General features: G+C 33.2%; 3 protein-coding genes and 1 long non-coding RNA gene across 4 annotated transcripts; 3 read left to right on the plus strand and 1 right to left on the minus strand.

Annotated features, from left to right (window-relative positions):
• The first annotated feature begins 19,086 nt into the window (after window positions 1–19,086).
• LOC141678435 (WAT1-related protein At2g39510-like) lies at window positions 19,087–21,823 on the plus strand. Its single transcript, XM_074484753.1, has 7 exons — window positions 19,087–19,539; window positions 19,819–19,881; window positions 19,977–20,093; window positions 20,185–20,431; window positions 20,701–20,862; window positions 21,106–21,257; window positions 21,468–21,823. Exons 1-7 carry the CDS (start codon window positions 19,346–19,348, stop codon window positions 21,661–21,663), a joined length of 1,131 nt encoding a protein of 376 aa, XP_074340854.1. The 5' UTR covers window positions 19,087–19,345; the 3' UTR covers window positions 21,664–21,823.
• A 2,171-nt stretch (window positions 21,824–23,994) lies between these two features.
• LOC141678115 (WAT1-related protein At2g39510-like) lies at window positions 23,995–26,906 on the plus strand. Its single transcript, XM_074484356.1, has 7 exons — window positions 23,995–24,532; window positions 24,658–24,720; window positions 24,807–24,923; window positions 25,121–25,361; window positions 25,503–25,664; window positions 26,199–26,350; window positions 26,451–26,906. Exons 1-7 carry the CDS (start codon window positions 24,321–24,323, stop codon window positions 26,644–26,646), a joined length of 1,143 nt encoding a protein of 380 aa, XP_074340457.1. The 5' UTR covers window positions 23,995–24,320; the 3' UTR covers window positions 26,647–26,906.
• Window positions 26,907–44,780: 17,874 nt separating this feature from the next.
• Window positions 44,781–45,606, minus strand: LOC141678330 (zinc finger protein ZAT11-like). Its single transcript, XM_074484621.1, has one exon. The coding sequence runs from the start codon at window positions 45,562–45,564 to the stop codon at window positions 44,989–44,991; it is 576 nt and encodes a 191-aa protein (XP_074340722.1). The 5' UTR covers window positions 45,565–45,606; the 3' UTR covers window positions 44,781–44,988.
• A 5,539-nt stretch (window positions 45,607–51,145) lies between these two features.
• Window positions 51,146–53,826, plus strand: LOC141676839 (uncharacterized). The gene is made up of 5 exons (XR_012557173.1): window positions 51,146–51,202; window positions 51,824–51,982; window positions 52,795–52,851; window positions 53,279–53,429; window positions 53,544–53,826. It is a non-coding gene; the product is annotated as an uncharacterized LOC141676839 (long non-coding RNA).
• The last annotated feature ends 18,263 nt before the right edge of the window (window positions 53,827–72,089 follow it).

Below are 72,089 nucleotides of genomic sequence, written 5' to 3' on the forward strand. Positions count from 1 at the left end.
CATTTTCAAGGTGCTCCTCTAGCCTGAGCAGATTAATCTATTTCCAAGCTTTCTGTTGTTTTCTTCTATCTGATTTTGGAGCTGTCTGTGGAATTCCAGTTCATCAGATTCTGAGAGATTTAGCTTTTCTTGCATTTCCACAAGAGTCTCATTGCTAGAGATGCTCAATTGGTCTTCTAATCTGAAAAATATTCTCTCTCCTTTGTCATCCATGAACTCCATCAGCCAGTAGGGCCTTAGATGCACTATTCTCCCTGTGTAAGGAATAATTAGAGTCTTTGGGAGTGCATCTTTATCTCTAATACTCCTCAGTTCTTCAATCTTCTTTAGAACCAGTCTTCTTGCAGTTACATTGAATCCAAAGTTCTTCTTGAATGATGAATAAACCTTTATCAGTACAGCTTGGCTTTCTTGAAGGATCTTGTGAAGTGGCCATTGAATCTCCTTTCCTCCCTTGTACTTGAAAACTAACCTTTCAGGTAGATTCTTGTAGGCATCAATCCCTCTCACTTCTTCTAGTTCATCTAGATAGAGATTTAGATCAAAGAATTCCTTTATGTCACACAAGTACATGTAATCTCCCTTGTTGACTTTGGATTGTGCTTTAGTTAGAGATTTGGATTTGAGAGGTGACAACTTCACTTTCTTGACTGCTCTTGACTTTATTCTTTTGGCTTGCTGAGGACTGGCAAATTGAAGTCAGGAATTGGTAGACTCTCCCAGTCTATTGGTTCATCCTTAGGCACAATAGGTTCACCATGAATGTTCCTGTAAGGATCCACCACTTTAATGTCTTCAAATACCACAGAGGGTTTTGATGCTTGAGTTGTAGTTGGAGTGGATTCCTTGGAAAACCGATCCTCCAATTCCTTATCAACAAAGTCCAATTTCCTTTTGGTTCTTTTGGCCAATTCCTTGTATCTTTGAGGTTTCTTCTGTTGTGGTTCAACTTGCTTCTTTAGATCTTGAGATTCAGTGATTTCAGATGGCTGAGCAGAAATTTATTGTGTTGGTTTCATAGCTTGTAGCCTGGCCAAGACAGCAGCTTGCTCTTTCTTTTGTTTAGCCTTTTTAGCATCTAGAGCAACTTGCTTCTTTTCTTGCTTCAATCTTGCCTTTTCTTCTCTCTTTGCTTGAGAAAATTGAGGATGTCCATCCACCACACAAATTTCTTTCCCATTCCTGAAAACTTTAGCAATTCTCCTTTTTAAGGTTGAATCAGCTGGATCCTTGTAGAAGGCAATTGACCTTGACAACAGTTTCTTCTCATCAGGCTTAGGTGTCTCATACACTGTATCCAAAGGGTTCTTTAATGATGATTTTGGCTAGTTCACCCTTGGCTTCAAAATTATTTCAGCCTTTGGAGATTTGATGTAGGATGGTTGTCCCCTTTCCAGATAGTTCATGCTCATTTCATTCACAGAGATTTGCCTGACTTGAGAGTGATGAATGGCTGACTTTTCTGGCTTCTTTACTAACCCAAACTTCTTTTGAATGTCCTCATCAATTTTCTCCCAGTTGATTGGACTCAACTGTTTCTTTTCAGCTGCTCTGATATTGGCTGTTGCTTCATTTATCAGATCAATGATGTCTATAACTGATGGCTTGGTGAAAGCAATTGTAGGCACAATTACTTTACTGATTTGAATGTTAAGCTGTTTCTCCTCCTCACTTGGTCCTTTCTCCCCCTTTTTGTTATCATCTAGTTGAGTGGAGGAGGAGGTTTGTACAGCCACCGGTTTCTGAAGCAAGTCTGTCTGTTGAGCTTGATGCAGATGAATTGCTGTAAGAGATGCTTCCATAGCTGTCATCCTTGTATCCAAGGCATCTATCTTTGTGGCAAGATCAGAATTTTTCCTGAGCTGTCTCTTAATATCAAACATTGTAGCTTCTGGAAGCTTAGAGTCCATTTTGTCAGAAATAGCCTTCTTCATCTCATCAATATCTCCTTTGATGGTGTTGACATCTCTAGCATATTGGAAGCCTTGAATTTGTTGTAGTTGCAGAGAAGCAAGATGTGCTTGAATGAGCTTCTTGGTGTTGGCATTTGTGGTGGTTTGAAGAGCAGAATTTGTCTGATTTATGAGTTAAATCAGGGTTGTCTTGAAGTAGTGTTCATCACAATGCTTTGAAAATGACCATGATGGCATGCCTGATCTTGAGCTAGAACCTACTTCTCCCCTATGTCCAATGGCTCTTCTTCACTATCTCCACCTTCATCTCCAAAGAAATTTGATGAACCAACAGTCTCATAATCAACATAATCAGCTGTAGAGGGCAAAACTGTGATGGCATCCTTAGCCCTTAGTATTGACTGTGTGGTGTGCACCAAGTTGAGCATCCTTTCTGCATTGTCATTGCCCTGTTCAGCTAGAAGCTGATAAGCTGGAACAGGGTGAGTCAATGTCTCAGCATCAAGGGAGGTGGAATCTATAACAGCTTCGCTGAGATAGTCCCTCCCTGTCTGCATCCTGGACATCCATTAACTCACTTGCAATGACATCCATCCTTATAGCTCCTGTACCTGCATTTCTCTCATGTTCACTCTTCCGTTGCATCAAGGTCTCACCTTGGCTTCCCACCCTCACACCCTCACCTTCACCATCTAAGGTGGGACTCCTCTCACTCTCTTTTGCCAATCCTGAAGAACTGGATTGCTTATTTTCACTCTTTTCCTCTCCTTTTTCCTAGGAGCAACCCAGACTCTCACTCATAACACTCTCTTCCCTCAATCGTAAGAGTGACTGTACTACCACTAAGTCTTCTGCACTTGAGATAATTGATGAAATTTTAAGCTGTGCAGAGACACTCAACAGATAAGGGATACCCGTCGGGTTAGCAGTTTGACTATCCGACGAATAACTGCTGTTAAGCTTATCCGTCGGGATACAATCACTACTCGACGGATGAGCAATATCCATCGAGAGAGTAGAAATGAGTGAACTTGGAATTGAAACTATTGTGGACTCTGTGCAGATTGATGAGATTTTAGGCATAGATGTTTCAACAGATCCTGAAAGAATTGGCAAGTGAGCCAACAAATCATCTAAAAGATGATGCTCACTTGCATTAGATTTTGGCTTCCCCAACAGAGTTAAAGAAGGGGAATCATGAATTGATGTGTTGATCATATCCATATCCCGAGAGTTTGTGGGAGAATTTGGTGTGTGAGGTGCTTCTATAACTAAAGATTTTGGCTGTGACTCCACATTTATTGGAGCCACATCAAACTGAATTTGAGAAGGTGCATTGACCGTGTCTTTAGCACCAGTTTGCACAGTGTGTGAACCCTGTACATCCCCAAAGGTTTTTGATTTCTTCTTTCTGGCATAAGTTTGGGGTGAGCTAGTGTCCCTTACCCTTTTGGCCTATGCTCTTGGCTAAGAGCTTTGTTCAATAGCCACATCCTTTTGGGAGGATGTAGCTAGAAATGAGCTTTTGTCCTTTTTAAGCACTGCAGTTTGTTGGGAAACTGCAGTGTGGCTAGGCTGGGAAACACTCACCTCTCCAACCTTATCCTTAGGGTTTCTTTTATGTTCACCCTGTCCCTCACCTACCTTACCCACATTCACACTCCCCTCTTTGGGTTTGGTGGATTTTACAACTGGCATCTTTTGAGAGATACCAGAGGGGGCTTTCTTTGATTTGGATTTTGAAATTTTTGATGGTTTAGTAGCTTGGGTAGGCAACTGTTGGGTCATTGACACAGTTGCCATAACTACACTAGAATTCAAAAAAATCTGTGAGGTTGGAAAAGTAGGGACATATGAACTTACCTCACTTACCTGAGGTGCTTCCATTACAGGAAAATAGAATAGTGGCACCTCCTTGTGATGGTTTGCCCTGTTTAAATCTGCAATAATTTTTCTCTCTTGAACCCAGCAATCTAATTTGTTGTTTGGGTTCTCAAGCATAATCTCCTCAGAGAGGTGGTTAGCTAGCATCATGAAAAATCTAGATTAGTAAATATTTTTACCCCTCTTATTTAACTCCCCTAATTTAAACCCCAACTCAAACAAAATCAGATCACTAAAATTAAAGAACTTATCTATAACTAGCATGTAAAACATGTTAAGCATAGAAATATTGACAGAATCAAAATTACTGATTTTACCAGAATAGACCTTTGTAACTACGTCACACATGAAACTCCATTCTTTCCTAAGACCCAACCTCCTAATATCACTTAACTTAGAAGTAGAGAGTGCATAGTTCATGAAATTAAACATATTAACAATACTAGTATCTGTGTGTGGTGAGGTCACAGTGTTATCAGGAATTTTGAAACATGCTTTAATAACATCACTATTGATACAAAATTCCTTACCTTTAATAGTGAGTGTGATGGTCTTATCAGTAGAGTTGTATGTAGCAGTCGTCCACATCTCTTCAACAACCTCACTGAAGATGGTAGGTGATTCTAGCATTGCATAGCTGAGTTTGCAGTTCTTCACAAAATCCATCATTTTGTGGTAGTCACTTGAATGTTGAATCCCCTTGTTTACTACAGCCGTGAAGTTGTTTTTCTCATAGATGTATCCAGTTTGTGACATGATCTTGACTACTGGTACCATTGTTAGAAAGTGGAAATTGCAGAGATAGAAATGATAGTTGCTTTAGAGAAAGAGAGAATTTAGAGCAGATGATTTGAGAATGATAAAAGAAAAGCAATGAAAATGAATTATGCTTTTATACTGTCTCAAATATAACTGTTAAAAAAGTGAAATAAAGTAACCAAAAAGAATTGCCCAAAATAGCCGTTTAAAAATAAATTGTAAAAATTCCTTCAATTATCCGTCGTGTTATACTTATAAACTGTAAGTATACTGGATGGATAATGTTCAGAGAATTAACGGCTAAGATTCAGACAATTCGACGGATGAGGATAAATCAGTTATCCGTCGAGTCATAAAATATTCCACAAAAATAATTGATTTTATTAATAAAAATGTATACCGACGGATGATCAAACTCGATGGATAATGATCATCCGTCGAGATGTAAATTTTGACTTAGCCAAAATTTCATCCAAGACTGAAAAATCAATTAAATTTCTGGTTGCATTACAACTTGCAAATTATCTGAAAAGATTTAAGAGTAATTTAGCATACCTAACTCACTTACCAACCTTGAAAAGGTGGATTCATCCAGTGGCTTGGTAAATATATCTGCAAGCTGCTTTTCACTTGGAACAAAATATAGTTCTACAGTACCATTCATTACATGTTCCCTTATGAAGTGGTACTTGATGTCTATGTGCTTTGTCCTTGAATGCTGTACTGGATTTCCAGTGATGGAAATTGCACTTGTGTTATCACAGAAAATGAGAATTCTTTCCACTTGCAGACTGTAATAACCCCAATTTTTGGAATCTTTGAAACAATGATGAATAGTGATTTTGCTGATTATGCTGATTAAGAAAACTTTTCATGCCACACTATGTAGGAATTCTTTTATTGATATTCTGAGATCTTATTAGTACTCCATATGGTATATAAATGTATGTAAAGATCGTCAGAATCTAAATTCGAACACTTTGATTTTTTTCCCGAAAATTCACCAGATACTGAAAGAATTGAGTATAAGGTAACATGATTAAAAGGATTTAAATTCAAGGATTATAAGAGAGGACCATAAAAGGAATATGAAATATTGAGAAAGGTTTAGGGGAACCCAAGTAATGAGATCCCGGATATGATCCCTCAAACGATCAACGAGAATGAATAATAAACAAGTCGTAAAATAATTAAACGAATAAGTAATGCAAGAGGCAAGGACGAGGGTCAATTAGTGCAAGATTAATGCACTTAGTTAACATCTTAATATAAGGATTAAGCTTAAAAAGATGCTTCCACCATAAGGATGAGACAAGTAGCAAGGATTATGTAAGCTTGATGCCATCACCATGCTTATGTCACTTTCCACTAATTTAAACAAAACAACTAGTCAAGTAAATATCCTAAAATTATTTCATTTCCACCACAAGTTCAAGTCAGCACAAGCTCTCATCTTCCTCCCCCATTTCCATTGCTCTCGGCCAAAACAGAACCAGCACATTAAAACTGCTGTATTTCCTTCATTTCTCACTCAAATGTTGTGTTCTATAGCTCGTTGGAAAGGTATTGAGATGGCCTACAACTCTTGTTCACAAGTCTCATCCAAATAAGCATGGTAAGACCCTCATTTTTACAGTTATTTCAATCGGACTTTTAGAAACTTCAAAGCCTAACTTTGTGTTCTTGATTTCTTTGAAAAGATCAAGCTTGTAGGAGGCTCCCTAAGGCTTCCTAGCAACTTAACACCTCCCAAGGAAGGTATAAACTTCAAACCCTATCCTTTACTTTGATTATTAGTGATTTTGATGGTTGGTTTTCTAAATGAGAAGCATGAACTTTTATTATTAGTGGTTTGATTTGGATTTGGAGTGATTTGGTGAATGAATCTTGTTATAGTTAATAAAACTTGATTGTGGTTGGTTGAGATGAAGAATATGAAGAATAAGGACTGTTATAGTATTATTTAGTTGAGGTTTTGATGTGTTAATGATTGTGGGTTGTTTGGTGAGATTTTGGTGTAGTGAGAAACTTGGAAAACTCGTAAATATAGCCGTCGTAATGCCCATTTTTATTCAACTGCTTGTTCTTAGTGTTCAGGACAGAAAACTCAATAAACAATCTGTAACATTTCCATTTTTAGCTAGAGCGTGTCGTAAGCTTCGTTTTTATATGTGGATCACTTGGTTCCGATGTACGGTTTAGGAGAAACGACCGTTTTAAGTAACGTCATTTCGCGAACGAACCATTACCCCTCACCTTACTTTGAAACCTTGGTTAAGGCCCTTAAATGACTAATTGGAGTATGAAACAATTATGTAAAGTGGATTAGGCAGCTGGTAGGGTACTTGCCAAAGAATCGCCTTAAAATTCTTAATGGTTAATTTATTAAAAATGGTGGAGCCAAGGGTACTCGAACGACTTATGTGATTCGTTAAGCGTAGAAGTGACCATAAGCAAACGTTAGGGTTCAATTGGTTAAAGTCTAGTTTCTTAAGCGACCGTGGTTTAATTCCGACTTATGTTGCTGTTCATAGGTTATCAGACCCACTCTAAGCTTAAGTCTAACCGGGAACACTCAGGCAAGTTTTCTACCCGTTATACTGTTGTTGTGATGTATATATGTATATGCATTATCTTGTGATAAGTGCATGATTATTATTAGCAAAGTCTTGCGATATATTGGAGCATGTGATATGATATTTATATGCATGCCTGTTTTGTAATCTTGATATCTAATTGTTGATTCAAAAGTTTATAAGTTGCATAATACCTATTCTAGAGATAAGCAGTAGTTGCGTACACCCTTAGTATAGGGGACCCAAAGGTGAACATTTTCTAAACCGGGAGTCGATGTTCCCGAATATATATTATATATATATATTTATATATATAGATATAGTTATCAAAACTATTAATCGAATAAGGTTTATTCGATAACTTTATTTTAAATAATGAATATTAGTTGAATATTCATTCAAGGACTTATGACTCTGTATATTTTATTTAATGAATATTATTAGTTGAATATTCATTCGAGGACTTATGACTCCGTTTATTTTATTTAATGAATATTAATTGAATATTCATTCGAGGACTTATGACTCCGTTTATTTTATTTAATGAATATTATTAGTTGAATATTCGTTCGAGGACTTATGACTCCGTTTATTTTATTTAATGAATATTATTTTGAATATTCATTCGTGGACTTATGACTCCGCTTATTTATTAAATAATATTCTTTATTTTATTAAAGAATAATATTTCGATAATCAAACTTATTTTCGATTATTCAAATAAAGATCGTACTTTCGCATAAGTATATCTTTGGTTATTTATTATTCATTTCAAGTATGAGTTTTAAAACTTCTATTTCAATTATTTTTTTATAAAGGTTATCCTTATGGGAATATTATTTAAATAATAATATTCAGATATTTTCTAATATATCGGGACTGATTTATTTCATTAAATCAGCATTACTCCAAATATTCTTAAAAATATTTTCGAGTCTTCAAAATGATTTTTAAAAGTTAGGGCGGATCCCAAAACTCATTTTTATATTTAAGATCCTCCTTTCGAAGGCGATTTAAACACTCGCTCAAAATCTGAGGGATCCGGCTCTGTGGTGTATTTTACATTCGCAACGAGGTTGCTGTTTTGAGAAAACAATTTGATTACTTGCCCAATGTTCAGGAAGTAAGCCCATCTAATTGAGTCGGCATAAGCGACAGGCCGGGGTACGGTCTATCAAAGTGTAAGTGGCTGGGTGGCAGTCCATCAACGCGTAAGAGGCCGGGTGGCGGTCCAGCACAAGGTCCTAATGCGGCCAGGGTGATGACCGGTGGGGGATTCATCCATCTATAAGTAGAAAAAGTTACTTATTGGTATCTTTGCCTGATCAGCAAGATATCGGGTTTATGCCAAAATTCTTTTCTTTCCAAATTCATTGGATATTGCAACTCTGTTCATACTTTATATGACAGAGGTTTTCAGGAAATGTATGAGAGATATATATGGATATATATATATATATATATATATATATATCGGGACTTAATGAAATATCTCGTAACTTCATTTCATTCAATAATATTTCAAAGATTGAATCTATTCAAGTATTAACTTGTAGTCTCATCTGTGTGATGAACTTTTGAAACTAATTATAACTTGGACGGTGGTAGTTCAAGTAGTATTAGGAAAAGATATAAGTATATGAGAGTATCTTGTAACTTCATCTTTTCAACTTATATCTAGTAAGTGATTATCTTATGCATGACAAAGATTTTCAGAAAAACGTTGAGACAAGGTTAGATATATGAGATCACCTTGCAACGATATTTTATACAGTTATAAACTGGAACTCTGTGTATATTATAGATGTCAGAGGATTTCAAAGATTTGAGAAGTATATATGTATACTGAATATTTTGCGACTTCGTCGCATTAAAATAACAAACTTGGTTCATTTCTTCTTGACCAAGACTTTCATGAGTACTATGAGAATGCTCATATATTGTTAATTATAATACATATTATTTCGGTGGGCTTGTTGCCCACCCTTGATTTCTTCTTTCATCACACAACAACAGATAGACAAGATGAACAGGATCAAGCTCCCAATTCGCGAGCGGATAGGAAACGTTCCGCAGTTTCCTGTAGGCGTTGATGCCGTTGTAGCTGAGGTAGGGTCTACCAATAGGCCAGGCTTTCAACTTTTGTTGTACCAGACTTATGTATATTTGTGAATTGTAATAATGGCAAAGAATATGTAAATTTATTCAGAAACCCTTTTGAGGTGTAATGACTTATAATTGTAGAATTAAATGACTTGTGTTATTTTTGGTATTCATCTCTGAGACTATAACTTGTGGTGTGTGTGTATATTGTGGGTTCACAGTATGCAGTAATTGGTTGATTATTAAGATTAAGTATTATTAAGGGAAATGGAACTGGTGACAACCCGGATCCCCGACCCCGGATTTGGGGGTGTTACACAGACCATAGTCTAGCAATTGGTTTTTCATCCACAAAATCTGTACACAGCAACTGCCAGCAACAATATATTCAGCTTCAGCTGTAGAAGTAGAAACTGAATTTTGCTTTTTACTGAACCAGGATACAAGCTTGTTTCCTAGAAATTGACAGGTTCCTGTTGTACTTTTTCTATTAATTCTACAACCTGCATAATCTGCATCTGAATAACCAGTAGATCAAAACTAGAATCTCTAGGGTACCAAATCCCAAGTTTTGGTGTTCCCTTGAGACATCTGAAAATTCTCTTAATAGCTACTAAGTGAGATTCTCTAGGATCAGCATGAAATCTTACACACAAACATGTAGCAAACATTATATCTGGCCTACTAGCTGTTAAGTACAGAAGTGAGCCAACTATGCCCCTATAACTTGAAATATCCACAGACTTTTCAGTAGTGTTTAATTCAAGCTTAGTTGCAGTGACCATGGGAGTTTTTGCAGATGTGCAGTCCATTAGTTCAAACTTCTTTAAAAGATCATAAATGTATTTAGTTTGACTAATGAATATTCCATCACTAACTTGCTTAACTTGCAAACCAAGAAAGTAAGTTAGTTCTCCCATCATACTCATTTCATACTTACTTTGCATCAATTTGGCAAACTTTTTGCAAAGTTTTTCATCTGTAGAGCCAAAAATAATGTCATCTACATAAATTTGAACAGGTATACTAGAGCCATTAATATTTTTAAAGAAAAGAGTTTTGTATACAGTACCTCTAGTGAAGTGATTCTCTAAAAGAAACTTTGACAAAGTGTCATACCAGGCTCTAGGTGCTTCCTTCAGTTCATAAAGTGCTTTCAAAAGATAGTAAACATATTCTGGAAAATTTGGATCTTCAAAACCAGGAGGCTGACTGACATAGACTTCCTCCTCCAAATCTCCATTCAGAAAGGCACTTTTGACATCCATTTGATAGACTTTAAAATTGGCATGGGCTGCATAGGCTAAGAAGATTATGATGGCTTCAAGTCTTGCAACAGGAGCAAATGTTTCATCAAAATCTATTCCTTCTTGTTGACAATAGCCCATAGCAACCAATCTAGCTTTGTTCCTGACTACTATGCCATTTTTATCCATCTTGTTTCTGAATACCCATTTGGTGTCTATTGGATTCTTTCCTTTAGGCTTGGGCACCAACTTCCACACTTTATTCCTCTCAAATTGGTTTAGCTCCTTTTGCATAGCTAAAATCCAATCAGGATCCAACAAAGCTTCTTCTACCTTCTTAGGTTCTTTCTTAGAAAGAAAGATGCTGTATAGACATTCTTCTTGAGTTGCTCTCCTTGTTTGAACTCTAGAAGATACATCACCAATGATGAGCTCAAAGGGGTGATCCTTTGTCCATTTCCTTTGTTGAGGTAGATTAGCTCTAGATGAAGAGGCCTCATTGTTGTCTTGATGTGTGATTGAGTTTTAATTATTTCAAACTCCCCCTGAGTTAATGGATCTTTGATTTGAGAAGGGAGAGCTTTCTGTAGGTGATCTATTCTGACTCCCAGCTTCTTTTGATGACCCGACGGATGGTGAATTTTGAGTACCGACGGATGAGGCTGGTTGTCTCCCGAAGGATAAGGTAGCTTGTCTCCCGACGGATGAAGCATTATACAACTCGACAGATGTTGAATTTTATGCTTCAGTGGTAGTAGATTTTTCTGCATTATCTTTTGATACTGTTTCTTGATCATTTTCATCATCACTGTCATCACTAACCATCTCCACATTGTCAAATTTGAGGCTCTCATGATAATCTCCATCTTGCAGTCCTTCAATCTTTTTATCATCAAACACAACATGTATTGATTCCACAATAATGTTGGTTCTTAGATTGTAGACTCTATGTGCTTTACCAACAGCATATCCAACAAAAATTCCTTCATCTGCTTTAGCATCAAACTTCCCATTCTGATCAGTTTAATTTCTCAAGATATAACATTTGCGGCCAAAGACATGAAGAAAATTTAGAGTTGGCTTCTTGTTCTTGAACAATTGATAGGGAGTCATGCATTTTGCTTGATTAATCAGAGAAATATTCTGAGTTTAGGATGCAGTATTTACAGCTTCAGCCCAGAAATATGTTGGTAATTTAGATTCTTCAAGCATTGTCCTGACAGCTTCAATAAGTGATCTGTTCTTTCTTTCTACCACTTCATTTTGTTGTGGAGTTCTTGCTGCTGAAAACTCATGCAAAATCCCATATTCTTCATAAAATGCTCTCATGACAGAATTTTTGAACTCAGTTCCATTGTCACTCCTGATTCTTCTAACTTTAAAATCAGGATGATTATTGACTTACCTTGTGTGATTGATGATGATTTCACTAGCCTCATCTTTAGACTTTAGGAAATATGTCCAAGAGAACTTTGAGAAATCATCTACAATTACTAGGCAAAATCTTTTCCTTGAGATGGATAACACATTGACTGGTCCAAACAAATCCATGTGTAGCAGTTGCAAAGGTTCTTCAATTGTTGAATCAAGCTTCTTTCTGAATGATGCTTTGATCTGCTTTCCCTTTTGGCAGACATCACACAATCCATCCTTAGAAAACTCCACTTGAGCAATGCCTCTAACCAGTTCTTTCTTTACTAGTTCATTCATGGTCTTGAAGTTTAGATGGGATAGCTTCTTGAGCCATAACCAACTTTCATCCTGACTTGCTTTGCTGAGAAAACAAGTAACAGATTCTGCATTTGATGAGTTGAAGTCAACTAGGTACACATTTCCTTTTCTCACACCAGTGAGAACCACTTTGTTGCTCCTCTTGTTAGTCACAACACAGGCTTCTGAGTTGAAGGTTACTGAATTGCCTTTATCACAAAACTGGCTGATACTCAACAAATTGTGCTTGAGACCATCCACTAAGGCAACCTCTTCAATGATGACATTGTCTTTTGAAATCAAGCCATATCCCACAGTATAACCCTTGCTGTCATCTCCAAAAGTAATACTTGGGCCAGCTCTCTCCTTGAACTCTGTGAGCAGGGTAGAATCACCAGTCATGTGTCTTGAGCAACCACTATCCAAGTACCATAGATTCTTTCTATTTCCCTGATTACTTGAAAAACTTGTCTCTGTTTCATCAAACTTGGCCATTAGGGCTAGATTAACATAGCTGACATCCTCATCCTCATCCAGACCATTTGCTGCCCAGTCATTTTCTTGTGTAATGAAAGCCCTTTCCTTTTGTTTGAGCAACTCAAAGTATTTCTGTTTATAATCCACAGGCTCAAACTTCTTTTTGTTGGAATCTGACTTTCTACACTCACTGATAAAGTGCCCTGCCAAGCCACATTTGAAACATTTGAATTTAGATTTATCCACCATGTTTCTATTTGGCTTGGCTGCTCCAAAGTTCTTCTTGAACTTGAGCTTGGAAAATCTTCTGGAAAGAAATTCTAGATGTTCATCAATATCTTCCATGTCATTTTGGCTCAAATAATCTTCATTTTCTGCTACCAGCCCCTTGTCCTTATTTTCACAGACCTTTGAAGTTGATTCAACAGCTTCCATCTTCATCTCCTTCTCTTTCTCTAACTCAGCAACTAGTGCAATGGGTCCTCCTTTCTTCTTTCCTCTCTCCATCCTCTTATCTTGCTCTATTTCAAGCTCATAAGTTTTCAGGATGCCATACAGCCTCTCTAAAGTAAACTCCTTGTAATCTTGAGAGTTTCTCAATGAGACTGTCATAGGTTTCCATTCCTTTGGAAGAGATCTAAGGAATAAATTTGATTCTTTTGTCTGATAGACCCTTCCATGCAACTTCAGAGTATTTAGTAGTTTTTGAAACCTACTAAAGATGTCAGTGATAGACTCACTTTCTTCACTATAAAAATGCTCATATTGCTGAATGAGTAGCTGCATCTTATTTTCCCTTACTTGCTCAGTGCCATCACAGACTTCCTTGGAAGTTTTGCAATTGATGATGTTGGCAAACATGTCACCATCAACTCCATTGAACAGAATATTCATGGCCTTCTTATCTTTCCTGACTTGTTCAATATCAGGATCAGACCATTCATGCCTTGGCTTGGGGACTGATGGCTCATTTCCAGTTGCAGCTCTCATTGGTACATGAGGGCCTCTCTCTATGCAATCTACATAGGCCTCATCTTGAGAAAGTAAATGGAGATGCATTTTTACCTTCCAATGATGGTAATTATCCTTATCCAGAAAATGAATCTTGATTCCAACATCCTTCTTGTTCATCTTGCTGTTTTGTTTTGATCTTTAAACTCTTTGTTTATCAAGAGCTTGCTCTGATACCAATTGTTAGTCCCTAACAATGCAACAAGAATTACAGAAGGGGGGTTGAATGGAATTCTTAAAACTTTTTCACAAAGATATAAAATGTTCTATCTTAATAATATATAACTGCGTGAATTGATTTGCAGACTACGGAATAATAACTTGGAATGAATCAATACACAAGTATTAAAAACACAAGTCTTTAAAAACTTTCTGGTGGATTTGACTGTATCCACCAGAGATATATATTATATCAAGAGAACTCTGTGTAGAAATTAGCTCACAGCTGCTTACAAATTTGAACAACTAAGTTTACAGAGAAATGCTAAGAATACAACTTACAAATGTTTCTCTGAGAATAATAATCTTGCTCAGTTGCTTGTTGTTCTATTTGCTACTTCTTGGTTTATATAACACCAAGATTACAAAGTAATAAGACAAGAAAATAAAACAAAAACTATCAAGTCTAATATTGTGCTACTTTATTACTCTATTCCAGCATCTTTGAATATCTTCATAATAGCATGGAAATGGCAATGCTTCTTTGTTCTCTAAAACCCAGTTGAATATGCTTCCACATTCCATTTGCATACACTCGACGCATGTGACTGTGTTGTCACTGTCAACAGATGTTTGAATTCTTTATCCGTCGGGTTCATGATCATCTGTCGGGTTGCCTTGTTGATCATCCGTCGAGTGGCATTGTTGTTTATCCGTCGGGTAGCTATCTGGCACTTGACTTCATTTCATTTATGCAGAATTACAAGACATCATCTATGTACAATTAATCAACCTATTCTGCATATCTAGTTAAAGTCAAATGACTTGAGTACTACTACAGAATCTAAACAATGTGTATACAGAAATGTGCTACAGACTTATTGTTACAGAAGCTACCCACACGATGGATAATAAATCATCATCCGTCGGGACTATATTGAGTCATCTGTCAGGACTATAATCCTTATCCGTCGAGTGCTACATTTTTCACTAAGTAAAATCTACCAAGGTGTTTTGTTAATGAAATCATCAAGTTCACAACATATTCACAAAAAAAAGACAATTTACATTGATTTTCTAATGGACAAATATCACAAACAGGAAATGAGACATTGTCAAATAGGTGTTATAACTGTTTGAAAGCTAAGTATGGAATTTTTGAGATTACAGAAAGGGGAACATGTCCCAAACGGTGATGTCAAAGAACAGAAGAGATCTGAGAATTTTGAGAAGCCACAGACACAATTGGAGTGAGAGTTATAAATATAGATAGTGGTTGAGTATTGACAAGCTGATAAAGACCTCCAATCATGTTACAAGAACCAATGTCTCATTCTGGGACTGGTCCTGCAGATAACATGAATTAGACTAATACCAAATTTTAGATTGGAGTTGAGAAGAAAGTTTACTGATGGACAGAAGATTAAAAATGAAAGTGGGAATGAATAAAACATCATGGATAATCAAAGAAATGTAATGCAATAAAATAAAACCAGAGTGTGTAACAAGTGCTTGTTCACCATTCAGAAAAGTGGCAGAATATAGATCAACTATAGCATGAATATCATGCATATAATTAAGACTACAACATATATGATTTGTAGCCCCTGTATCTAGAATCCACACATTCTCAGTAACACAAAAATGGATGTAGACAATGAGAATGCAGTACCTGCAATGTTGTCAGGAAAAGAATAAGAAGCACCTGGAGAATAAATGGATGGATGCTGAATGTGATGCTGAGTCTGAGTCTGAGACTGTGGTTTGGTGAAGCATTATATGAAGGAGCTCATTTAGTTCTGTAAGGCCTCCATTTGAGTACTCAAAGTTATGTTGCCACTGCTGTGAGGAACCACACTTGACTCGCCAGTAACACAAGAAGCTGACATCTGAGAATCAACACTAGTTTGCATACTCCGACTAGGCCTATTACCAAATCTAGGATTAATCCTTCTCTTTCCTTTGTTGTTTGGGTGGTATGGATGATCAATTGGATAACCTATCAGTTTGTAACATTTTTCTCGAGTATGACCTCTGAGATGATAATGTGAGCATTCTGGTAATCCAACAGTCCTATCAGTACTCTTCAAATTTGATCTAGGTAAGCCAACCATCATATCAATTGGTTGATTAAACACATTATGTATCTGCCTTTGCTTTTCTTCCTGTTTGATCAACATAAAATCTTGATTTACCGTTATCCAAGGTTGCATCATTAACAATTATCCTCTAGCTGTTGTAAAACTTGAATGAAGCCCCCATAAAGAACTGAATAAGCCTGGTTTTTTCAATCTGCATTTCCCAGTCTTTGACAGCACCCCAAGTACATTTCATAAAGGGTTCCAAGGCTTTTAATTCATCCCCAAAACCCTTAAGTTTGGGAAAGTAGATTCAACTAAATCATTGCCTTGTTCTAATTTGAACAGATCCCTATGAGTTTCATAAATCTCGTGTCCACTTATAATAAAAAACGCTCATTTAGCTCAGACCAAACACTGAAAGCACTATCCATGTAATTCATGCTATTACTGATATCATCAGCAACAGTGTTCAATATCCAGGTGATTACCTTGTCATTCACATGTTTCCAGTGCGGAAGTAGAGAAGATTATACATCAAGTGCAACAAATTCGCCAGTAGCGATCATTGGCTTATTCTTAGCAGAGAAGGCGATTTGCATAGATCGCTTCCAAGAAGCATCATTCTCACTAACGATAAACTTCTTAGAAATTAAAACCATTCCAGGTTGATCATTGTTATGTAAAAATAATGGATGACTATTATTATCAATTGATTGACCTTAATGATTAGTATTATTTTGATCAGTAGATGTGTTGTTTTGGATTATTGTTTTGAGTAGATGTCTGATTAACCATAACAACATGAGCGTCATAAAGAGTTCGGTGAAGATTGTTTTGAATACGAGACATTCAACAAATCAATTACGAAAAGCACAAAACCAATCAAGAAATAGAATGAACATGATTGATCATTGAAAAACAGATATTGATCATTGAAGAACATAATGTGAGAACCAATTATAGACAGTACAATATTCTAAGTGTGATAGAAGTAAAAAAGCTTACATAAGAGAGATCGAGATTGAGAAGGTCGAGATCGAGAGATCGAGAGAACGAAGGAGATCGACTGAGATCTTGAAGAATCGAAGTCATCGAATGGTACGAAAGAGCTCTGATACCATCTTGATCAAATATAATCTCTCAATTTTCAACAGAAATGCATCTACTTGTAACTAGCATCAGAAACAGATTGAAAAAGATGAAATTTTACATTTCACTATTAAAAAATGAATTGAGTTATGATGGAGAGTTGGATGGTGAATATATACAACTTGTTCTCTAACAAATTCTGTTATGATAAGAGTACTAACATATCACTAGAATATAAGTCCTTGCACTACTACTTATCAATTGACAGTCATAATACCTATTTGAAAAGAATTATATTACTGCAAATGCAAATGAGACCGTACTAATTTGTTATAGTCATAACAAATTGGTATAGTCATAAAACATTTATGGTTATAATTCTGAACAATCATGTCGGTTGTTTATATTCGATTGAAAATGAGATCAAAACTATATAAGCAAAACATGACAGTCACATTTAAATCGATCACTGTTTCTTGTATTCTACGTGCTTAGTGCTTACATCTTGATTGGATCGAATCAGGTAATTGATAAATTTGTAAAAAAGGTTGAAATTAAGGTCTCGTTTTCTTATTTTAATAATGCTACATATACATATATATTATACTACTGTTCTAGCTCCTAGCATGTAATTACTCCCAAATTAATGTAAGTTAGCTAAATGAGTAATACATTTCTCCAAAAATCTACTTGAGATTAGATTTCAAAAAATGTCTTATAAAAACAGGCAGGTAGGTATAATTACATGACGTAGACATCAGATAATTAATGGGAATATACAAGTAATTAGAAATATTTAATATTTGCAAGTTGTAACTTTGCAAATGATGGAAAAATGATTATATCCAACAAGAATGAGGTGATTGTGAGGCACGTAATGTCCCATCTTGGCCAATATGACAAATCATGCAAAAAATTTGTAGTTAGCTAGCCAGGCGGGCCCAGACTACATAAATGCATGCAAGATTGTATTTATTATGTATTATCAATTGCCTTGCTAAGTATCTGCAAAGTTGGTGCGCACCAGGAATTACCTGAATTGGCTTTTCACTGTCTACACTGGATTTATTCCAAGTGTTTTGTTGCGAGCAAAGCATCATTCGTTAATGGGAACTAGGGGTACTATTTATAGCGAATCGATCTACGAACTAGCTATTAGACAGATGATTTGATGTATTATTATACTTATAGAAGCTGTATAGGAATATTTTTCTTCAAGAGCCCCTGAGTTGTGAAAGAGAATAAATAATATGCCAAACTGTTTAACTCGTAAAAAGGTAGCTTTTTAAGTACTAGTTGAAACATTATCCATTTTTTGGTGTATGAGCCGGTGTACGGTATAAACTTTACGGCCTAAACTTTACACACATCTCAACTAATCTCGAAAAGAGTTAGCACAACATCCTACCGTCGTGACTCTCAACTTAAATCCTTGCATGCAGCTAAAATCGAATTTACGATGTTCGAGATGTAAGTACTTAAAATGTCGGCCTCAACCAGTTGACATACACGGGTTGGTTAAACATTATCCATTTCGATGTAATATCATGAATTGAGAATCTGTAAGATAAAAGTTACGTAAATAGGCTACGAGGGAAGTGGCAAAACTAATATTTTGCACAATATTATGGAGAATTATTATATAAAAGAAGTGCAAATCTTTTAGTATAAACTCGATGAAATCGGGGTAGGAATCGTTGGCCGGAAATGAGCAATCAGAAATGTACGATTTTCTTGCAGGGCAGGGCTGAATCCTGCAGGCAGGCAGGCAGGCCGATCTCCGGAAGTTGGTGTATAAATAAATTTTAGTCTTTTGGTTGATCCAGAGAAGTTGATGAATAAATTTTTTAGAAGTCCGAACAATAAGAAAATTATATTGTTTTTAGGCCATAAACGTTTACAATTCTGGTTTTGCAACTGTGTTGTCATGCTTTTCCCCCGTTAATCATGTTAAACTATCAGTAATGCTATAATCTAATCACGCAGAATCGATTGTCAACCTTTTTAAGATCAATATCCCCACGTTATTAACAAGCATATATGTAGTGTACTTAACAGTAGTAAGATACTCTGTATAATGTAAATAAACTACTGTATGCTCGTATAATCTGTCTGTCCGTCGTCTAATCTAGCTATGCATATTCGTATTTCAAAGTTAGTATACGTATAATCTGTCTGTCCGTCGTCTAATCTAGCTATGCATATTCGTATTTCAAAGTTATACATGTGCTGCAGCCTATATAAACAAGCTGGAGCAGGCTCTGCTTATTATTACCGGGATACATCATACATTAAGAGTCTAACATTTCGGTCTTTGCTGAAGTAGATAGAGTACAATGGTGATGTTACAGGAACGGTTGCAGCGAGCAAAGGCATATTTGGGAGTGATAATGATACAGTTTGGTTTTGCAGGTCAAGGTATACTAGCAAAGACTGCTCTCAACCAAGGGATGAACCACTTCACTTTCTCTGTTTTCCGAAATGGCATTGCTGCTATTGTTTTTGCTCCTTTCGCTATCTTTCACGAAAGGTTAATTCATCAAAAATCTCTACATTCATATACATGTATGTTTATTATTTACGTGTTTGTTGAATGTTTACGTATTCCCTTGTTCTGCATTGTAAGTTGCAATTGGCACCGAGTATATAATGCCTAAGGTTATAACTTGCAGGGCGCTTGAGGAAAAGTGATTAGTAACTAGTTGATTCTTCCAGTATAATTTACCATTGGAAATGAATGTTTTTGTACACTGCAAATTAAATGTTTCGAAACTGATAGGTCGTTACATATATATGAATTGCTTTGCAGAAAAGTTAGGCCAAGCATGACCATCTCTATCTTCTTCAAGATTTTCATGATGGGCTTGTTGGAGTATGTACTTAATCTCTTTGACATGCAAGTAGTCTTACAATTAAATTTAAAAAACACGAGGATGGGGTCTAATCGAAACTAACGAACATTTGCAGACCTGTTATTGACCAGAACTTGTACTATGCGGGGATGCAGTACACAACAGCAACTTTTGCTATAGCACTCAGCAACATTGTTCCTGCTCTCATCTTTATCATGGCTTGGATCTCTGGGTATGTAATATACATTCCTTACCAATTTGTTTGAATGCATATACCCATTATGTTGACATTGATGATAATATTATGGAACCGTAATTTGTAGGCTTGAAAAAGTGAAGTTGAAGAGCAGACATAGCCAGGGGAAGATTGTAGGGACAATAGTTACAGTTGGCGGAGCGATGGTAATGACACTATTTAAAGGACCTCCGATTGGATTGCCCTGGACCAAGCAACCAAGCTTTCATCATTCTTCTTCAGCTATTACTTCTCCATATCCACATGATTCTGTAAAGGGCGCTCTGATGATATCAGCCGGTTGTATATGCTGGGCCAGTTTTACCATTTTACAAGTAATTCATTAGGCCTACCTGTGCATATATCATTTTATTTCTACTGCCTTATCAAGAAACATTGAGTGCATTCGGGTTAAATAAAGAGAGAGCAATAAAAATGTTTTGCTAATTATGTGCATGTGTGCGTGGATGGTTTGCCTTCTATATTGAAATGAAGAATAAAATTGGGGCACCAACTAGCTGGAAGTAATACGCACACACAAAAACTGATCTTTGCTGATTAAGGATGACAAATAATAGAGTTCTATTGCCTGTTCTGCGTGCAGGCAATCACACTAAAAGAATATCCTGCTGAGCTCTCGTTGACGGCTTTGATTTGTGGCATGGGTTCCTTGCAAGGCGCAATTTTAACACTTGTTGTTGAAAGGGGAAATTTTGCAATTTGGTCCGTACACTGGGACATGAAATTCATTACCGCCCTTTATAGTGTAAGAATTATCATATTACTGATTCATGTGAAAACAAATTTTAAGTTAGAATAAATTATTTTACACTCTTAAAAAAGAAGAGTGCAGGACAATATGACACTATGCATAGTTCTGCACTTTTTTAGAGTGCAGAGTGCATAACAGTTGTTATCATAGTAAAAATTGTTCTCCTTAGAGCGCTATCTTATTTATAAACTACAGATAATCCTATTTATAAACAACATATGATGGTTGTTATTTCAGGGAGTAATATGTTCTGGAGTAGCTTATTATGTATCAGGAGTAATAATGCAGGAGAGAGGTCCTGTTTTTGTGACTGCCTTTAATCCCCTGGGCATGGTTCTTGTTGCGATTCTCAGTTCTTTCATTTTATCGGAGCAACTGGATTTAGGAAGGTACAAGTCTCTTTATATTACTTCAATCAATATCATATGCATTTCACTGAAGTTGTCTTCAAATGATACTTTAAGTTTGTTTTCATCAACCCAAACTCTCTATATGTAGTACGATATACTTTCCGAGATCAGGTAAGAAAATAACGAGGTAGAAAATTCATGTTTGTGTTCAGTGGTAGGAAATTCATATCTGTGAACATTATTTTGCAGCGTCGTAGGAGCTATAGTCATTGTTACGGGATTGTATCTAGTGATATGGGGTAAGAGCAAGGATGAAACTTCATGTAAGATTATCGACAAAGATGAAGAGGCTGCTGCCACCAATGATTTGGAAATGACAACCAAGGATGATGGCATCAGTACTGTCCCAGGAGGAAAGTTACCTAGTAATGACAGCACTGTTTAACTACAATTATGATTACCAGAGTTTTTTTGTACTCAGATTCTCTGTTAGCTATTTATGCATTCCGTCTGCCGTCAAATTATAATTTTGTATTACTGAAGAATGCGGAGATGCTGTATTTGATTGGCAACTTCTAAGATATTTAAAAGTACTCCTAATTTAGAAAAAAGATCCCAAGTTTCATTTAATTTGGTTATTGCTTAAATTTGATTCTCACACAAATTTAGACAGAGTTTAAATTTAACTATGGACGCAAACCAGACTTTTGAATAACTACTATGTTAGGTAAAGATCACTAGCTCATTTTAGAACTCGCAGACTGATCAATAATTTAACTTTCCTTCCAGAATTACTAATTCAAGTTTATGTCACTTTATTAACTGATATATGTGGGCTAGGTTAATTTGATGATTAAACAACATATAATTACTCACTAGTCAACATGACAATCTTTTCAAGAAGAAGATTTGTGGTTCTTAATCTGCTTACCTGGATATATATTTTACACATACTCACGCACTAGTATTATCAAAGTTAGTAATGAAAATTGTCAGTTCTATATAAATTATTCTCTATCTATGTATATTTGCTGTTATTATATACTAAATATTAGAACACTGCTAGATACCTCGAATCTGTTCCCAAAACCTTTCCTCAATGACGTGTCATGAGGATTCCATCTTATTATGGAGGAAGTTGCCAACAACTTACACATTAGTATTTGGGAACCGTTTCGGGGACTCTAACATTTCTCTAAATTCTACGTGTAAGTTAAAATACAAACTATTTAGGGAAATACATGAGTAAACTACAAGCTCTAGCAAGATCATGTGAGCTATGATTCAGATTGCATATTCTAAAACAAATGGATGTAAATCAGGCATCTCTTTAATTAGCAGCCACTAATGATCAATATTGCTAATTAATTATACAGAATCATTTTCAGTCCAGTGGAACTTCCAACTGCAAGGTGTAATTTTCTACTCCTCAGGCTCTTTTGCTGAGTGACTTTCTTATCATTTTCAACGTATTATAATTGATTAATTAAACAAATGAGTGGCAGAATGGTAATGATCAATTACTAATAAGTTGATTAAAAACAACTGAGTTGCTAAAACATTTGGTTTCTGTGTGTCCGATCTTGTGCGCAGCTGCCTAACGTTTGTCTAATAAGAATCTCCTATTCTGTGTGCATCTGCCTAATGTTTGTCTAGCTATTCAGAGTCTATTGCTAACTTGTTTCACTATGTTACGAGAAAGATAGATAACACGTACTGCAACATTTCATTCATGCGGAACTGACCCAAACCTCTATGATATGTTGTGTAAAATATAAAATACATGGACCCGTAATTTTGCTCATCTGATATCTTAAGATGTTACCGTCCATAATATACGTGGACGCATGCACAATAAAAAAAATTATTTTGCTTTAGGTATTCGATTCACAGCCAACGCATATGGAAACGAGGTTTTTTAACCTAACAAGTGCTGTAAACGAACCGATGCCAATCTGACATAAAACTGACACATAAAGTTATAGGCATTCTAGAACTGACGTCAAGCACCGGAAAACGCAGCATTTGCCTTTATCTCCAGAAAGAGAAGTGTTTGAATATATAAGTTAAGGTTAGGTAATAAAGTCATGATTTGGGTCGAAATGAGTTAGAAACAAATGATTCTCAAAGTTCGTCTGTAATTAATTTTTCTGCTAAACAAAATTGGCACCGTCAGTGACTTGAGATAATTAACCAGTAATCTAGCAATCTGTTTTTTTTCACAACTCAAAGTGCTCTTCGTCGATCAACTATAAGCCGACAACTGGCACATAAAGCAAAAACTAACAATGTCTAAACTAGCAATGAGCTGGAGAGAACTCAATGAGAAAGTTTATATTTCGGTCTTGGACAAAAACTAATGCAATGAATTCAAACCAGGCCCCTCCGCCCTATATGCCTCAGTCTAACCGAGAAAGTTAAGGTTGTCATGTCGATAGAAAGCCACATGGAATTGCTTCGGCTTTTAAGTTAATATACTGTGTGTTGATACTTGATAACTTGAACCTCTCCCAAGTCTAAATTATGCTCATAAGGTGCCGTTTGAATCATGAGATTACAACATAAAATCTCCTTTCTCATTCGCATCAGGCTAAGTTAAAATCACATGATCCAAACGGCCTCTTCATTTATCTTGACTTGCCAGTACTCTCTGAGTCTCGGTATACAGAAAAAGACAGCTAATAAAAAACTTAACTTGCACACAACTGGTGCATGTACTTGGCATGATTATATAATTTTTAAGTGCCAGTAAAATATACATCATCGGGCAAGATAAATCTGATGGCAATACAGGCCATAGTATAATTTCCATATAGATTGGAAAATGCCTGGCTAGAAGAAGAAATAACATTGATCTTGTGTACAAAATCCAACAGCGCCTCCACTTGAACATGTTTTCTCAGTGCAGAATTCCTTTATCTTCTATCAAATTGGTCACTATCAATTAACTTAATTGCGGTGATTCAAAAATAACTAAGATTTATTTTCAAAAGATGCACCTATAAAAACGACAGAAGCTTGCCCTTTCAGTTACGTGCCTCAGATATAAACCTTGTTTAATCAGCATAAATCCCTAGCCTTAGTAAGCTCACTGGGAAAAACATGAGTAAAATTCCAACGAAAGCGTCGTGTTTGGAGATGTACAACACAGCGAAGCCATATCTGGGTGTAATATTGTTGCAATTTGGGTATGCTGGGATGCCTATCATCGCAAAGTCTGCTATAAACCAAGGAATGAACATTTACACTTACACTGTTTATCGCAATGCTATTGCTGCTCTCATTTTCGCTCCTTTTGCTGTCTTCTTAGAAAGGTCTTCATCTCTTTTTTAAAAATCTTTAGCAGTACCCATGCATGTACAAGTCTGTGCATGTGAAAATTTCCTTTTTTTTCTTTGATACGATTTGAACTAATATGATTTTAATTACGATTAAACAGAAAAGTAAGGCCAGGAATGACAGCCTCTATATTCTGGAAGATACTGCTGATGGGACTATTGGAGTACATGCCTCGGCTTTTGATCAGTTTTTATATGCATGTTCAATTATAATCTCTTTGGTTTTTAACTTATTATCTTGCATGGACAGGCCTGTACTGGACCAGAACTTATATTATACAGGGATGAAGTATACGAGTGCAACTTTTACATCAGCTATGTGCAATATTCTTCCTGCAATAACCTTTGTTATGGCTTGGATACTTAGGTATATAGATATACAGTTTCAACATCAAACACTTTTGTTTCTAAGCTAAGATCCTCCAGTGCTAAATTAATTAATTACTAGAAGTCAAAATACCAGATTCATGTGTATTTTAGCATGTACTTGTTATACGTTCGTGCTTTCTTGGGGATCCATACTAGAAATTAGGAATACTGATTTACACATGTATGTGTTGATAGGCTTGAGAAAGTGAATATTAAGAGACTTCACAGCCAAGCGAAGGTACTAGGCACACTAGTGACAGTAGGGGGAGCTATGATAATGACAGTGGTCAGTGGACCTGCCATTGGATTGCCGTGGAGTAAGCATGATCAATCTACAACAGAAGCTGATGCCACAGATCCACAACAAGACTCAATAAAGGGCGCCCTAATGATCACAGCAGGTTGCCTTTGCTGGGCTTGTTTTATCATCCTCCAAGTAAGAAATAGATTAGTATCAAATAATCATCTGAAGAACACTTTGATAATTGAGAAAAATCATGATTTATGAACATCCTTTTAACGCAGCTATTACAAGTAATTACCTGACATTGTTTGCTATGTATGAATTATATGACAGGCAATAACTTTGAAATCCTACCCTGCTGAACTTTCCTTAACAGCCTTATTATGTATGATGGGTACGATACAAGGGATCATATTGACCATTGTTGTTGAAAAGGACAATATGGCAATCTGGGCCATACACTGGGATACCAAATTTCAAGCTGCACTCTATGGTGTAAGACTTCTATTTCTTAGTCTGTACTAGCATACATCCCAGATTCAAAACTTTCTACCACTATCTGATTTGAGATCATGCAGAACTAAACATAGTCTTGGCCATTTTTTCCTTGTGTCTTAAATCCAGGATAATAATAATAGTCTTTTATATTACAAGTTATATGACTAGATTACAAGTTTTCTAAGAGGGAGAACAATTTGAACCTGGAAATGTAAAAAAGAAATACAGCAAAATTTACCAAATTAATGAAGATTGAAAAAATAGTTCATACAAACTATCTCAGCTACTTATATTCCTGTCAAATCTTTCGACATTGTAATTCGTACTAATTATGAAAAAGGGGGGTCAATCCCAAAAGTTTACATCATAGATTTCAGTCCCAAATAAATATAAGACAAGGCCCAGTATTCATACCAGATTAGAACCACAAAAGTTTACATCATAGATTTCAATCCCAATAAAGTGTATTCATAAAAAAATGTAAGATTACATTTCTGATATCAACTCCCAAATCTTGATATTCGAATGCAGGGTATAGTCTGTGCAGGAGCTGGTTACTATATCTCTGGAGTGATAATGAGACAGAGAGGACCTGTTTTTGTCACATCTTTCGGCCCATTAAGCATGGTTATTGTTGCAATTCTGGGACCTTTTATGCTATCGGAACAATTGGTCCTAGGAAGGTATAAAACGTGTTTTCTGTAAATCTTGCTGGCCATCTCATATGACAATACATGTAATAACTCAGCTGAGTAAATTTTTGCATTATAATCTCCGTTTCAGAGCTATTGGAGCGATTGTCATAGTCATTGGCCTATACTTGGTTCTATGGGGTAAGAGCAAGGATCAGTGTTCATTGGAGTCTGACAGCGAATTGCTGCCTGTCGATCAAGTAAAGGCTAACGCAAATATTGATGCAAAAATTCCTGTTCATGATCATGTTTCGTCAAAAGTAGCTGCTTCCTGTGAAGCAGTATAAAGAAGCTAAAGAGAAGGAAAGAATTTAAAAAGATCATTCAAGACTAGTTCTTTACGAAGAAGACCTGTATATTCTAGCGTCTCTCTCTCTCTCTCTCTCTCTGTCATGTATTAGGCTTGCTTGTTTTTTCATAAGTCTTATCCGGAAATCTCACTGCATTTTACTATAAATTTTGGCACTTAAATGTGAAATGTGATGGTATCTCAGAAATGTAATATATTATATGAATGCTTTACTGTATCCCAGGACCTTATAACAGACATTGATCTGGTGCACAATACTAAATTGCGGTCTTGTTAAAAGCAGTTTAACTTTGTGAGCAATGGATTCTTGCTACTACTCGTTAGTTTGCAAAAAATTTAAATAAAAGCCAAATAAACAATTTCTTTAATCTGAGGAGTGTACGAAAGGTATGTGTCTGTTTCACCCTGCTAAAAACGGTTCTACGAGTTGGAAATGTTTGGCTGATGTACATAACAGAAAACATAATTAGACATGGAAGCACGCACACAATTGATGATTAAATTGAACTAGGCAGGTAATCAGGTCAGGAGCTGTTTACAAAGACGGGAGTTAGAAACGTATGATTATCTTTTGTGGTTGTCTTGATTTTCAAATGCCAATGACACACCTGTTAGGTTTGCCTCTGGAAAGGGAAGTGATTCAGTACGATGAAGTTAAATTAGTGGTGGAAACTAATTAACATTTTTACACTTAATATGTATTTAACATTGACTATTAATCGCAAATATTATGAGTCATATAAAGATAGCTCCTGTGGCTTCAGTGATATTGTATTGATTGGTAATCTGTCAATGTCTAACCTGTATCATTATTAACTTCTTTGCTGCAAGCAAGGACCTCGAGTGTTGGTAAATGTTAAACAAAGCTCATGGATAAAAGTTAATTAATTTAATAAAACAGGCACGGAAGTAGTAGCTAAAGAGAACTGTATGAAAATGTTATGATTTTTTTTCTCAAAGGCAAAAGTTATAGAAACGAATTTGAAAGAAAACATAGAAAGATTTGTTTCCGAGATGCACACTATTAAAATGAGAGATGCCCTTCCCTTTAAGCGACTTGCTCCATATAATCTATATAAACCTTGTTTGATTATAAGGAATACCTGTGATGTGATCATTAGTAAACATGAATAGAATTCAATGAGTGCATAACTAACATCTCATCATGAGGCATTAAAATTGTGATAGTCACTACTCACAACTAACATAACGCGAATGCTGATGCTAATATTCCGGTACATGACCATGATCTGCACATTTCGTCAAAAGTAGCTTTCACCTGTATAAAGGAGTTACAAAAGGGAAATATTTCGCAAAGATCAGTCAAAGTCTAGTTCTTTACCAAGAAGGTACGTTCCAGTGTGTTTTCCCGGTTTTCCTAAAATAGTAAGGAATTATTAGGCTATGTGTTTACCAAAAATCATATTAGCTTAACCCTCACTCAAAAATTCATTTATTCATATTTTACAATCTGGATCACTAGATGATGTCTTATTCGGGTTTTAAAATTCGATCACTAGGTGATTCGTTTCTTTTTAAACATAGCGGCCGATCCAATTTTCAAATAACAGATTTTTGATTAGCAGGTGATGATGGTATTAACCGCGAACATATTTTATTTGGGTGATTGAATGATCGAATAACAACAGAGAACCTTTTTCCAATGTAAATGTCAGCCTCTCTTCTGCATTATGAGCCCTATGAGCATTTAACATGCTCTTGGCATGCCTTGTATGGAAAATCTCAGGGACTCTCCATAATTTATGATGCTAAATGTGATAGTATCTCAGTATGCAATGTGTAACTTTTAGAGTAAACACTCATCTAGTGCCTGGTATCATATTACATAACTCAACTTCACCTTTTTTTTTAATTTTCTAAAAAATGATACCATAGTACTCCTATCCCGATTTTCTTAATTTTTCTATGCATTTTTAGATGCACATAAAACATAGTTTCATATATAAAGATCCAGAATACCTTGACAGGATTAATGAAGGACCATATAAACCTACCAAGCTCTCTGTTACAGTTGCAGATCAACCAGCTAAGTCCATACCAAAGGAAAAAGGTGATTACACAGCTGAAAACATCTTATCTATTGCCAAGGATGCAAGGGTAAGAAATTTGTTGCATAGTGCCATTGATAATGTCATGTCAAACAGGGTAATTCATTGCAAGACTACAAAGGAGATATGGGATGCTTTGGAGAAAAGATGCCAAAGAACTGATGCAATCAAGAAGAACAGGAGGACTATACTCACTCAAGAGTATGAGCACTTTGACTCAAAAGTTGATGAGTCATTAACTGACTTATATGACAGGTTTGTCAAACTCTTGAATGATCTGTCATTGGTGGACAAGGAATATGATCTTGAAGATTCAAATCTAAAATTTCTTTTAGCTCTTCCTGAAAATTGGGATTTGAAGTCTACTACCATAAGAGACAATTATGACCTTACTAAAACTACTCTTGATGAAATTAATGGAATGCTCAAGACTTATGAACTTGAGATGGATCAAAGGAGCAAGAGGCATGGAAGAAAGTCAAGGACAGTTGCTCTTAAAGCTGAGGGAGAATCTCCTAAAGTTGTTGCCTCAAAGAGGGGCAAAGGAAAGACTCTCATCATAAAGTCTGATTCAGAGTCATCATATTCTGATGATGATGATTCAGAAACTGAAAGTTTACCTGAAATGGATGCTGATGAAAAGATGATGAAATTGTGTGCTCTTATGGTGAAGGGTATCACAAAGATAACCTATAGGAAATTCAGAAAAGGCAAGAAGTTTTTCAGGAAAAGTGCAAGTTCTGATAAGAAAGGGTTCAGAAAGTCTGAAGGTAAAGGAAAGTCTGACAGAGGAGAAAACTCAAATGTCAAATGCTACAATTGTGGTGAAAGATGCCACATATCTCCTGACTGCAAGAAAGGAAAAAGTGACAAAGGCAAGGCACTTGTCACAAAGAAAAAAAGCTGGACAGACACTTCAGATTTTGAAAATGAGGTGAACTATGCCTTGATGGCAAATGCTGATAGTAGTCCTGAAATTGCTGAATTAAAGGTACCTCAAACAACTTATGCTTTTCATACTGATGATATTACTGAGTTGAGATTATATCTTAAAACCATGTTCATTAGTTATAGAGATCAAATTTTAATATGTGAAAGATTAACATCTGAAAAATCTTGCTTTTAAAAAAAGGAATGATTATTTAGAAAAGAAGTTAGTTTTTCTTCATCAAACTAAGAAAGAAAGAGATGATAATTTGTATGTTAGAGATGAAGTGTTAAAATTGAATGAATCTCTAAAAGCTGACTTAGAAAAGGAAAAAGAGATTATCAGAATTTGGACTAACTCTGGCAGAACAACTCAGAATTTACAAAGTAGTGGAAACTGGAAAGAGGGCTTAGGTTATGGAGATGATAAAAGTGAGAAAGGAACTGAACAAATTGAGCCAATTGTTGTTAAACAGACTGCTAAGCCAAAGGTAAATCCTGTTAAGTTTGTAGCAAAAACTGTAAAGTCATTCTGAAAAGATGAAAGAATCTAGGACAGAAGTAAAAGAAAAGTCAACTTCTGACAAATTAGAACAGGATAAACCAGCTGAAGTAAACATAGGCTTAATGACAAAGAAGCAGCTTAAGCATAAGCTGAAAGAAATTAGAAATGTCAACAAGGTAATGGAAGCTAGGAAAAATAGGAATGGAAAGGAAGGTATGAATAAAGTAATAAATATATGCCTGTTCCTAATGCTCCTAGAAAGAAATGTTATAACTGTGGAAGCTCTAACCATCTTACTTCTTTTTGCAGGAAAAATAAAGATATAAACTCTTTACCTCCTAAATCAGGACTTAAGAGTCAGTCTATTAGGTTTAAGCCACAAAATCCTTGTTTTCATTGTGGTAGTTTATGGCATTCCATTTATACTTGTAAGGAATATCATAGTTTGTACTATGATTATTATCAAATAAAACATTCTTTGAAGAAAGTTAGTATTATTCCTTCTAGTATAAAGTCTGATGCAAAGTCTGATATAAATTCTGATAAACAGCATGTTAGCATAAACTCTGAAATTAAATCCGCTGCAAATGCTAACAAATTTAAAAAGGCCAAAGGATCCAAGCAAGTCTGGGTCCTTAAAACTAACCAGTAGTGGTCTTTGTGATTGCAGGGCAACAGAAAAAATATCCTAGTGCTGGACAGTGGATGTTCAGGACATATGACTGGAAATAAAGCCCTGCTATCAGACTTTGTGGAGAAAGCTGACCTAAGAGTTTCTTATGGAGATGGCAACATGAGAAAAACTCTGGGATATGGCAATATCAATCTTGGGAATGTCATCATTGAAACAGTAGTTCTTGTCTCAAGACTTAAACACAACTTGCTAAGTGTGAGTCAAATCTGTGACAGAGGTTATCATGTGGATATCTTTGAAGAACACTGTGAAGTTGTACACAATTCTACAGGCAAAGTGGTTCTGAAAGGATACAGGCATAGTAACATTTATGAAGCCAGACTTTCAACAAGGTTTGATGGTTCTGCAATCTGTCTGTTGAGTAGAGCATCAATTGAAGAAAGATGGAATTGGCACAAAAGACTCTCTCATTTAAATTTCAACAACATAAATGAGCTTGTAAGGAAAGATCTTGTGAGAGGACTGCCAAAATCAGTTTTTGCTCCTGATGGCCTTTCTGATTCATGTCAAAAGGCAAAACAAAGAAAATCTTCATTCAAGGGAAAAACTGAATCTTCAATTCTTGAGCCTTATCACCTACTGCATGTTGATCTATTTGGTCCAGTCAATGTCATGTCTATTGCAAAGAAGAAATATGCTATGGTTATAGTGGATGAGTTCACAAGATACACTTGGGTGTATTTCTTGCACAAGAAGAATGAAACTGCGTCTACTCTAACTGATCATGTCAGACAGGTGGATAAATTGGTCAAAGATTTTGTCAAAATTATAAGAAGTGATAATGGCACTGAGTTCAAGAATTCAATCATGGAAGAGTTCTGCAAAGAGCATGGAATCAAACAGAAATTTTCTGCACCTGGAACTCCACAACAAAATGGAGTTGTAGAAAGAAAGAACATGACTCTCATTGAAGCTGCACGAACTATGCTTGATGAACAAAGCAACCAACCTACTTTTGGGCAGAAGCTGTGCAGACTGCTTGTTTTACACATAATGCTACACTCATAAACAAGCATGGAAAAACACCATATGAGATGGTGAAGAAAAAGAAGCCAAATCTGAAATACTTTCATGTATTTGGATGTAAGTATTTTATTCTTAAGACTCATCCTGAACAACTATCAAAATTTGATCTAAAAGCTGATGACGGAATTTTTGTTGGATATCCACTTTCCACAAAAGCCTTCAGAGTCTACAATTTAAGAACAAGGTTGTCAAGGAATCTATCAATGTATCTTTTGATGATAAGAAGATTACTGGACTTGAAGATTTCAATGATCATGATCAGTTGAGATTTGAAAATGAAAATTTAAATTCTGATTCTGTAAACTCTGATGACTTAAATCCTGATCCTGTAAGTTCTGACGGGTTAAGTTCTGATGTCATTGAAACCGTGTTAACTACTCCAAGGGAAAATGCACCTGTTCAGGAGGTGTAAGCTGAAAATCCTACCACAACTCAAGACTCTCTAGAAGCATCAGAACCTGTCTTTGGCTATTCAAGTTCTGATTCATCAAGTTTTGATGAGCCAAATTCCGATAATTCTGGAAACTCTGATACTTCAAATTCTGAAGGATCCAACTCAAATTCTGAAGTTTCAGAGAGCATAACTACAGGGGGAGCATCATAAAATGCTGATGGAGACAACATGAATCATAGGGGAGGATCCAGTTCTAGAGAACAACTTCCATCTGCAAGGAAGTGGACTAAAGCACATACACCTGACTTAATAATTGGAGATCCTGAAGCAGGTGTCAGAACTAGAACAACAACATCTAATGAATGTCTCTATCATTCTTTTCTATCTCAGACTGAACCAAATAAAGTGGAAGAAGCTCTTCAAGATGCTGATTGGGTGCAAACAATGCAGGAAGAGTTGAATGAATTTGAAAGAAATAAAGTCTAGACCCTAGTGCCAAGACCAAAGAACAGATCCATTGTTGGCACAAAATGGGTGTTCAGAAATAAAACTAACAGTGATGGCATAATTACAAGGAACAAGGTAAGGCTAGTTGCTAAAGGCTACTCTCAACATGAGGGTATTGATTATGATAAAACATTTGCACCAGTTGCTTGGAAGCCATAAGAATTTTTTTGGCTTATGCTGCTCACAAAAAGTTTAAAGTCTTTCAAATAGATGTGAAAAGTGATTTTCTCAATGGAGAATTGGAAGAAGAGGTATATGTTAAACAACCTCTAGGATTTGTAGATTCAAAATTTCCAAATCATGTCTACAGACTTGACAAAGCACTTTATGGCCTTAAGCAAGCTCCAAGAGCATGGTATGAGACTTTAGCTCAATTCCTTCTGGAAAGTGGATTTTACAGAGGTACAATTGATAAAACACTGTTATACCTTAACCATGGAAATGACTTACTTTTGGTACAGATATATGTTGATGATATCATATTTGGTTCTACAAATGCCAAACTCGGTGAAAGGTTTGCAAAGCTAATGCAGTCAAGATATCAAATGAGTATGATGGGAAAACTTAGATATTTTCTGGGACTTCAAGTCAAGCAAAATGAAGAAGGTACTTTCATAAATCAATCAAAGTACACTAGAAATTTACTGAAGAAATTTGGAATGCAAGATTATTGAACTGCATCCACTCCCATGGCTACTGCAACCAAGTTAGATAAAGATACTGGTTCATCAGTAGATATTGAAAGGAATATGTCCTAAGTCCAATCATGTATTAGGATTTAGGAATAACTCTTTATGTAATCTGTTTTGATTTCATTGATTTTAATAAAAGACTTGTTTTATTTTTATTACGGGCTCTATCTATTTAAGTGTTTAAATAAGATATACCATAGTTTAGAGTAAAGCTTTTTATGGATTATGATGAGATCATAATAGTGAGACCTAAAAAGATGATAATCTAAACTTATATAGTTCCTGGTCATAGGATTACTAACTGGTAATTAATAATCCGCAAAGATCGGTACATACTATGCTTGCTTCATTATGAAGGATGTCTGTTCTCATAGACATTTGTGTGGTGACACTATAGCTAGTATGTAGGTGCTTATTATGGAATAAGTTCACTAAACATGACTCGCACAGCTGAACAACTGATGGAGTTCACTCACGTGTCAGCAGTTGTTCACATAGTGATAGTTGTACAGGTATCCTTAGACTTGAGGTCATCATAGTCATCTTGTGTACACTGAACTATGCTTTGGTTTAGTTCTTAGTCTCTAGGGACAATTATTAGGGCTCTACTGGGTATAGGAATTTGTACACGAAGATAGTGTATGATCAATAAATGATCTACCCCTTCCAGTGAAGGAAGCGAATGTTCAAGGCTGATCCACTTATGCTAGTTCAGGAATCTCTGGCCAGAGTGAATGAAATTAGAAAGGAGTTTCTAATTTGCATAGAACTAAGCATAGTAAATGGTAGACAAGTGATTGAATTAGATAGGCTTGACACGAGAACCATGCCTTGTATTTAATCGGGACATTGTAGGGTAGAAGGAGTTTATTGTACGGTAACTATTCACTGAATAGATTCTTGGTATTCTAAGCAGTGAATTCATATTATCCGGATAGTCGCGATATGCTGAGAAGTATCCCTCACGATGTAGAATAAATGTGATTAATTAATTAATCATATTTAATAAATTAGAGAATTTATATAAATAATGATAAAATAGTTTTATTATTATTTATTTCTACTACCGGCTTAATATTGAACCTACAGGGTCACACCATAAAAAGAGAATGATTTAATGGTGGAGAGAATGATTTAATGGTGGAGGAATTAATTAATAATGGCTGATAATTATTTATTTATGAAATAAATAATTAATTGGCAAATTTAATAATTGATTAAATGAGATTTAATTGATTATAAATTAATTAAGAAAAGTTCTTAATATTATTAATTAAGGATTTAATTTTTGAAAATTAAATTAAGAGAGAGAATTAATTCTAAAGTGTTTAGAAAAAGGATTAATAATTAAAAGGTATTTTAATTATTAATGAGAATAATAAATGGGATAATAATAATATTATTTATGGGAAAATTTCAGCTGAAAATTTTGCCTATAAATACACTATTATAAACCCTATTTTTATTCCAACCCGAGAACCCCAAAACCCAAAAAGTTTGAAAAACCCAATTCTCTTCACCTCCTTCCTCCTCCTTAACATCGTTTTCTTGGTGGATACCAGTGGAGTGCTTCACACTTGAGGAGCAACTGCTAAGGATCTCTGATCGTTGTCTCCGAATTATTTTAAAGGTTAGATTAGATCCCTATATTTTTACCACGATTTATATGCTATTATTTGGATTTTATATGTGTAAAAGTGTTTTGCCTTGCCCCGCTGCGTTTAAAATCCAACAGATATTACTAACTACAGAGGTATGATTGGCTCTTTACTCTATTTAACTGCAAGTAGACCTGATATCATATATGCTACCTGTCTTTATGCAAGATTTCAGGCTAATCCAAGAGAACCTCATTTAATAGTTGTGAAAAGAATTTTCAAGTACCTCAAGGGTACAACTGATCTAGGATTGTGGTATCCTAGAGAATGTGATTTTAAGCTAATAGGTTACTCAGATGCAGATTTTGCAGAATGCAAAATAGACGGGAAAATCACAAGTGGAAGCTGCCAATTTCTTGGAGGCAGATTGGTTTCTTGGTTTAACAAGAAACATAAATCAATTTCCACATTACTGCAGAAGCAGAATATATTACTGCAGGAAGCTGTTGTGCACAGATTTTTTGGATGAAGAATCAGTTACTGGATTATGGGTTAGAATTTTCTAAAATACCTATTTACTGTGATAATCAAAGTGCTATTGCTATGACAGGTAATCCAGTTCAACACTCAATGACAAAGCACATCAATATTAGGTAACATTTCATAAGGGAACATGTGATGGAAGGTACAGTAGAATTACATTTTGTTCCAACAGATCAACACCTAGCAGATATCTTCACAAAACCACTATGTGAAGCTACTTTTACAAGACTGGTAAATAAAATTGGAATGGTTTCAGGTTCTTTCTCTAAATCTACTTAGTTTTTTTCTCATGCATCAGACTTTATGATCAGTGTTTACAGATTGTCTCATCTTCATGTAATCTGTGCTTAAATTGTTATACATTAAATGTTGATTGTTATCTGATGTGGATCTATATACTCTGATAGTGATTTGAATGTTTTGTGACTATTCAATCCAATGAGGATTACTGTGCTAGAAGCTGACCTAGTAGTCTTTAACATACTAGAAATCCCATGTTTGAATTAGCTGTTTATGTGGAAATTCATTAACACAAGCAAATTCTGATGTTGAGCTTAGTCAAATTTACTTTGTGTATCTTATTACTAAGTCACAAACTAGATTCTTGTTTCTTATCTAGTAAAATTATGATGTCAGTAAATCTAAGAATGAACCACATGCTTGATAAGCCTCACTTATCTAAAGGAAAGAAAAGAAAAGATAATTGAAGTCAGGTACTCTTTTGAGATCTAGAGTAAAAATGTGGAAGGGAAGACCCAAGTGCATTGCTGTTATTAAGTTATATGCATTAAAAAAGCAAACAAATTTTTCTTGATGACTTTTCACATTCTCTGATTATTGGAGAAATACTCTGATAATAGCATAAATTCTGATAGCAGTTGTGACTCACTTACACTGAGAAGCCACCGTAAAAAGGAATTTCAAAAGATGCATAAAATGAGCACAAACAGTTGAGGTGGACTTTTGTATAAATTCATTCTATAGTAGACTTCATTATTAATGACAGATTTTAAGCACTTTTCTTAGTTATGCTTTATTTCTAAGATATACTGAAGTTTATTAGACTTTAATCTTTATCTGATATTCTGCTAATGCACACACTATCACTCCATATGAATGATGAAAATTACTGTGGTGATTAAGTTGTTTTAGATAAACAGTTAAGTGTCATATGCATAAATTCCGAGGACAAGTTCTGATGGAAGTTTTGATGATTAAACTCTGAAGAAATAAGTCAGTATTTGTATGAAGAATCACAGATACAAACATTCACTTTTTGAGTACAGAAGCCATGTTCTGATGACTGTTAAAGTATGATAATAGTCAAGTTCTGATATTAAATTCTGATGGAACCTCTGATGCTTACGTGGCATTATTTATTTACTTGACTTATTTATGGTAAATACTGTAACGGACATATTTTATCAGAATATAATTAAGTGAGATAAAAACACTCATAATCATTTAGTTAGTGGGAAACGTGTTTTACTTGAAACACTGCATGTGCACATTTATTACTGCTTAATACCCGTGCCCACTAATACTATTTTGACTAATGATATACTGCCAGGTGTCTAAAGTCTGTTCTGCTTCAATCATAACAGTTGTCAAAAAAAGAGTATATATATGGGAGTTAAAAGATTTTATAATCTTTTACCTACTTTTTTTTCTCTAATCTCTCTTATTCTCTCTCTCTCTAATATTCTCTGAAGCTTTTTCTTACAGAACTTATATCAAACACCTTGTGCACACTCGATTTTCTCCCTTATTTCTTACAGAAATGGCACTAAAAGCCATTGTTTTCAATGGAGCTAAGTTTGTTCCCAACAACTACTTGGCTATTCTTAGCAAGGGTGAAGCTCCATCAGAACTTCACTTCATTCAGGACTTTCTTGCTAACTCTGAGATTGGGAATACTTTGACTCAACCAGAAGCAATATCTGGAATTCAAGTGCCGGAGTTTTGGAGAAGTGGCATATATGATGATGGTGGTGCTCATGGGTCCCCAAGTATTATCTTTTTAACAGGGGAGGATGCCCATGTGGTGACTTTGGCCACAGTTCGACAAACACTCCATCTGCCAGAAAATTGCACATATTGAACAGTTGAGGAGCCAGCTCTTCAACAGCTAATGGTCAATCTGGGCTATGAGAAAACTTTGGAAAAGATGGGACAGTTGAAGAGACCCAATATAAGGAGGGAATGGAGTTTCTTCTTTGACTGCATCACCAGAACTTTTGCAAACAAATGTTCAAACTTTGATGCAATCCCAATTCTCAGTCAACAAATCGGGTATGCTCTCATTAATCAAACTTATTTTGATTATACAAGTGGTATTTTAGGATTTATTGGGGATATGATGACAGAAGATAGAAATACAGTTTACTTTGCTAGATTCTGTCAGCTTATTTATAGTTTTTGTTGCTCTGATGCACCCCAACTAGCAAGTGAGTTAATTGAACCATTTAAACTTGCTAAGAGAGCCTTTACTGACTTATTATCTACTGATAATAAGAAGACTGTTTTGAGACCCCTCCAAATTCCTATATCTGTCAAACAAGTCTTGGTAAATTTTGATCCAGCCACCTATGCTGCCTTATATCCTGATGTCCAACCAACCCAACCTCCATCAGCACCTCCAACAACTACACAACCAATCACCTCTCAACCTCAACCAACTCAACCTACAATCAGAACTTACTTCCAACCATCAGCTCAATCTTCACAACAACAACCATCAGCACCTACCATCAGACCTTCATCTTCCAGGACAAAAAGGGCAAAGTCTGTTCCTCAACCTCAACCAAAAAAAAGAAAGATGATTCTAAGGGATGAATCTGATAGTGGAAAGGAGGCACAGGTTCATGCATCAGAACCTGTGATTGTGGAAGCTGAAAATATGATTTTTCAGAAAGAAGTAGAAGCTGAAGGGTCAACCCATCAGATAAATGCTGAAGCTCAAAGTTCTGATACTTTGAAGAGGAAAATAACTGTAAGTTCTGATGATAAAGCAACTCCTTCACTGTCAAGGAGATTAAAGAAAATGAGAGCAAAAAGGCACATGGCTAAGCCTCCATCTGAGGATACTACAGAAGCTGAGGAAGCGGATCAGGAATCTCTGATCTTATTAGAACCTGTTATAATTGAAGCTTTGCCATCCCCTACTCAAGCTCAAGACACTATGCTAACACCTCCTGTCTATCCTATTAAAGCTACAGATGATGCTAAAGAATAAGGCACAAATTATGAAATAGATATTCGCAATCTGACTATACCAACTGTTCTTTATTTGGAAGCTCCTACAGCAGCTCAGCCATCTCAAGTCAATCCAATCTTAAATGCTGAGATACCATCTACACCAACAACACCAATTCTGGAGATAAATTCTGATGCTCAGAATTTAGATGAGGTTGTTCCAAAATCTCCAATTGCCTCACACACTCTAGTGCTGTCAGAACATAATGAGTCTTCTTCAAGTTCTGCAGACATTGTTTCTGTTGATACTCCAGCTCCCATTCTAGGAAAGGAGGCACTAATTGAGAAGTTTGTTGAGCAAGCTGCTCCTATTCCTTGGGAAGATACTCACAGAGGTGTGGAGTGGACCAAGAAGTGGAATGAAACTGATTTCATTCCAAGATCCAAAGTATTAACAGACCATATTGGTAAAGCTGATGAGTTGCTCACAAATTCTGATTTCAAGACACAACTCAAAGTCACAGCTCTGTGTACCAAAAATCTTCAAGGTCTACACTCTGCTACTCAAGAAAAGGTTGACAAACTTCTAGCAAAATCTGAAAAGCTGGATATGGAGACCAAACTTGATAAAAAGAGGTTTATCAGACCTATTTATGAGAAAGTTGAAGCCATTGAGAAGATTCAAGAGAAGCAACATGCCCAAATTACGGAGGTCCTACAAAATCAAGCTTCTCAAAAAGCTCAATCGGATGAAATCCAATCTTCTCTCTCTCCTACTACCTGATGATGCCAAAAAGGGGGGAGAAGATAGTTAAGTCCAAATACTCTAATGATCAAGTACTGAAGAAGAAAGATGATGAAGCTGATGACCAGGGATACCCTAGCAAGGGCAGAGGTCAAGTTCAAGGTAAAGAGCATAGCAACAAGGTTTCTTATAGGAAACTAATTACTGATGCAAGCAGATCTTCTATTCAAAAGAAGACAAGTTCTGAAGCTGCTAAAACTCAAAATCTGATAGCAAGTGCTGATAATCAAAATCTGATATCAAGTTATGATGAGCAAAATCTGATGACAAAGCCTGATGTTCTGATACAAGGTGGAAGTCAAGACTCTCAAAAGTTTATGCAAACTCTGAATCTCAAGGGAAAGCAGACTATTGTCTACTACAAAGATCCCAAGATTCAGACACTTGATGAGGAAATTGCTAGAAGACTATTTCTGAAGCATAATCCAGGAATGGATTTAGAAAATCTCAAAAAGAAAGAAGCTAAATTTAAAGCTGAAAAGACAAATCTAAAGCCAAAAGTTTCTGTTGTAAAGAAACCTCCAAGGCCTAAGGTAAAAGACATTGTGATGAAGGAGAAGTCAAATACTGAGGCATCAAAGCCCAAAACAAGATCACAATCTGAGATTGATCCCAAAGACAATGGGAAGGGAAAAGTTGATGAACCAACCAAGCCACTAGAGATGAAAATTCCTCAAATCCTGATAAAACCAGTGTGCAAAATGCTTTAAGTTACTGCTGATACTCTTGCTGAAGATGAAGATTTTCAAACTCTGAAAAGAAGGAAGATTTCTGAAGAATCAAAGACAAGCTCTGACAAAGCTCAAGTTGTTCAGCGTAAAGAACTTCAAGCTACTACGGAAACAACGAGTTCTGATAAAGTCATCAAGACATCAACCTCTAACAGTGCTCAAGTTGATTTAGACAAGATGGAAGTAGCTGATAAAAAGAAACTTCAGTGGAAAAATGTCAAACCATCAGATCCAAAGAAAAGCCAATTGCTGTATACTTTCATGACTATTGGGTTAATTGCTAGAGAACCAAGAGACAGGGTTGGGCTAGGTTTTGATGAAGCTAAGATCAAGACAGGAGTTGAAGTTGCTACTAGAGATCTATTTATGTTGACTGATAGACCTCTTGAAGAAGTTACACAGAAACACCTTGATAAGGTTATCTCTGTTCAAGTGGTACTGGATGCTCACGACAAGCATAATGTCAAGGAAAATCTGGAGCTATTTCTTGAAGATGGAAGTACATATCAGATGTCAGAATCAGACGTGCTAAACAAATCACCGAAAGAACTTCAATTCTTTCATTACCTTTTAGAATTAAAGTCTGATATTACCAAGAGATGGTTAAATTTCATATTGAAGACCATAAGAGATAAAGTTAGAATTTCTGGTTCAAGGGTTACATAATTCATTCCTAACATAGTTGAAGATGATGGAAGTGAAATTCCAATGAAGAAGGATTCTGCTAAACTTGAAGTGATCCTGAAAGAGAAATGTCTATGCTACAATGAAGATTCTTCTCACCCAAGGGTAATAAGACTGGATGATGGTTTCGAAAGAAACCATATCTCTGCTCTAAGGACTGCAATCTACCAGATTGGAAGTCATAATGAAGAGATGAAGCAAGTCAAGACTACAATAGCTCAAGTCCTGAGGAATAAAGAAGAAAAACTGATATCAAACTTTGTCAAGAATCACTTTGGATTCAGATTGACTCAGTGAGATTGATAAAAGCTATAAGGACTGTAAGTTGTAGTTAGTTATCTAGTTAGACTCTTATTACATTTGAACTTAAATGTTTTTGACATCATCAAATCTATTAACTTGTATATTTTGTATAATTTACAAGTTGGGGGAGATTGTTAGATATATTTGAGATGTCATGTCTAATGTGATTTGTGTTTAGTTTTCAGGACTTAACAACAGGACAAATCAGGACTTACTAAAATCAGGACTTAATGGACGTCAGAACTTAATATCAAGGTCATATCAGAACTTAAGTGCAGGAAAACTTTTAGTTAAGGAAGGAAGCTGATTTACAGAAGAAGATCGAGACTAAAACAAAAGAAGATATGCATGGAAAGAGTTAGAAGACTGGAAGACTTGTAGAAGATATCTGATTGATATATTTTAGGAGACAAAATTGTATTCCATATCAATTAGAAGTTATCTTGTAACTGTGTGCTATATAAACACAGAATTAGGGTTTACACTATATGTGCTATCATTATCGAGAAGATTATACATTGTAACCTAGCAGCTCTTAGTGATATTTGTTCATCACTGAGAGAGAACAATAATTCTTATTGTAACAGAGTTTATTCAATATACTTGATATTTGTTATATACTTGTGTTAAATCGATTTGATTGTATAAATACTGTATTCAACCTCCTTCTACAGTGTTGTGTGACCTAACAGATAGAGATACAATTCGTTTCACAAAATAAAACTAATATGTTAGATTTCTATACCAAGTAAAACAATGCAAAACTAGAATTATAGTGGAAAATTTCATAACTGATTCGATTCCTTTTAACCACATAACTATTTTTTGCAAGTACCAATTTAATATTGATATTAATATATTAATTTTAATTCATGTTTCGCCCGTATTATGAATAATTCTCTACACATTTTAATTCGATATTTTTAATCTCAGGGCCGTGTTTAGCACCCCTAAAAAAAGCAAAAAGGAACATAACCTCCGATATGATAAACAGAATAAAACCATACAACTCCTAGAAGCATTCCTTTATAGAGCAGGTCAGATAGAAGGATAGAAAGAAGAGACTTTATAGATATCCTCTCGGGACAAAGCTTCACTCTCACTCTCTGACGAGCAACGATAGATGAAAGAGTTAAAGACATTACTTTCAAATTCGATTCCCAAGTACCAAAAAAAGGGCTAGGGCTCATAAACCCTTTCTTTCATTCATCAATAGGGCTCTGGTCGGTCGCTTTTCTGCGTCCAAGATCAGAACGAGCTTGCCGGCGGAAAAATTTGTAATAAAAGAAATCAGTAAAAAAGTCCCTAGATGGTCATACAAACTTATTACCGAATTGGAATTCCTGTCGGGCGCAGCTCATGAAGGCCTACCATTGGATTATCATATACGTTCAAGAAAAAGGGATCGTGTAATAATTTATAGGCCTACTAAACGTAGTCGCAAAGCAAGTGTCAAAAACTGGATGTCTATTAGAGACTATTCGGAAGAATCAGATTTTCGTCGAGAATTTATCAAAGGTTCTATGCGGGTTCAAAGGCGTAAAACTGTTATTTCGAAATTTTTTCAAGCAAATGCGCCGTCATTCTTCTTAGTCCACCGAGGGGGCTAACCAGATAGATGGTGGGTCTATGCAAAAGAAGAATATGAGCTAGATTTTCATCCCCTTTCAGTTCCTTATCCTTAGAACAGTAGGGTTTGAAGCTGGTTATCAACTATCTATACTAATAAGGAAACCATGTTTAGGTCCTAAATATTGGTACTCACTATAACATTATACAACTATTTTTAAAATTTTATGTTAGATATATTTGTGATGTCATGTCTAATCTGTTGTGTTTAGTTTCAGAACTTAATATCAGGACTTAATGGAAATCAGAACTTACTGAAGTCAGAACTTATATCAGAACTTAAGGCCGTCAGGATTAATATCAGGACTTAAGTTCGGGTACTTCAGATAAGGAATGCAGCTGATTTACAGGAGAGGATCTGGACTAAAACAAAAGAAGATATGCATGAAGAGTTGGACAACTAGAAGACTTGTAGAAGATAATATCTGATTGATATATTTTAGGAGACAAAATTGTATTCCATATCAATTAGAAGATATCTTGTAACTGTGTACTATATAAACACAGTTTTGGGTTTACACCATATGTGTTATCATTCACGAGAATATTATTCATTGTAACCTAGCAGCTCTTAGTGATATTGTTCATCATTGAGAGAGTAGTTTAACCTACTTTGTAACAGAGCTTATTATATTGAATAAACTTGATTACTGTTACATACTTGTGTTCTAAATTGATTTGATTATATAAACACTATATTCAACCCCCTTCTATAGTGTTGTGTGACCTAACATTTTATGTAATAAAATCTCAACCGATAAAAATTAACTTCTACTCTCTGTAAATTTTATTTCCCTTCAATTTTTATTTGTTGCTAAACATCCAAGCGTCAGTTTACTTTAAAATAATCGTATTAGTAAGTTAACATGTCATATTTATATACGTAAATAATTAGGTGCATGCATAATTAGAACTATACGCTGAAATTTTAGAGTTACACTTAACTTCGATTTTTTAACTACATATTTTAACAACATTTTATATATTATATTTAGCTTTGTATTTTGCACGGATTATGAGTTTCAGTTTTATGCAAATAATAATGTGATACTATTATTTTTAATTTCGGACCCGTGCTTCGCACATGTTACCAACTAATAATATATATAAAACGCTAGATGAAGTATTATTTCAGGACCATAACGGTATGATGTAGCATGTAGCGTTTTGGCTATTAAAAATTAAAAAAAAAAGCTAAAGCACACTACGCTACAAAATGTAGCGTGCGGCTTTGAAATTATTTAAAAATACAAAACGATATATCCAGTGACCGTTTGGGCTCGCTGTAGTGTCTTGAAATGACATTTTATATTATAATTTTCAAAATTGAAATTTTGGATAATTTTTATCCCAAATTATATTTAGGATCCACATATTTTTGATCAAGGGCAGTTTATATGATCCCTTTTGTCCTTTCACCATATTTTTACTTCGAAAATTAAATAACAGCTCTGGAACCGTTACTCTCTCTTATTATTTTAAAATGTAAATAAAAATCTTTTAGACTTGATTTTTCCTTTATTGTCTAGATGAATTATGTATGACTTTTGTCCTTACTGGCAGCGTTTGATGTATGTGGGCATATACATTTGCAGCCAAATTCAACTCAATTAGAAAGCTTTGTTTTGTCCTCTTAATTACATTTTGACAAACCTTAACTTATTTTTAAAAAAATTCATATGAAAATACGAAGAACATTATCAATTGTCTGATTAATCGCAAACGTTACAAGTACGTGAGCTTTACATAGCATTATTATCAATCTTTAAGACTTTAACTACTCACAACAAAAGGTCAAAAGGAATAGAATAATCTGTATCATACAATAGAAACTCAAGAATACAAGTGCATACATAACCCGACTTAATAAGTCTTTTTTCTGTAATTAAACAAATCATCATGATCATCAAATTCTGTCGTATGTACAATAACATTCATAAAACAAAGATTGAAATAATCTAAACCCTACACCATATATGAATGAGAGGTAGTATGAACATGAACTATCTTCTATATATCACAATAAATAATTAGCCGCCGGAGTTATCGTTAAGTTACCGGTTCTCATATTCTCGATCTCAAGCTCAAACTCGATATCATTTTCTAAAGGTGTCAAATTCAGATCCAAACCCATTACTCTTCTACTATTTGACTTCTTCACAACCGGGATAACAACTCTATTAATAGAAGGAAGATCATGACTCATTTTCTCATTCACGGCAGCGCCATCTCCACCTCTATGCCTCCTCATATGACCTCCTAATGCTTGCCCTATAGCGAACTCTAGACCACAAATAGAGCACTCATGAACTTTAGGTTTAGGCGGTGATAACTCCTCTTGTGCATGATCATTCAAGTTATCAAGTCCCATAAGTCTAGGCTTCTTGTGACTTGCACGGTGACCACCTAGTGCTTGAAATGATGTGAATTGCCGGTTACATGTTTTGCACTCGAAAACACGCGCTGTCGTCGGTGAATTATCGATCATTATGTTGCCGCGAGAGAGTAAAATCAAGTAGTTGGCCATGTTTGTTATGCTTTCGTTGAAATGATCATTAGCTTCCCTATCTCTCTTCATGGAGAAATAAACCATGATGTTTTAGGGTTTTTTTATGAATACTAAATGTAAATATGAATGAATGAGAAAGTGTTTTTTGGGAAGAAACCAAGCCAGGTCTATTTATAGGGTTGGGATGCTTAGAAGTGAGACTCAAGTTGGAAAATTATTGTTGGTTAGGAGAATATTACCAAAATGCCCTTGATTGTTTTGAATTAAAGAAAGGAAGTTTTGTTGGCGATTTCGTAAATTGAATGCCCGAGCATCACTAGTAGCAAGCCATCCGTCATGGACGACGTAGGGGTGACAATTTGGGTGTTAAGTCACAGATCGACTTTGATTGATTGTGTATGTGAAGGGTCGAGTCGTGGCTCGTGACTCTACTTTCTTCTTCATATTAGTGTCATTGTTCTGGATATATCTAATCTTCTACTTGCAAGTTAGAAAAGTAGTACGAGCTAGCTAGTTATATGAACCCTTTTATTAATGACTTCAAGTTTCAACAACAAGATGCTTGCTTCTCCATGTATTTATGTGAAATGCAATTCTCCAAGTCATTTATGCTATTATTACATGTATTTTATTTTATGCATGTATTTTATGTATTTATACATATATTTTATGTATTTTATGTCTAAAAACATGTAGATAGAAGATAAAATATATGATATCAACTAAACAAGAATGAAAATTGAAAATATACATTATTTGAAAACTTTAGGGTTAGTCTATAGGTTAAATATAAATATATGAGTTTTTTTTTTGGCAAGATAAATATATGAGTTAAGTTCTATCGTACAATACACCAGAAACTGAATTAGACAACACCACTTACACAATGGTTGATCAAAAAACTGTTGTCCCCAATCATCAGACAACGGTGAACGATTCGTTGACTGAAAAGCATTGTGCGACTTCCCTTCACACAATGGTGATTCAACTTTTTCCAAAGTGTTGTCTACATAGTATCAGTGTGCTCCAATGAGACAATGGTTATAGTTCAGCTTATTGTGTGACTTCTCTTACACAAGTTGTTTTTAGGTCATAATAAACCATTGTGCTCACTTTGCATTTAGACAACTAATTGTCATGACTGTTGTGCAAGTTAGACAACGGTGGCTCAGAACACATGTGTTCATGTATTTTAGACAATGGTGCTGAAAAACCATTGTTAGAAACAAAACATATAGACAATTGTTTATCACCTCTGTTGATTAAACTAATTATTAATACTAGGAAAACTAATTCATGACACATCTGACAACGGTTTCCGCCAATAAACAATGTATGCATTCTATCGCACAACAGAGCTCACCAAAACCGCTGTCTGAATTTATGTCTCAATTTAAACTAATGACGTTTCTTTTTGAATTATTTTTACTGTAAATTTTATTTATATAATACTAAAAAAAGTCACATTTTCTTTATCGTTGGATTATGAATAGACTATTCTGAGCGGTTGATTTACAAAAAATTAAAATTTTAAATTCCCCCTCTATTTTATTTGGATTCCCGCCTGAATTTTTAAAAAAAATTTAAAATTTTTTTGAAGGTGATTTAGGTTTGGAAGAATGATTTTCTAAAATATAAGACAATAGTTTTAAAATTAAACCATTGTACGAAAGTGTACAAACAAGCCTTTTTTTAGGAAACTATTGTGTCATGACATCAACCTTTTTGAAAAAATATAAGACAACGGTTTGGACGAAAATCCATTGTAAGAACCTGTACAAACAAGTCTTTTTCGTTCAAACCATTGTCTATGGACATCAACTTTCTAGACAATCCCAAAGACTTGAATGGGACTTGAATCGTTACCGTACGCTTTCAAAATGTGCTACAAGAGAAGTGATTGACATGTAAATACTCACATTATCAAACACATGTTTAAATATTACTAAGGTTATACGAAATAAATAGCTTATATTTTTTCGTTATAATATGTTGTATCGTAATCATATACTTACGTAGATCCCGTCATTACTTTCGAAATATAGTCGATAACTATACATATGAAAGATTCGGTACTTGTTAAGTTTACAATATTACATGAAGACACCATATGAGTAAAGAAAAGTGAAACGAGCCATTTAATGTCGATCCAGTTGAATATTTCATTTTTCCTTAATTTAATTCGATATAGGGGTTTAAAATTTGGAAGAATGATTTTCTAAAATATAAGACAACAGTTTTCAAATTAAACCATTGTACGAAAGTGTACAAACAAGCCTTTTTTAGGAAACCATTGTGTCATGATATCAACCTTTTCGACAAAATATAAGACAACGGTTTGGGCGAAAATCCATTGTAAGAACCTGTACAAACAAGTCTTTTTCGTCCAAACCATTGTCTATTGACATCAAATTTCTTGACAATCCCAAAGACTTGAATGAGACTTGAATCGATACCGTACGCTTTCAAAATGTGCTACAAGAGAAGTGATTGGCATGTAAAAACTCACATTATCAAACACATGTTTAAAAATCACTAAGGTTATACGAAATAAATAACTTATATTTTTTCGTTATAATATGTTGTATCGTAATCATATAGGTACATAGATCCCGTCATTACTTTCGAAATATAGTTGATAACTATACATATGAATGATTCAGGACTTGTTAAGTTTACAATATTACATAGAGACACCGTATGAGTAAAGAAAAGTGAAACGAGCTATTTAATGTCGATCCATTTGAATATTTCGTTTTTTCTTAATTTAATTCGATATAGGGGTTTAAAATTTGGAAGAATAATTTTCTAAAATATAAGACACCAGTTTTAAAATTAAACCATTGTACGAAAGTGTACAAACAAGCCTTTTTTAGGAAGCCATTGTGTCATGACATCAACCTTTTCGACAAAATATAAGACAACGGTTTGGGAGAAAATCCATTGTAAGAACTTGTACAAACAAGTCTTTTTCGTTCAAACTATTGTCTATTGACATCAACTTTCTTGACAATCCCAAAGACTTGAATGGGACTTGAATCGATACCGTACGCTTTCAAAATGTGCTACAAGAGAAGTGATTGGCATGTAAAAACTCACATTATCAAACACATGTTTAAATATCACTAAGGTTATATAAAATAAATAACTTATATTTTTTCGTTATAATGTGTTGTATCGTAATCATATACGTACGTAGATACCGTCATTACTTTTGAAATATAGTCGATAACTATACTAATGAAAGATCCAGGACTTGTTTAGTTTACAATATTACATAGAGACACCGTATGAGTAAAGAAAAGTGAAACGAGCCATTTAATGTCGATCTATTTGAATATTTTATATTTTCTTAATTAATTCGATATAGGGGTTTAAAATTTGGAAGAATGATTTTCTAAAATATAAGACAACCATTTTAAAATTAAACCATTGTACAAAAGTGTACAAACAAGCCTTTTTTCAGGAAACCAATGTGTCATGACATCAACATTTTTGATAAAATATAAGACAACGGTTTGGGCAAAAATCCATTGTAAGAACCTGTATATACAAGTCTTTTTCATTCAAACCATTGTATATTGACATCATATTTCTTGAAAATCCCAAAGACTTGAATGAGACTTGAATCGATACTGTACGCTTTCAAAATGTGCTACAAGAGAAGTGATTGGCATGTAAAAACTCACATTATCAAATACATGTTTAAATATCAATAAGGTTATACGAAATAAATAGCTTATATTTTTTCGTTATAATATGTTGTATCGTAATCATATACGTACGTAGATCCCGTTATTACTTTCGAAATATAGTCGATAACTATACATATGAAAGATTCGGGACTTGTTAAGTTTACAATATTACATAAAGTCACCATATGAGTAAAGAAAAGTGAAACGAGCCATTTAATGTCGATCCAGTTGAATATTTCATTTTTTCTTAATTTAATTCGATATAGGGGTTTAAAATTTGGAAGAATGATTTTCTAAAATATAAGACACCAGTTTTAATATTAAACCATTGTACGAAAGTGTACAAACAAGCCTTTTTTAGGAAGCCATTGTGTCATGACATCAACGTTTTTGACAAAATATAAGACAACGGTTTGGGCGAAAATCCATTGTAAGAACCTGTACAAACAAGTCTTTTTCGTTCAAACCATTGTCTATTAACATCAAATTTCTTGATTATCCCAAAGACTTGAATTGGACTTGAATCGATACCGTACGCTTTCAAAATGTGCTACAAGAGAAGTGATTGGCATGTAAAAACTCACATTATCAAACACATGTTTAAATATCACTAAGGTTATACAAAATAAATAACTTATATTTTTTCGTTATAATATGTTGTATCGTAATAATGTAGATCCCGTCATTACTTTTGAAATATAGTCGATAACTATACATATGAAAGATTCGGGACTTGTTAAGTTTACTATATTATATAGAGACACCCTATGAGTAAAGAAAAGTGAAACGAGCCATTTAATTTCGATCCATTTAAATATTTCATTTTTTCTCAATTTAATTCGATACGTGGGTTTAAAATTTGGAAGAATGATTTTCTAAAATATAAGTTTTGAAATGATTTTTCAAACGATCCAACCTTACGGATGTTAAAGTATATAGATATTAGTCATATGAAAAAATTATAAAAAATTAAACTTATCTTGCATGACTTTATAAGAAAATTTCTGTAAAATTATTATTACCCTCAACGTGATTCTTTCCCGAATAACAAAATTATTTTTTAAAATTATTTTTTAGACGATCCAACCGTACAGATGGTAAAGTATATAGATTTTAGTCATATAAAAAAATTATAAAAAAATTAAACTTATCTTGCATGACTTTATAAGGAAAATTCGGTAAAAGTACTATTACACTCGACGAGATTCTTTTCCGAATAATAAAATTATTTTTTAAAATTATTTTTTAGACGATCCAACCTTAGGGATGTTAAAGTATATAGATTTTAGTCATATGAAAAAATTATAAAAAAAATAAAACTGTTAAAAGTACAACCGCAAACATGATATTCATTCACTATTAGTTTACAAGTACTATCGTACAAATATAAAAATATATTAGTTTTTGTCATATTAAAAATATAAAAAAAATAAATTTATTTTATATTATTTTATAAGAATGAATTTCTAAATTTATTTGTAAAATTTTTACAAGTATTTAAGATTTTTTATTCAATTTTCTCTTTATATTTGGTTTCCCTCTTTAAGTTTTCGTTTCCCCCTGCTTTTATTTTCATTACCAACTTCCCCTTCCCCCCTCTTTTTGCAAAATTCACATGCCCCCTTTAACCTCCTTCTCTATAAACATAAAACACCCAAATACCCAAATCTAAATCTCTCTCTCTCTCTCTCTCTCTCTCTCTCTCCCTCTCTCTGCCTCTCAATCCACCTCTATTTCAAACATTAATTACACTCCTAATGACCAATTTACACATAAGAAATGGAATTTTCAGAATCGTCCACTGTCTGTGCTTCCATTTCCGATCTGAAGGATCCCGATTGCCTGAATTCAGTTAGGTTTCATGATTTTTGGTGTTTTCACTTTTTTGAATTTTGGGTTTCAGATCTGTTTGTTAAATTATTGTGTTGTTTTGGGGGATTTTTGTGCCAAAGAAGCTTGTGATGCTTTTGGGGCCAAGTATTTGAAACATATATCAAATTATCTCTCTAGAAAACAAGTATCAGCAGGTATTATTAATCTGTAATTAAACACCCTTTATACATATTTATGATATTGCTGAAGTAAATATTAAGTTGGGAAGAGATCTTATATGTTGTATCGTAAGTACAAATATGTGGTATCGTGTTTATCGTTTTTTTTCAGTTCATTGTTCCACATGAATCATGTTTGCTCATTTATGGTTATGCTGTGCACTTGTAACAGTCAAAATAATAGCTATAATTCTTATCTTGAATTGATGTGTAACGCATAAACCAATTTATTGAGATTTCGCTGTAAAAACCAAAAGCTCCTTTTTTCCTTGGATATATCGAAATAAATTGCAATGGTTTGTCAATTGCTTGTACATATGTTAATTTTTTCATATAACTAGCATGTGGTAGGAACACCAGTTATGAAATCTGCATTTATTCTATTACTAAAACACTTATAAGTTATTGCGCTTATTGCATTTGAGTTCATCGATGTGATTTAAGTTTAACTCTTGAGTGATAATTTGTAAATTGCTGTCAAGAACTGTGCTGCTCATAATATATAACTAAGAATTTTTTATTGCCCAACTTCAGATGATCACTTTGTTTAAACATACATGTCTCTGTCAACTTTGCTCACTTTAAAATAAATTGCAGGCTCTGAAAGATCTCTACACACATTTGACTCCCATACAGCGTGTGAATATTGCACGTCATCCTAACAGGCCAACGTGTCTTGACCACATCTTTAATATCACCGAGAAGGTTGCACTCTAGGTCATCCCAAGACTATTGAGAAGGCACATGCTATTTCTGGTATGCCACATTTTTTTGTTTAAATGGTTAATTAAATTGATAAGCTACTAACACTTGTTTAACTTGTTGTCTCTTCAAATTTCCAAGAAATGGAAGCAGTTGTTTCAAATGAAAATAGTCATATTATTGTCACATCTATTTGTTTAACGGTCAACCAAAGCAAGTATAAATTTTCATTCACAATTTATATTTGGTGTACCTGTTTATATGACATTATAATGCATTGTAATGTGTTATTTCATTTAGTCCCATTTCATTCTCCTCACCAACACAACATTTGGCCTTGACAAGATGTCTCTGCACAGCTCCTGTAGTAAACTGGAAGGAGTATATGAAATATATCCTTGGAATTATTTTTTTCTCATATATTCTCTTATTCCGTTCATAAATTTGAAATTGTTTCATTTGAGAATCCCACATGTAAGGCTGCTCTAGTATGCCAAAATCCCAAGTCTAGAAGCCGGTTTTTGGGCAAAGAGATAAGCCTAATAAAAAAGACAGTTGGTGATATCCCATTGATATTTGAAGATAAGGGAATTACCCAGCTAAATTCTAGCTTTTAGGATCAAAATAACTTCCATAAGAGCCAACACTAGTCACCTACATTTGATCACTGATTCTCATGATGACATATTTTTCTTTATTTTCCTCCTGCCATGCTTGGTAGGAGGAAAGGCTATTGATTTTTAATTTTTCACCATTAAATATATTTTAGAATCCACAATATTTGTTAAGGTAAAACTTGTTGTCTTTTCAGCAAAAGCCGCTCTAATGTTACTCTGCTCTGTTTCAACTTTGTGGCTTATTTGCAGTAATTGGGTTGTTTAGCAGCGACAAAGGAGCTCAAGAAAATGTCTTAACTGTATTTGGTACGGTAGCAGGATCAACAATTTTCAATGTTACATTATAATGGGGAACTTGTCTAATTTTTGTTCATAAAGCTAATTTTATCCTTGTAATTCTGCAGAAACCCAACAAAAAAAAGAACCGTTGTTATTGGGTTGTTAGTTTTTGGCATATATATCCAATTTTATTTTGCTTTCATTTTTTCACTGAGCATCACAACTCTATAATCATCACCATTCTATTTAATTTTATTTGTTTTTTTTATTTTCTTTACAAGTTAACCCTAATCCTAGGGAGCTATATTAAGGGAAAGAGGGTTTAAATTTGAGATATCTACTAAATTAGAGTTCTCTTATATTTTTTTTTCTTTCTGAAACACGTTTAATTATTATGTTAACATCCTGTAATTATTTATGGTTTCGTTTAAAAGTTCAAAATTTTCATCTACAGGACCATTACTTTGATGTGGTGACAAATATGGTTGGTCTAATAGTTGTTGTTCTTGGTTATAAATTCTACTGGTGGATTGACCCAGTTGGTGCCGTAGCTCTAGCATTCTACAACATCTCAAATTGGGGTAAAACTGTACTTGAAAATGCAGGTAAATGAGACCTATCTTCATTTCTAATATGACAATACAAAGGTATCATTGGTTCTTTGGTTTTGGTTCCCCGATTAAGATTTGTTCTAACATTTGACTATATATCATATGCAGTTTCTCAGGTTGGACAATCAGGTCCACCGGAAGTTCTGCAGAAACTTACATATCTAGTGAAGGTATGATCCGCAAATAAAATATGCAGACACCGTTCGTGCCTACACTTTCGCTGTTCTTTATTTTGTGGAGGTGAATATCGAACTACCACAAGATTTGCCATTGAAAGAAGCACATGCGATCAGAGAGTCATTGCATATCAAGATTGAAGAACTATCTAAAGAGGAGCATGTATTTGTTCATTTTGATTATGAATATGACCCCAAACCAGAACACTCTATAATCAGTACTATCTAATTGTCAGTGAAGTTGCTATTTGGTATTTAACTTTGCAATTTGTATTATTTTATTGTACAAATTTCAATGGTTGGGTGCAATTTGTATTTGCAACTGGTTTATATAGAATAAAAATAATATTTGTTAAAATTATATAATTTGACAAACTAGTGCACAACAATTTGAGTTTCATAAACTATTGTTTGTTAGAAACTCAAATAAGCGTAATCTGTTAATTCCATTGTATAATCCGTTGTGTTAAGTAATTTCAGACAATGTGTCATATTTTAGAAACTGTTGACTGTAGGAAATAAGGACAATGCTTCCTTTCAGAGAAACCGTTGTGTTAAAGATATCAGATCTTGGTATGCATCTAACAAATGCTTGAGTAATACAATATTTTACAACAGTCCATTTTAACAAAACCGTTGTATATACCAACCTTCAAACAACAGTTTTATATGCACTTGCTATTGGCTTAGATGAAGACAGACAACAGATGGGTACCGTTGTTTGAAATAAATACATAAACTGTTGTAGAAGTCAATTCTCATAACACTATTTTTAACTATTGTGCCTGTAAATTGTTACAACGGCTAAAAAACTGTTGTTTGTAGAATATTATAAAGGGTCAAATGAGTTGTGTGAATAAAAAGAGACAAAGGCTTTATATTCGCTGTGTGATGTATTTGTCACAATGGTGCGTAACCATTGTATGATTGCCAAACACACCGCCCCCGAATAGACAACGAAAAATTCATCTTTTAGACAACAGTGGAAAACCATGGTCTAATTCAATATTTCTTGTAGTGGTAACTAATCCGACTAACAAAGAGGCTAAAATTGACAGTTTCTCAACACAGTCCGTTTTAAATTGTAACCAACCAAAAACATCGACTTATTTTTGTGTAAACCGACTGTGGTCGGTCTATGATATATTTCTTATAATGTAGGGAAATCTTATTTTTTGCTGAGTCATAAAATTCATCTAAGTTTTGCAGTTAAAATATTACGTAATATATTGCATTGTAGAACGTAGCATTTTACAAACAATCTTGCATATATATTAATATTTTAATGAGAATTTTGCAAAACACATACACTTTACGAGTATAAAATTGTAAAACATATTATTATATAAAATATATTTATTTTACAGAACATTTAGTTTATAATTTTTTACTTAGTCATAAACATATTTGTGCACACACAAGCCGTGGGTATTTTGAAGAACCAACATCTTCATTCTTTGGAACGAGAGTAAGACTGTGTACTGTACACCCTCCCAGACACTCTCATATGCGGTATTATTAGGTATTATGATGATGATGATATATATTCACATTACAAACATGTGTTTTATGTTTCACTTGTAAAATATATATAATTTGCAAGATTTTAAGTAAATAATAATATTTATATAAAATAATTCGTAAAATAATATTTTGCGTAATATTTTTAATACATAACATATGTGGACTCCAAAATTTTACAAAAAATGAGGACTTAATAGAATTATATACTTTTTTTCTAACAAAACATGTGTATGGTTGTAATACACTTTTTTCTCAAAATATATTTGAAAAATACGTTTTCTGATATCATTGCTTGCTCTTTTTCAACGATAATTTCTTTCTTTTTACACTTAGCATATATTCATATGGGAAGTACATGCATTTGAAAAAACAAAATTCGAAACTGATGAGTAGGGTGACTTCATAACGAGATCATATATTATGTGGACTTTATACCATCTAAATTAAGAATACATATGGTTCCGTGCTTGATGCGCCATGTCTAACGAACTTTCCAAATTTTATCATTCCAACAATCTTAAATCATATATATTAATAGTTACTAGTCTTATTTCTAAAGAGAATATTATTTAGAAATGATGTCAAGTATTTTTGAAATTTTCTAAAAATATCTAGATTCACACTTAGTTAAAACATTTGGGAAAGGTGGGAGCGGATAGGTTCAATGAGTCAATGATGATCATCTAAAACTAAAAGTAATCTCTCGTGAATAACAACGTATCAAGTAAAGACTAGTTAGCTATGGTTGGTAGGTTTAACAAGTTGATCAGGCTGTTAGTCAAACTGCTAAGTTCTATCCCACACCAGGTTTCGTGTGACAAGTGACAACTAGTATCATGCAAATCATGTTCATAATTATACACGATCATTGCACTATGTAACATATGACCTGTAGACTGTTCCAAATATTTGTATAACCTTTGATTATGGTCTATTTTCTCACTAAATTATTTGCTACCCAATTTTTAGGCAGCCTTATTAATAAATTTACATCATGAAAAATGTTATAATTTTTCGAAGATAATTGTTTAAATTCTTTAGTAGCCTCCAAGTGTTCCAATAAATTTTTCTAATGAAATCTTATAACAAGTCGTGATTTAAAAATATAGAATTCAAATATACTCAAAAATCACGTACTGTTATTTTTGAAAAAGATAAAGTTGATTTATTTTGTTGAGAAATTAACCTTAGTAGAAATATTGTTACGCGTGTGTAGCTCACTTTCACATTATAATTGAGTATAATGTGATTTTATACTCGCATCTTGATTAATAAACTAGCTTTAATTTAAAAAAGTTGCTTAAAGTTAAATATTTCAAATTAAAACATATTTAGATATATAAATTTGTTATTATGTATAGCTTATAAATTTCTAAAATCTATAAAAAGAAATTAAGATGTACATGCTTATAATTAAATTTGTTTTAGTATTTATAATCATTTGTAAATAAATTTATTGTTTTACTATAATAGTTATAAAATTTTAAACTGTAATTTAAACATTATTATTTTTAAAATTTTGTTTGGCATTTTTAAAATATTTTAAAATTAGTTTATTGTAATTTTTTTTATCAATATAAATAATTGTATTATTAAAAATAATTTATTAAAATTGACAAATGATTCTATGCAGATAAGTATGTGAAGTAGAGATAATAAACTAAATACATGCTTTTATTAATTTATAGGGAATTAATCAATGAAATTAATAACTATGACAACATTAGGGATTAGGGATGACACTATATATTATTTATTAACAAACGAAACCATTTTATTGAAGTATAAAATTTGGTAATCATGAGTTAATTATATAACTGTTTTTAAATTTGTATATTATTATTTTATAACTACTAATACAAATTGACTTTTACATAGATTTTGTTTCACAAATTAACTTAAATTTATTTTTTATTAGTTAGTGTTCATCCAAATATTGATTTACTTTTAAATTGGAAAATATATTTTTTAACAATAATTATTTAATAGTAAATAACTTTATTGATATGTGTTTATTTTTAACCTGGAAACTATATATTTATTTAACGATTGTGTTTGTTAATATTTATCCCATACTTTCAAGTTAAAAAAAATATTTTTTAATATCAAAAAAATAATGAGTTATATTTAGATTTTATTAATTAATATTAAAACAAGTAAAATAACATCTCTTTTTAATCAATTAAGGGATGTGTTTAAAAATTCTACTACACTCTCGTGTCATCTCAAAAAATTTATGAGGGGCTTCATGATTTTTTTTGCGTGAAAAGTCTTAATCCTTTTTTTCTTGTTTATTTTTGTTAATTACATTTTTCATTTTGAATCAATAAGTTCTTAATTTATTTGGATTTTGTCTAGGCCCTCCTTAAATGTGAGAGTTTGGTTTCTGTATTGATTGTTATGCAAGACATGCCTATACAATGACAAGACTAAGTCCCATTGACAGCCCTGAAATTTATTTGTTTGATAATCAATTTTGTATTATGTTTTATATTTCTTGAGTCTATAAAAAGGTTCGAAGATTAGACTGGAGTTTTTTTTCGTGAACATATTCAAGCTAAGAAATAAACTCTGGAAGAAAATCAAGTCATGATCATCCCTCAGAGAAAAGTGTAGAAGTTTTGAGTTGAATAAAACTGTTCAATGAAAAATGTTCTAAGTTAAGATATCGACAAGTCACAGATGATCAAGTTATATCGAGAAGCCATTCATGAAGTCCATAATAGTTTATCGAGAAGTCTAAAATGACTTATAGAGAAGTCTCAGTGATATCGACAAGTCAAATGAAGATGTAGAGAACTGGAGATATCGACAAGTCATTTCTGCATGTAGAGAACTCAGAGATATCGACAAGTCAAAATGAAGATGTGAAGAATTAGAAATATCGACAAGTCAATTTCTCATTAGCGATCTCAGAGATATCGACAAGTCAAAATGTATATAGAGATCTCAGAGATATCGATAAGTCATTTCTATATGTAGAGATCTCAGACCTATCGACAAGTCATTTCACATGTAAAGATCAAGAGAACTTGTAACATCCCCAAATTCGGGGTCAGGATTGGGTGTCACCAAATAACTTTAAACAATATAAACCTGTATATTGAAATAAATATACAGATAACCCCTCAATTCCGAATCGTTTATAGGTTATGGTATGAAACAAGAATCTAACCTTCTTAAATTTATAATAACTAATAAAATTTTATTACATTTTGCACTAACTTCCACATCTTATTCACTCTGACATCTCTGACTTCTTGCAGCTGAGATTTCTCCAATTTTGTTGTCTATTAATAGCTATTCACTTTTATCCTCATTTGATACTGAAAGAAATAAGAATTCACAAAGTAAGAGTGAGACAAAAATGCCCAGCAAGTATCATAATTGGTTTCCAGGTATCAATAACAAAAGAAAATTCCTGGACACAATCTTTAAATAATTTTGTAACCATCTTTATTTATTTGAAGTAGTTGAGCGAATAAAATATTGGCATTTATTAGCCCTTAATCATAACTCAAAAGCAACGAGCAATTCACTGATTCATCTCTTGAATCAGGTCTTTGTCTAGTTTTGTAATCATAAAACTTTCCAAGAATGAATGTAGTTAATGGCGATCAACAATAAATTAGACTAGACACTAGAACCAACATTTACACTCATACCCTGCTGATCAGTCAGGATATAGTGCAATCTTATACCCACCTGTATAGATCCATTCGGGTACCCAAGCACTATGGCCCAATAAACAAGGGTTCGGTCCATCCCCGGCCCATAGGGTCCAGTCCATCCCTGTCCCTCATCATAACCATCCAGTCCGTAGAGTATTTTTATATCAAATTATTTTGATTTCAAGACATCCCAATTCAGGTTTCGTAAATAACCCAGAACAATAGGTATTTGCTCAAGAAATCACCAATAATAATCAGGAACAAGAACAAAAAGGTACTTGCATAATTAAGAGTAATTGCAGCAAAATGTAAAAACATTTAACTATTCTGAATTTAGAATAAGGAATAAATACTTGCAATATATCACAAGAAGGTTTGAGAATACTTGCCTCAATTGATAATCCTTTAATCTTTAATTATCTGTCATATAACTCAGTTCCAGTATATCTGTGTTTCCATCGACAGTCTATCTGACCCTTCTTGTCAATCACCATTCTATGTTTGTCTTATCTCTGTATTTACTCGTCTCATGTATTTCATATATAGACAAACTTTACTTTTAAATCTTTCTGTATGACTTTGAACGCCTCGAACTATGAGTATTTATCATAAAATATACCATTTCAATTAACTGACAATATATAATTGCCTATTATACGCTTATCCTTATTGTCTACCCGCCCGATACTAACAGATAGGGACCACATTTAATCATATGAAGTTTAAAAGACACGTGAACTCACAATTAACTTAACACGTAAATATATGAGGCACGTATTCCTATAACATATGATTTAGTTCGTCTAAACACTCGATTCGATACATTCAGAATTACAATCGGGTCAAAAATAATATTTATCGATCAATAACCGACTCAGAACGACTCGCAAAACAAGCAATCTTTCAATACAAAAGAATTTAGGTCTCGAAAGTATTTTTAATAGAAGCAGAAGATTTTTCTGAGCCTAAACGCGTTCGTTTCATAGAACGGTCTATTTTTTATAAATAAAATAAGAATAAATCAATTAATAATAATATTAACTGATGTTTAAATACTTAAATATATTTTTTAAAAGCTTAAAAATAATTTTTTGGAATTATTTAAATTATTTATAAATAATTTTATTTTATTTAACTATTTATAAATAAAATTAATTAATTTAATGAATTAACCAATTAATTAAATTCATAAATAATTAATTAAAATAAATTATAAATAATTAAATCAAATTTAGATTTTTGAAAATAATAAAAGAAAATAATTTTCTGAAATTAAAAAAAATTAGTTAAATTTTTGAAATAATTAACTAAAATTAATTTTGAATTAAAAATCATTTTTTCAGAAATAAAACATGATTTTTGAATCATTTCTGATAATAATTTCCAGAAACAAGTTTTCAATCATGGTTTCACGGTTTGAAGGATTCAGCGGCGGTCTGAGTTGGACGGCTGGCCGGCAGGGACCAAGAACTAGTCGCCGGCTCCTGGAAAACCCAGATTCCGGTCGCCGGTTCCGGTCACCGAAAATGTTTCCGGTCAGCCCTTAAACAGGATCAAATCAGTCTCGTTCGCTTTGTTTTTCACATCCATTCCATCCAAAACGAACCCAACAACACACATACATAATCAAAATCAACAAACACTATTTCTGGTTAATTTTCCGGTCAAAACCGAGCAAAATCCGGCGACCCATTTCGGAAAAATTTGATTTTTTTAAACACTAAACCAACTTCTACGATTAACATGTCAAAATGAAGCTTACAACACATATAATCAATTCATGATATCAAAATCAATCACCATAACACTTATAATCCAGAAAATTGAAAAGTAAAACTAAAAAAATTCAAGAACTTCGACTTAATACTTATAGGGGTTATAATCATCAAGTTTATATACTAATCGATTGCAAATTCAGTAATAAAGCTTATTTAAGCATCAAAACCATCAACTGATTCGTAAATCAAAAATCCCCAAATCGGGTCAAGAACCCTAAAATCGAATTTTAAAATTCATACATCTGTGAATGTTTTTTATGGCATAATTGAATAGAGCTTGATGAGAGGGTCAATTTGACTACAAACATCAGTGGTTTTGCTTTCCAGATCACTTCAAAATCATACTTTGATTCTCAAGAACACCAAGAACAATTTTCAGAGAATTTTTCAGAATTTTTATTTATTTTTCTGATTTTTTTATAATTAAATATAAGATAAATTATATTTATAGTTATAAAAATAATACCCCCAAAATTATTTAAGGCCTAATTATATCATTTAATAAAAATAAGTAGCCCAAAATTTATAATTAACGGGGAATAATTTTTAATCCAATAAATATAAAATTTATGTCAAAATTTTCTAAAAATTACTCATAATCCAAACATGCAATAATATTGAATATTTGATAGTCCCAATATTTTATAAAAATAAAAATATGATTTTTGTGGGTTTTGATGTCCCAGTAGGGGCTCCGAAAAGTCATTTTTCACGAAACAAAATATTTTCTAAATTAACTGGATGTTCGGAATATATCATTGGTATACGCCATATGACGCAAAATAAAGCCAATTATTATATACGAAATATCAGCTATTAAGACGAAACCTGGATGGTATAACTTTTAATATAAATCCATTTAACCCGTAATAAAATACCCTAAAGTAACCCGAACCATACAGAACACATATAGCACATACAGATAACCTTTTATGACAATCATAATTTATGATAGCATAGATCACACAATACTCATTTAATATATCACAAAACAATCATAATTTCTCGGTTGTTACAGACCTCGACAAGTCAAATATACCTATAGAGAACTCAAAGATCTCGATAAGTCATTATACTTATCGAGATGTCACTTCTCTATAGATCAAACTAAAAATCTCGATATGCATCTCAAAGTACAGAATGCAGACAAGTTAAATATTCAAGATTATCAATCAACAAACGATCTATCAATTAGATTGAAAAGTCTACAAAGTAGCTAGAAGAATACAAGATCAAGAGCCAAAAGTAACTGGATAAAACATGGTTACAGACATGCAAGATACTGCATAGCTTTGCTTAGCTAGAAATGGAAATAGAAAAAGGTTGTTTTAGAAAGTGGTTTAGTACATTTTAGTGCAAGTCTTGTAAACCTGTGCTGCTAGTCTGTAACGCATGCACTCGTCCTTTGTTTAGTGGTAACAAACAGACCATTTTTTTTGTATTCTCTCAAGAAAGAAGCCGAGTTCTTATATTTTTAAGAACACAAAATTTGACACAAAATTTGTAGAAAGACAAACTTAATTAATACAAATTAAGTGAGTTTTGAAATACTATGCTTGTTGATTTATTTCTATAAACACTTTATCTCTACAAACACAAACTGCTTTGTTCACCAACAATCAAAACAAGTTTAAAAAAGGCTAAAAGTCCAAAAAAAACACATTTACCCCCTCTGTGTTGCACTTAATATCTAACATCAATTTTTCTTGATGTTCATTATGTTCATGATTACAAATCTGGAGAATTTCGTGTATTGATTCAGTGATAAAAGGTTTTATGTGTTTGTTCAATTTCGATTATATTGGTAGATGTTATATGACTTTTTATTATTCAATTATTTTCCTTTTATAAAAGATATAAATTAAAATAACATCTCTTTCATTTTAATTTGATTTTTTTATAAATAAATAATTAATATTAAATAAATTATATTAAAAATATAATTATAAAATAATTATCAAGTAATATTAAGTTATCTAAAATAACAAAGATATTTCGTTAATAAGATAATTATATAATTGATATCACAAAAGAATCATATTAGTAAAAAAGCTAATTTTTAAATTTTTAGACCTGGTAAAACAACTAGTAAAACTAGATGAAATTTCACAACTATTCGAATTTTTTAAACAAAATAATTTAATAGAATTTGTTTGTTATACATTTTCATCAGATTCAATTCTTTACAAGTATTAATTTAATATTCGATATTAATATTTTAATTTTGATATGTGATTAGCCTATTATGAGGTTCAATTCTGTACAAATATTAATTCGATATTTTTAATATCGTTTAAAAAAATAATTATCAAGTAATATTAAATTATTAAAAATAGCAAAAATGTTTGATTTATATGATAATCATTCAATTTGTTTCATAAAAGAATTATATAAATAATAAAGTTAACTTTTAGATTTGTATAACAAATAAAATAACTACGGAAACTAAAATTATACGATGAAATTTTATAACTACATGGTTCGAATTATCTTAACTAAATAATTTAATAATATTTATTCAATTATTCACAAATATCAATTTAATATTTAATATTAATATTTTAATGAGATAAAGACTAATTCATATTTTTAATGTGTGCATAGCAGTGGTTATTACTCCTTCCGTCCCCTTGAATTCTCTACGCTTTAGGCATAGATATTATGAAAAAATATAATTTAGTGAGAAAAAATAAGAAAATTGGGTAAAATGATTGAGGGAATGTAGTTGATTTTATATTAGAAAACTTTACTATTTTTGAATAGAGAATTGAGAGAGATGTACCAATAAAAGTGTACAGAAATGAAAGAGTTTGGTTAGGACTTAATAAGTATACAATAGTACTGTACTGGTATTAATGTCAAATCTAAGAAAAAAAATCCTATTATTTAATAGTAGCCAGTATAAAAATAATTACCAAGTCTCCGGTCAGAAATGGCCGTATAGGTAGCTTATTTCTTGTAATGTCCAATCATATTTTAGCTGTCAAATTATGTTACCAGCAGATTCCAAATCTATATTTAGATTTGAATGTAACTGATGAAGCTCAACGAAGTCAACAAAGCCTAGAAGTTTTGACTGATATCATGGTTATACCTGCTGAGCAAATATATTACCCTTTCTTCAATCACGCACTGTAGAGAAATAGCTATAGGGTTTACTATTCCATCTGTCTCTAAAATCATTTCTCATTTGTGTTGTGAACATTTGTCAATATACACTTTGAATTGTTAATATCTTTAATTTTGTAGGAATATTAAATATAAAAATTTAACTGTATTAGAAAATCACTCATAATTATATTTATTTTTATAGATTATATGTAAATTAGTAGTCAGTCGCTTACACTTAACAGTGTTTAAGTCAAAATGGAAAATGTATTAAGTGACGGAGGAAGTACTACTTGGCAACCAGCATACATCACAATCTAGAAGGTCAAGTAATATATATATATGTTGTGATAGGCAAATTAATTCTTGATAAAATACTGAGGCAAGTCTTTTGGGTAGGGGTAACTCCCAATTTTTAGAGGTTATATAACCTAGAACCTTGGTAAATATATTTAACTAGAAAATAAAGATTATTCTTATAAAATTATGTTAAACCAAAGATTAAAAGATGTATGAACTTTAAAATGATTAATTATAAATATTTATATAAGATCACCATCAGCTATCATTAAAAACAGATTTCTGCAAAAAAAAAGTGAATGTACATTTTTTAATATTCTATAGTAGAACAATATGCCATTATGAACGTGAAGTAGTGGCCCAACTAGAAAGCTTAAACAGGAGCTAAATTAAAAATTACTAAATTTTTTTTGTCTATTTAAATATTTATACATTAAAATTGTTCAAAAATTATGTTTATTACAAAATATAGTAATTACAAGAGAAAAAATCACTCTTTACAATAGTAGAATTTATAAAGTACATTTTTTTGGTATTATAAAATAAAAGTTTTTTTTGTATTTTTCTAGTATTTTTAATGTGAAAAAATAATACACTATAAATGTAAAATTATAATTTAATATGAGATGTATATACATGTCAAAACAATTAAGATATAAACATATTGTACAAATTTTTTATTTTTGTTAATTTAGATTCGTAATATGGGACTAAATAAATTGTAAGAATTTTTTTAAAATTTGTACAAACTATAGAAATTTAAGGTATTAATTAATTAAAATATAAAACATACATAATTATATGAACTATTTTTTTTAGGTTTAGTGGGGGCTAAAAATAATTATGGCTTTTTTGGTAAATACCTAACTCTAAAATTATTTTTGCACAAATACTGTCATTTTTAAAAAAAATGCAAACATACATTTTTATTTGTAAAATACTACTTTTCATATTTTTTTTGCAAAAATATGATTTTTTACAATTGAAATTAGCTAGATGCAATTCGAGTTTTGCAGTTACATGCAAACTCAAATACAACCAAAAAAATTACATTCAACAAAAAATATGATAATAATAAAATGACAAAAAAACTTAGAAAATTTAGAATTTTTGGTAATTTATCAAAAAATTAATGAGTTCCACTAGCCCAAAAAAAGATCAGTTCACAAATATAAATTGTTTAAATGTAGATCAAATCAGTATCATTCATTAAAATTTAATTTTATAATGATCATTTTTTTGTTTTATTTAATTAAATTGAAATTACATTCAGTCAATCGCATTCTAAATCGATATTCCAGGCTAACAATTTTCTAACTTTTCTTAGATTATCTTTGTAATACCCCAACTTTTCAGAAAATAATTATACTTAAATATTCAACTAAAACTCCAAATTAAATCCATAATAAGAATAAGTTTCTAGTTTTCCATAAAATTCTAAAATCCGAGACAGAAATAAAGTCATCTAAGCTGAAAATAAAGCAAATCCTGGGAGACGCAGCTCCAATACAAATATAATCACTAAAATATGATTCCCAAGGAAGTTCAAATCAAGTCCACCTTTAATATGTCCCAAAAGTTAAGCACCTAAAAATTTGTAAGTAATGAGCCAAGGCCCAGCAAGAAAACAATTCTACACTAGTGGATCAAGTATCATAATTTTATAAAACAAAAATCATTTTCCAAAATCCATATGTCATAAGATATAAAATTCCACAGCTCGCTAAGGCCACAAATACCTGGTGACACAGTATCAAAAGTTTATAATTTCTGTCAATAATGCGCCCCTTACTAAGGTATCATAGAGTGTGCGCTCCCGAAGGCATCATAAGTAGCACTCCCTAGTAAGGTATCCAAGGTTAGTTCCGGAACTATACGCAATTACTAACTGGTTCATAAGTCAAAGCTCACTGAGAATTCTTATTTCTAAAACAGGGTACTTGATCCATACATTTTAAAACAAAAGCAGTGCAAAAATATTTAAAAGATTTCAAAATAAAATAAAGTGTGAAGAGTTAACTTACCTTAATAGCAATATCTCCCAAATTATGTTGCCAAAATGAATCTAGACATACACACATACACTTAATATAATAATCAGAATGTTAACTTTTGTATGCCACTATGCTAAAAAAACTTTAAATTTATAAAACTTAACCCACAATAACAATTAAATGTCACTACAAGTAACAAAATAAATTCATATTGACATATAAATACGACCATTCTCATATAATAGTTCAAAATAGTGTACCGACCAATAAAAAAAAGTCAACACTTAAATACATTATATATACTAATAATAAATCAAGTCTATGTAAACTATTTAAATTCAGAACAAAATAGATGTACGTTTAATATTTACTATCTATATAATTTTTAAAATAAAATAACAAAGATAGATAAAATAGGTAACATATGCTTAGGATTATGCAAGTGGACAAAATATAAATATTGGTGTATAAAATTTTCATAACCTTACGTGTGAAAATATCATTATACAAAATAAGTATAACCAATTTAATAAATGAGCATATATTTAATTGGTGTACTAATCTAAATGCATATCTAAATCAAACATATATTTAACATATAACACATGAATTATTATGCATGCACAAAACACATAATTATAAATATAAATTCATGCATTAAATATTTACAAAAAAATGGTGATTGTTAACTAAAACATTTAATAATCAACATCAAACTAAATGATTAAATTAAGTAAACTATAGTGTTATACACATAACCATGAAACTAAATAATAAAATAAACTAATAATAAGTGAATTAGAGTAGTCATACATAAGTCCAAAAAAATGTAATTTAATTATATATATATAGAAGTATGCAGTAAACATGTAAAACATAAGTAAAAACATGAGAAATAGAACGTACCTGAAAAGAGAAGATGTTATACATAGATAAATGATATGCTAATAGCCTATTTATACACAAGTTGGTTCAACTAATACTCCTATTCAGTGGGTAGCAGTGGGTTAGTGGGTACGTGATCACAAATTTAAACAAACATTATCTCTTTGTTAATATGTAGTGTTTGACTAAGTTTTTCAAATACACATAACAGGTACTAATAAATATACACAACATAACTACACCTATTTTAAATTCTAGTCATAAAATAAATATATATTAAATTAAAATTATGCACATATAAATTAAAATTTTTTTTTAACCTTACTTAAATATTTTGGATAACTAGAAATATTTATTTTTAATATAAAAATACGAGTCTTTATATTTAATAACAAATCTATATAATAAAATATTTTTTTTATCTAACCAAATAATTAAAATAGGAAAAAAAGTGTATATACATATAATTACAAAAATCATGGTTATTACAATCTTCACCGGCAAACTTTTGAGAATTATTTTTCAATTTATTTTCTATATAAGTAATTAACCTTACTTAGCAATTAAAACGTAATTTATAAAAATAACATTGTTACGTAAATGTTATACACCACAAATCCACAACATATTCTAGAACAGTATGTCATGTTCGTATATATAGTATGTTACGACTTGTCCCGCAAGCTCTTCTAATTGCACAAACATAGAATTATTTTTTTAAATCTGTGCTGCATGCATCACATAATATGAAATACAACAATTGTACTATTATCAACTGTAAAAATCCATTATTATCATTGTTCAGATTTAAATCAAATTTTATTTTCCGTTCTTTGTTGATAGCAAATTGAAAATTGAAATTTTGAAACTGCATAAAAGCTGATGTGGATAATTTTTAAAAATAATCTAAGCCATATAGATCTGTTCATGTTATAATGTTTAGGATATGATATATAAGCAATATCTAATAAACATGCATGTTTTATATAAAATCTAATCAAATCTAATTGATAGATTTTATTAGAACTAGTCTTCGGACATAGATATACAGATATTACGAAGATATGTAAATCGTATAAAATTGATTAGAAAACCCTTTCAGCGAGAAAGCTACCATTGTAATTAACAGAAGCTATTACAGGCGTTATTCTACGAAGACCTAGACACTACTAAAAGTCAAAACAATGTGTTCAACAAATTCACACACAATGACACAATGCGTAGAATACCTAGCAACTGATGAGCTTGTACGTAACAGTACTTTCTCGTTTAGTTCCAGAAGACAAGAAAATTAGTAGTATGTGCTACCGCCTACCAGGCAGTACAGAAACACTTTCACCTCCCTCACTCCCGTACAAACAATAAACAACAAATAAAATTAAAGAAGCACTCAAGTATTAAGAAATGCTCGCGAATATCAAAATTGAAATGCTTGTGATTGAAGGAAGATCTAAAATTAATTTGTCACAGAAATCAATCATATGTACTTCTTTCTTTTTGAATTTATTTAAGTTCCTCGTTCTCGTGAAACTTTAATGAAGAAAAAATCTTATTAAAAATTTACTTATATTAATATTTTAACACTCATTTATTCTCCTTTATTCGAAATCTCATTTCTAACACTCCCAGATTCTTACACTCTCCTTCATTTAAAAGTCCATTTTTGACACTACCCTCTATTCAAAAGTCCATTTATGTGTATAAGTGTGAGGAACTCTTGAGATGGTAAATATTCGAATCAAAGTCCTCTATCATTCTGATCTCCGATACCTGCTAAGTTAGTAGTTTTTCTAAAATCTTTAGATGTGATAGGTATTAAAGCTATGAGATATAATCATGGCAAGACCAACTCTAACAGTGTAAGGCTTTAGATGAGATGATTGCTCAATATGGTATTAGAGTTATGATTGTGGGAGGTCACAAGTTCTTTAAGTAACTAGATGATGAGATGGCAATTTAACAAATATGTTGAGAAAAGCCCAAATAAGATATATTATAGAATAAAATTCTCCCTCACTCGAAAGATCATATTTAACAAGGTGTTAAGAAAGGCCCCAATCAGATTATACATTATACATTAACATTTCCTCCCACTCGAAGGCCCCTCTTTGGGTCGAAAAGTGAATCATGGGTGCCCGTCTATGGGCAAAAAATCCCTTCATGTCCATAATAATTATAAAAATATTGGAGGTGGTAGGGAGTTGACTCTAAGTCCTCCGTCTATCTGAGTTTTGATACCATCTTAAGAAATCAGTCATAGAAATTGGGCTTGCAATGCCAGGATCAAATCTCGTATCTTTAACGACATTTTTTCTTCCTTCAAAATTCAATTGTCGCCTATTTTTGTTAATCACTTGTAAGGTTTTATATCTCTAATTTGTCTCATTTTAACTATTTTATGATTTATAACAATTTAAGTGTTTTTAAAAAAGTTATACATAATTTTTGTTAACGGAGTAATTTGATTAACAGAGATTCGAGGTTCGCAACCGAAATCAAGATCTGCAACGATGATCGGTGATCAAAACAATCGTTAGAGTATGGTGGTTTGTGCTTAATAAGAGGCTGACATTGATATGATTTATGTTTGTCTTCTCACAGTTCTCAAACACGTATCACAATAATGTGTCTACGTATTCTTTTATGTAGGGGATCAAGTCAAACGAAGTACTTTGAGAACAAGAAACCAACATGGACTTGGCTTCTCATTCCGAGACCCGATAATAGTCTTCAAAAAGACTTCATATTATAACCCCAACTTATATTCGCTTTTAGAGTACCAGAGATGCGGCCTAGTCGCGAAGGTCCAAAGCTCAATTACAATTTCAGAACTTCACGGATAAGGCAACTCCTCAACAGGTGGATAACCTTTCCGCTACCACTATCTTCCTTGGTCGTAATAACATGTATGTAGACATGACGTATCGTAATTGCTAGGGCGTTCTTGTTAGGGCGAAAACATGCGCTAATATTCACGCAAGTATACGCGTTCCCAAGTAGTATAAGATATAAATCAGATTCGTTCTCACAGAGACTTGTTTAGGTTAAGTTCAATTTATGCACCTATGCAACAATATATGGTTATCGCTCAATGCTAAGACAAATAACAAATTGGGTTTTTATTAAACTAAGAGATTATACTAAATAATATTAACTAAGAGAATTGAGGTTGAATTACTATATGACAAACATGAAATTCTAACTTCATTACTGAAAGAGATGTGTCCTAAGTCCAATCATGTATGATGATTTAGGAATAACTTTTATGTAATCTATTTTGATTTCATTGATATTAATAAAAGACTTGTTTTGGTTTTATTGCGGGCTTTATCTATTTAAGTGTTTAAATAAGATATACCATAGTTTAGAGTAAAGCTTTTTATGGATTATGATGAGATCATAATAATGAGACCTAAAAGATGATAACTCTGAACTTAAATATTTCCTGGTCGTAGGATTACTAACTGGTAATTAGTAATCTGCAAAGATCGGTACATACTATGCTTGCTTCATTATGAAGGATGTCTGTTCTCATAGACATTTGTTGTGACGGCCTCAACCCCGGGGTCAGGAGTTGACGTCATCAATAACAATATTAACAACATAACATAATCCAACTCAACATTATTATATAAACGCAATCCCTTTTTCCAAGATCTTTTCTAGGTTTAAGTATGACTTAGGTTACAACCATCACAAAACCAACTTACTAAAGACAATCCTGACAATACTATCTTTGTACAGCAACTCAACAGACTCTCTTTGGTCCAACACAACTACCTCAGAGGAGCCTGACATGGAAGGAACTGGAACTCTGCCCTGACCACCACGGGAAAATCCCCTAGGCATCTGCAATATATATATAAAAAACATTTTGCAAGGGTGAGCAATAGATTGCTCAGCAGCACCACTATATGAATAATAATAAAAAACAGTTTATGATAAACAATTATAGGAACAAAAATCATAACTTGCTAGAAACAAGTAAAACATGTGTGAACTGGATATCAAAACTAGCATGCTCTGTAAAACTAAATCATTAGTTGTGTGCTGTGCATAAATATCAATTTCAATTTTAGCATGCTTCTTTCATTTTCAAATCTTCCGTCCCATCGCAGGACCCATAAAACCATTTGTCCCGTTACGGGGATCCAAAATCATTTGTTCCGTTACGGGAACCATAAAACTTATCCCATCACAGGGCCTATAAAACTTGTCCCATCACAGGACCTATAAAACTTGTCCCATCACAGGACCTATAAAACTTGTCCCATCACAGGACCTATAAAACTTGTCCCTCCCCGGGAACCTCAAAATCACTTGCTCAGATATGAAAGTATTGGATGATCCCTGGTGAGACAGCTGATCAGGCTATCCTATGAAACTTGTTCCGGAACTCAGAGACTAGCTAGGTCTCTGTCACGCTGGGCCGGTGGTTGTAATAGGGTGCGCAACCACTTCACCTCTTACGCTAACTTCCAGGCTGGACCTTCTGCGCACACTCATCCAATTATCTGATCATTTTTATCCATTTTTCCAAATCACTTACCTATCTCTTGTCAAAATAATTATAACACTGCACATTTTCCAAAATATTTTCATTTTATTCAAAATTTAGAGATAGGCATTTTCAGAAGTTACTTTTTCCCCAAAACACAAGTTAACAAAACAATTTGAACCCAGGGAATACGTAATTTAAATCGTTCTGTTCCACTACGAGAATAAAATAACATTATATTCATATATGCTGAACCATAAAGATATGGTCAGGGGTACTTGCCTTGCAGAGCTTTACAAATAATATCGATTGACCTTGAGCCGACTCGGACACTCAGGCTTTATCGCCTAACCACTAGATTACCCCGGATTCGACTTCAACATTCAAGTCCTTCGATTGGAACCTTACTGAGCTCGTCGACTATCCACTAGGCTATCTTTAGACCAACGCCAACTCTTGGACCTTCCGATTAGAACCTACAAAGGCGAAATACCCTAATTTAGACCTTCGATTATGCTTGACATATCCTCGCCAACAATCTACCCGAACGTTAACAAAACCCGACTCGCAACATATTTAATATTATAATACACGTATCAATTAGGGTTCACATTCTCGAATATCGGTTCGGTGTTCTTTTCCAGAAAATATGTATATCTGTCCTTTTTCGAAATTAGGGTTATCGGTTTTAGCAAAGTATTACATCACAACACATAATCA

Source organism: Apium graveolens, chromosome 8 (assembly GCF_009905375.1).
Source record: "Apium graveolens cultivar Ventura chromosome 8, ASM990537v1, whole genome shotgun sequence".
Taxonomy (NCBI): domain Eukaryota; kingdom Viridiplantae; phylum Streptophyta; class Magnoliopsida; order Apiales; family Apiaceae; genus Apium; species Apium graveolens.

Excerpts from the sequence above, each read along its gene's own strand:
- LOC141678435 (XM_074484753.1), top strand. The coding sequence starts at position 19,346 with ATGGTGATGTTACAGGAACGGTTGCAGCGAGCAAAGGCATATTTGGGA. Across the intron at positions 20,863-21,105 it reads TCATTACCGCCCTTTATAGT|GGAGTAATATGTTCTGGAGT; the intron begins GTAAGAATTATC and ends TTGTTATTTCAG. Across the intron at positions 21,258-21,467 it reads GAGCAACTGGATTTAGGAAG|CGTCGTAGGAGCTATAGTCA; the intron begins GTACAAGTCTCT and ends ATTATTTTGCAG.
- LOC141678115 (XM_074484356.1), top strand. The coding sequence starts at position 24,321 with ATGAGTAAAATTCCAACGAAAGCGTCGTGTTTGGAGATGTACAACACA. Across the intron at positions 24,924-25,120 it reads GTTATGGCTTGGATACTTAG|GCTTGAGAAAGTGAATATTA; the intron begins GTATATAGATAT and ends ATGTGTTGATAG. Across the intron at positions 26,351-26,450 it reads GAACAATTGGTCCTAGGAAG|AGCTATTGGAGCGATTGTCA; the intron begins GTATAAAACGTG and ends TCTCCGTTTCAG.
- LOC141678330 (XM_074484621.1), bottom strand. The coding sequence starts at position 45,564 with ATGGTTTATTTCTCCATGAAGAGAGATAGGGAAGCTAATGATCATTTC.